General features: G+C 42.7%; 1 protein-coding gene and 1 long non-coding RNA gene across 4 annotated transcripts; one reads left to right on the forward strand and one right to left on the reverse strand.

Annotated features, from left to right (window-relative positions):
- Positions 1 to 21844: 21844 nt before the first annotated feature.
- Positions 21845 to 37233, reverse strand: LOC119563897. 2 transcript variants are annotated; one of them, XR_006286251.1, is made up of 3 exons: positions 37094 to 37233; positions 35342 to 35511; positions 21845 to 22292 (listed from the first exon to the last, which is right to left on the reverse strand). It is a non-coding gene; the product is annotated as an uncharacterized LOC119563897 (long non-coding RNA). The 2 variants fall into 2 exon arrangements; XR_005222675.2 differs by having other exon boundaries at positions 35342 to 35514; positions 37094 to 37220.
- Positions 37234 to 38541: 1308 nt separating this feature from the next.
- Positions 38542 to 52926, forward strand: LHX1 (LIM homeobox 1). Of its 2 annotated transcripts, none has more exons than XM_037880723.2 (5): positions 38542 to 38711; positions 42209 to 42435; positions 44037 to 44314; positions 47663 to 47828; positions 50012 to 52926. In XM_037880723.2, the coding sequence occupies exons 1-5, from the start codon at positions 38542 to 38544 to the stop codon at positions 50389 to 50391; spliced, it is 1221 nt and encodes a 406-aa protein (XP_037736651.1). In that variant the 3' UTR covers positions 50392 to 52926. The 2 variants fall into 2 exon arrangements, with proteins under 2 accessions (XP_037736651.1, XP_037736652.1); XM_037880724.2 differs by having other exon boundaries at positions 44079 to 44314.
- Positions 52927 to 60948: the final 8022 nt, after the last annotated feature.

Consider the following 60948-nt stretch of genomic DNA (forward strand, 5'->3'; position numbering starts at 1 on the left):
AGATTTATATACACACAGAACATGAAAAAATGGGTGTTTATCATGCACACTGTAAGGAGAGTGATCACTTAAGATGAGCTATTACCAGCAGAAGAGTGGGGGGGGGGGGGGGGGGGAAGAGGAACCTTTTGTAGCAGTTTCTCACAAGGCAGTGCACCTGGAGGCAGTGCAGAGGACCCTGGGATATCTACCTAGAGTGAAGCCTTCCTGTTGCTGCTACAACTGGATGCTGTGTGGATGAAACATGCCAGCATAAGCAGCCAAATGTGAAGGCCGTCCACTCAAATAGTTTTATTGGTGGCACTATGCTGGCAGAACTTTTGCTGATAAAACTCTGGTGTAGACAGGCTTTAGCTGAGTAAAGAGGAAAGAAGTCATCAAAAACAAAGCAGGATAAGAATTTGCTCCCACTTAATCCTCCTCCTCCTCCTCCTCCTCCACACACACACACACAATTTTCCTATTCTAAAGGGTTCTAGACTTTTAAACAAAATAAGTTATTCATATATAAAACTTAGGAAATTTGGAGTTCCCCTTTTCCTGTGTTGTCACCACCTTAGTCTTTGATGTTGTGAAAAGAGGGGCAAATCCTTTTAGAAACATGTAAATTGGTAAACAGACCTGGTGTCACTCTGAGTCATACCTCCTCATGGGTGTTCATTGAGATTAAGAGCTTTTCTTCTCTCTCCTTCTACTTGCATTGATACGTGGTTGTTTTAACAGATACTAAAAGGGGAAACAGCAGAGTAAACAGGTTGCTAATAATTTCAATACAGCAGTTCAGGAAAGCAAGAGGTATTTGAACTTAAACCTACAGTGATTGACTCATTTGTATTTCGATAGCACCCAAAATTGCTAGTCTCCCGTAATTAAAATAGCAGACACTGGTTCGCAGTATCTTCAGGAGACACTTGGGGAACAGGTGCTGGAATGTTGACGTGTTGATGATCTGTGAATGGCAAACAATAAAAGGCAAACTAGGACCAACCATCTAGGAAAAACATCATTATCAGGCGCAGTTTTATTTTGGGTACTTGTTAATTAATACAGCAGAGGCCTGTCTTAGCAAGTGTTCCTGCACAAACAGTGTGTACTAGACTCTTTAAAGGCCCAATTCTGTTCTCATTTAAGTCAAAGGTGAAATTCCTACTGACTTCAGTTGCAACAGGCTTGAACCGTAAGGGATTAACACCATATTCTTTCACACTTTTCAGTTTTGTACATTTCAATACATTCATCATAGCATAAAACTTGGTTCTACTCAATATACCCCAAGACATTTTGCAAAGGAGTGGATTAGATCAGAAAAGCAGTGATCCATAATCTCTGGACCGGCTGAGATATGCTCAGCACATGTCCAACATTGGAGTAAAAGTGACTTTAAATTATCTTCATGCCTCCCAATCCCCAAAGCCAAGCAAAGCAGTGGATCCAGCCCAGTGACTCTCCAGATACTTAGGACCAGATGATACACACCTTCCTCAGGCAACACCAGAGTTTTGCCTGCATAAAGTATGCAGGATCGAGTCTTCAGTGCACACCTACAGTCCTGTGTACTATAGAATCTGTTTTACCAAGATGGAAAGCATTAGCCAGGAAGGACGTCACTCAGATTTATCCCTGTCTCCTTCATTAACTGTGATGTGTCACCCACGTAGGGATATGAACCTCTTACTGCTACCAGTCAATGGAATCACTTCTTCAGCTCAAGTGGATTGAGGCTGTTGTTTTAGAGCAGAAAGTCATCGTGGGTTCAATCCTTGCTGATGACCTGTCATGGTGGATTTAAAGATTTTATTAAAGCTAATGTTAAAAAAAATTATATAATACATAGGTTGAGAAAAGAGTGTCTGTACATCTGGGTATACTGCTTAGATTATCCAAAAATACAAGTTTGTTTTTAAAGTCATAATATACATATAGTGCATAATCAGCAATAACCCAAATTTAGGTAATGAATTTAAGAATACAGTTTAGCGATCTAGCATCCATGCATTCGGGTACATTACTCATGAAAAAAGTTATACAGAGAGTTGGTGGCAGAAAGCAAAAGATATCAATGAGTGAAGATTGGCTCTCAGTAATTGAGAATTTAGGATAGGTTGTCCATTTAGAGAAAAAAACAGTCCATCAGGAAAGTATCTGAGTTACTTTCCCGACTGCGCTTCTGATCGGCATTCCAGCTCATCCCTCCTGGTATTGCCAATGTCCGCTGATGTGTTCTATGTTGATGTCCCTCGACCACCTGATGGCATCCGACACCAGGAGTTGCCGCATCAGCCGAGCGTAGCATTGACCAACTCCACGTTCTCTCAGTACTTGCTCGTTACCGGGGTCCCATACACCCAAAGGCTCCGACAGTCAGTGGGTGAATTTGGACCACGTAGCCCCTACCTCTCAGGGTGTCGGCCAGAGGGGCATATTTCTCCAGCTTTTGAGATCGGGAGTCGTGGAAAGCCAGGGTCTTTATTACACCTGAACCTTGGCCAGTTCTTTTGGATACCATCAGATACTGGCAGAAGGAGCCTTGCCTTAACATTTCATCCAAAGGACAGATGTTCCTTTTAACAAGTCTTCCTGTAGGAATTTACTTGTTACTACATTAACTTCTCTGAAGCCCAGAAACTGCATTATTTTCTCAGGTGCTTGGCAAAGACACATCTTAGAGGTACATTTTTTCCCAAGAATATATTTTGGTTTGAGCTACATACAACATGTTTAGTAGCACACTGTTCCACTCAATGGATATTGGTTCCAGCAGGCTTTCACTGTGCTAAGTGTGCCTTGTAAATCATATAAAGATTCAAAATGCCTCGTGTATGATACACATTCAGGGAAGACCCCAAACAAACACTCAGCACAGATGCTGCCTTATGTTAGCCTGATTCTTCCTTTATACTTAAAGCATGCATCATATTTTGTGCTGACTTAACACAACATGGATAGTTGTACTTTCCAAGTAGCTAGCAACCCTTAATCAATGTTAATTGGCTCTAATTAGCATATGTTAATTAATGATATTTACTACAAATTAAAGGTATGAGTGCTCCCAGAGGGTTTCCTGTTCATCCAATTAGTGCCAATTAGTTGCAATTAACACGTGTAAATGAGATGCCATTGAACCCAAAACAAACAGCACATAGTCTGCTATATTCGCTTGCAGTTGAACTTACATACATTGTGCTGGAGGGGAATAAAAGAGAAGGACTACAGAGAGGTTTTAAATAACTAAAAGGTCCCCAACATATATTTAAACCCGGCTCATTATGTCTTATTTCTTGTCTCGCTCTGTAAAAGCAAATTGAGAGGAAGTTGATCTGTATAAAAGCCCCTGACAAAATAAAAGGCATGTATCTCGTCTTGTTGGAATGAAAAAAGGACTATACATTTTTGTACAAACAAACAAAGAGCTGATGAGTCAGTATTCATGCCCAGCTACTGTGTGTTATCCATTCACAGGGAGTGACGTTCAGCCTGTGGAGAGGGCCAGCACATTATGAACACTTAAGTCCCATGTATGCCCTGTTTAGAGGACTAAAGTGGGACTTACATGATGCACAGACTTTGTGCTGGGCCAATGGACAGAGGTGAATTTCAGCCAGAAGGCTGAGCGCTAAAGAAATCTGAGTGGGCTTAAGTGTAGATCTGGAAACCTGGGAACTGTTCCAGTGACTTGCTCTGTGACTTCAGGTTGTTACCAGATTGTCCAAGGAATTTAGGCACCTACAGATGCAGATGGGCTCCTCAGTGAGACCAGCCCTACCTGTGCCTCCGATGACTCACTGGCCAGCATAGCTGGCTGAATGCACAGGGGACCGTGAGCTGATCCCCAAAAGTAACTTAGGCCCAGATCCTCAAAGGCATTTAGGCACTTCACTCCCATTGAAATCAACAGGAGCTAGGAGCCTAAATACCATTAAGATCTTGGCCTTACTTTCCTCCCCGCAGAACAGAGGGGAATGATCATTCCCCGAGTCACAATATTGTTTCTCAAAAAGAAAAGGAGTACTTGTGGCACCTTAGAGACTAACCAATTTATTTGAGCATAAGCTTTCATGAGCTACAGCTCACTTCATCGGATGAAGTGAGCTGTAGCTCACGAAAGCTTATGCTCAAATAAATTGGTTAGTCTCTAAGGTGCCACAAGTACTCCTTTTCTTTTTGCGAATACAGACTAACATGGCTGTTACTCTGAAATAGTGTTTCTGGGGCAGTGCCGCTACATGCCATCCCTTACTTGGGACAGATTGTGATGTTACAGTCTAAGTTTCTGTGAGTGCAAAGTGTTGTTAATATCTGTTTTGGGAGGGAGGTATGAATGCCAGGTTAGGTTCCATTATGTTCATATACTTGGGTTCTCCCTACTGGACATCACATGACTCCAAATCACCCTTATAGAAAATTCCTATTGAAATTGATAGAAAATGATCTCCTTTTCAAAGGTTTGGGTTGGGTTTTTTAACCATCCTGTTGTGTTTAATAGAGAACCGTATCTCTGCTACAGAATTCTATGGAACAGCTCATTTTAACTCCTATAGAAAGGATCACATCCTCCATTAAACTGTATAGATTTTTAGAATTGTTTGTATAGAAGCCTATTCAATTTCCACAGAGACCTACTGGTTTCATTCTTCCTATAGGACTTTTCCATAATAATGGCAATGATAGGGAGTTAGGGCTGTGTGAATCTACCAAGGAGTCATGGGTGAAAATGATTTTGCCAGTCTTCAAAAAAAAACCCATCTTTTAATTTTCCTTGTATGTTTGTAGATGTCCAGAATTTTAATCTGCGTTTGGAAAGGGGTGGGTTTTTGTGCTGGTTTTGACAATGATAAGGATGAGTTTGGCCTACATTCTCAACAAATCCATCTGATCAGAATGCTAAACAGCAAAGCAGATCTGCTTTAATGTATCCCTGCAATCTAGAGCACCCACCCCCATGACCAGTCAGAGTCTTTGAAAGCCTTCATGAACTCCTATACAGCTGAGAGGAAGTGTGATCTAGCACATGCAGCCCCAGCCTAGGACTCCTGGGTTCTGTTGTGAGCTCTGAAACTGACTGGTTGTGTAATCTCTTAGTGCCTCATTTTCCTGACCTGTAAAATGGGGATAATATTTACCTCCCCCACAAGGGTGATATGGGATTTAATTAACTACTGATAAAACCGATTGCGAGTCCTGGATAAAAGGCACTGTATCAGTGCAGAGTATTAATATTATTATATGAAACATGCATCTTGTGCCCTTGGTGTTGCAGGAATTTCACAAAAAAGAAAAGGCACATAGCTGGTAAATACATATTCCTGATTACTTCCCACTGCTGCATTTTTTCCTACAGAATCCTCAGTGCCACCCCCACACACCAAAAAATGTGGTTTCAGCACATTTAGGTTCCTTTTTATCCCTGAAGATAAACATGTTTTCAAAAGTTTCTTGCCATCAGCTTAGATTCCACTTGCAGTCTGGCAGGCAGCAGAACAAATTGTGATAATTGTGTTTAATTAAAAAGCGTAAATGGATTATCTTCAGGTAGGGAAGATTTATTTAACTAATCAGTCTGATCACAGTGAATATATAGTCTGAAGAATGGAAATAATTTGGGCAAATCCTCTTCTCATCAGCCTGCTAACTGCCCAAAAGTATATTAGGATTACAGGGCAAAGAAAGTAGGACAGTGTCCAGAGCGAACACTTTACCACAGTGTGTGTCATTTCCGACTAGGAGATCTTGAGGGATCTATTTAAATATACCCTTGCACAGGATTCAGCCTTTCCTTCAAAACTACATCCCCTTCTCCAAGGACAATCATTGTGAATAAGGGATTTATGGTCCCATATTTATGTCCTTGATGTTCTAAATTATTGGCCCAATCCTGCAAAACAGTTTCTCATGTGCACACAGTAATTGTACCAGGGCATCCCCCTGGATTCAATAGGACACTGAGAGAGAATAAAAACAGAAGACTAGTCCCTGCATGGAAACTCGATTAATTCTTTGCATGTGTTCGTACAGTGCCTGGCATGCTGGGGGCCTGGTTTAGGCACTGTTGCAATATAAATACTAAATCAGAATAATAAATATAAAGGTGTCTGAAAAGCCAAGTGTACGCTTGGCTAAGTTGACCCTGACCTCCATAGCATTACTAAAGTAATGGATTTGCACAAAATAGGAGCGGCCTATTTGTTGATTGGGATTGACAGGTGGCACCCCCACCAAAGCAACAGAAGACCCATCCTCTCAAGCCAGGGAGGGGTCATAGGCGCTGCGTTGTGCAGGAGGTCAGACTAGATGATCATAGTGGTCCCTTCTGACCTTAGTATCTATGAATCTATGACATTAACCAGTAGTAGACACTGAGTAGAGAACACCCACTGCTGTGAGGTTGGCAGCTCCAGTCCTCTTTTATTCACAAAGTAGGGGCAGCAGCACTGCGTATTGACACCCTGCCAATACGACTCAATATTATCCTGCAAAGATCACCCCTGCGGACGAGACACTCAGTCTTCCACGTCCATTTGCTCCGAGATTGCCAGCAAGGATGCCAATTTTGGCCAGTCTTGGTGATATGTTTTGAGGCTGACGCCTGTCCACTGGGAACCAGCCACTTGACCAGCTCACTTCATTTCACATAGACCATCTCAACAGTTATCACACTGCGAAGGCATTTGCTCAGTTCAGTCCTGAGTGGCGTTGAATCCAGGGATGCCTAAGAGAATAAGACTCTATATTAAGCATCCCTATAGTCGTTCAGTCCCTCAGCTCACTGGAGTTAAACGCGACCTTCCCTCCCCAGTTAAATCATCCCAAGCACACTTTGTTCATTTTAAATTGTAACTTCTCTGATCTGGGTTGCTGTTTTTAAATAGAAACCATCCCGTAAATCTCACCATTCCCTCCCACCACTCAGCGCTTTTTCCCTCCCCTCTGTTAGTAGGCAACCTTCCTTCACAGTTCTATTAACTGGTGCTTGGAGAATCCCTTTTCCGTTATATTATAGTGTCAATAACTTAATCTTCCTCAGTAACATTAAGAATCTGCGGCACAGTTTGCTGTCCATTCACACTGTGTGTTGCAAATATTTCTTGTTGCATTCTTCTTGTGTTAATGGGTGATGTTTAATAAAAATGCCAATTAGCTTACCCTAAGGATACACGTACACCAAAATCTGGCATTTAAATTAGAAATTATGATTTAATAATTTATCCAGAAATGCACAAATGCAACCGTTTGATAACTATTGAAAGGAGACTTCATAAATATGAGATCACTGTGATTGGTTACTAAAGCTAAGCTACAGAAATGCCCGGTAAGGTAATAGCACGGAGCCAGACTGTGAACCCCTTGCCCCATTCGGGAACAGTTACGCACAGAAGTAGTCTCAATTAAATCAATGGAACTATTCTTGCAAGTAACTGCTCACCAGTGGAAGCAAGGGATTTCCGATCTGTACGTAGTCTATATTACTATTATTTATTATTTGCTTTGCGATAGGACCTGAGAGGCCCAGTCATGGATCAGGACCATTGTACTAGGTGCTGTACAAAGATGGGTCCTGCCCCAAAGAACTTACAATTGAAGTAATTGTGGATTTGATATTTTGAACATTTTAATATAACTTTATTGATTAGTTGGGGATTGGTCCTGCTTTGAGCAGGGAGTTGGACTAGATGACCTCCTGAGGTCCCTTCCAACCCTGATATTCTATGATTCTATGAACTTTGGAAAGTTACATTCCCGTAGTAAGAGTTGCATCAGCTCTCCGTGATCCTGGGAAGGATTCCTTGTCTGTTCCAGCTGACATTGTTTGGGAATGAATGATATTAAAATGAATGGACAATTAAGATTTATGCGTTCAGAGGCCTGGATACCGCAGGGGATTGCTATATGGGAGACAGAAACGTTTGCTTCTGAGTCACCAAGCCCAAGTCACTAGTGGGTAAAATTCACCCTTGAGCAAGGGCCAGGCCAAAGGACTGTGGATCACTCTCAAAACAGGGCTTAAGTGGGATTTATGTGGTGACTAGGCGTTGTGCTGGCTCCTCTGCACAGGCAAGGATTTCGCCTTAGTGAATGGCCGTCATTACCATCTGAAGGCTGTTTGGCTATTTATGGGAAATAAGCTGGCACTCTTGGTCCAGTTCCCAGGGAACAGGTGTCCCCATTACAAAAGTCTTCCTCCTAATTGTCCCTCTCATCATCTCTCTGCTGAACTTGTCAAAGGATGGGCCCTGAAGACTGGACTGCCATCTCACCACGACAGAAGAGCACATTCAGGGCTAGGCTGAGGCCTGTTGTCTGGCAGGGTTTGCTGCTGTACTGTACCTGCTCTGTGGACAAAGACGAATCTAGTATCCAGGCTCAACCAAGCTTTTATATGACTTAAGAATTTGGGCAGCCTGGTGATCTGGTAGTAACCTGCCACCCAGAGATCTGAGCTCAAGACAAGATCTTTATTTCCAGGCTGGGAGCACTGTGCACTAGCCCCTTGGGCAGAGGGGCATACCTCATACCGCTGTATGGTTTCTCATCTGGCTGTCTTGGGAATGACATTGCTTGACTGTGAAGAGAGGCATGTCCAGTCCTCCTACAGTGGAAGGAGAGTGGCTGCAATACATCCAGGCTTGGATGGGAGGTGTAAAGGGAAGAGACTTGCAGAGATCCTCAGGGCTGCTACAGAGTTTTAGTAAATCCCTTTAGAAAAGGAAACCAACATTATCCTAAAGGATGGGGGTGGATGGAACTACTTCTAGATACTGAGGGCGGGACTTTCACAGTCATTAGAAATTAATGGTAATTGGGCATCCAAAACCCATTAGTAGCTTTGAAAATCTCACCCTGCATGTTCTGTGAAACTCGGTGAGGCCACGTGCTACATTAACCGGCACTGCTAGCTTCATAGCTTTCCAAACCCACGTAAAGCAGGCACGTACGCAGGGCAGTGGCAAGCTTCATTTGCAGACTGGATCTGCAATAACCGGAATAAATGTGCAATGAAATGCAACTGTAGTTTGCGTAGCCTCTTTCATATGTGTTCAATAAGACCGATTGAATAGTAGCAGAGGGGGAGAGCAACTGGGAGACAGATGCAAGGGGGGACACATCTTTGACCATGATTCAAAATGAGCGCGAGTGTTGACGTGGTAGATTCAGCAAGGCCATTTCAAACACAGGCTGCAGAAGAGAAAGCTCTTCCGCCAGCCCTGGTGAGAGTGTGTCAAGAGATGGCGAGCAGCCGGGTGTTAGACAGACAGAGGGAGCAAATAGGAGAGGAAGGATGGTCTTGCGGTTAAGGTGCCATAACGCACTCAAAAGATCTGGGTTCCACTCCCACTCTGCCATTGACTCATACTGGGTAAGTCACTTCACCCCTGGGGGCCTTTTCAATATGTAAAATGGAGATTAACATTTACCTACTGGAGCGGTGGTGAAGATTAATGTCTATGAGGCATTCGGATAATACAGTGATGAGGGCCATATAAATACCTAGATAGATATTTACAATATCATGACCATCCTGTTGGTTATCACCAGGGATTGAAGCCAGCCTCTCCTGATCTAAGAGCATGATCCACTACAGCTTGAGTTAAAGGATTAAGAGCCAGATTTTTAAAAGTATTTAGGCACCAAACTCCCTTTGAATACCTTTAAAAATCTGGCCTTGATTCCCCTTACTTAGCAGCTGGAGCAAACTCCTAACCTCCTGTGGATTGAGCACAGAAAAAAGATGAGCAACACACACTGAACAGTGGGCTAAGTAAACATTAGGTATCTGGAGGAAGCTCCTGTGGGGTTTCAAAACCAATCAGGCCATTTTGAACTGGACCCTTCTCTGAAGGTGGCACTCCTAGGATTGCTTGATGATAAAGGTGATGTGATCGTTAGTCCAGAGATGCGTTTTCAGGAAGCATCTTCATAAAATAAAATTTCTGAAATGTTGCTTAAAAGCACCCACACTAGGAAAAATCCACTGCTCAAGTAATATAACAAGAAAAAATAATTAAGGTCTAATGAGGCCAATGTTCCACCTTAACACCTTTTCAGTTTCATTTAAAACCTCTACTAATTTGCCAGGAAAAATAGTCTTCACTTGGGTCTGATTATTTGAATCATGTTCTGTCTCTTCATTTAAATGAGAGATTCACATAAAGAATTTTTTAATATATATTTTAAATTACAATCCTGACTTTTTCCTATTTGATGATAGTGAATGACTCTTGGTCAGAAGGCCATGATTTTTTGCTGTGATTTCCAAAGCATTTAAAGTGAAATCAGTGCAATAGATATTGAAACAATGTAATAGATAATTCCATATATTTAACCAAAGACAGACCCCACGACACAATATTTGGTTAGCAGAAAGAAGAGAAAACCCTTGACAAAAAGACTGGCAGACTGAGATTTTTATATGTGTATGTATATTTAGCTCTGATATTCTGATCTCTCTCAATTTATATCAGGCATATTTCCATGAACTCCAGTGTTAGTTATTGCAAGTCGAGGCAAATTCGGCAAGTTCGCTGTTGCCAGAGTGGTGATGGCTAAGAGGCAGAGTGATGATGGCTAAGCACAGCAAACTTGGCTTCCCTTTTGGTCAACAAACCCAGGTTTGCTGCCAGTGAAGCCTGGTCATTGCTGACTAGAGCTCCTGCTCCACTGATTTCCTCCCTCTCCGCCTTTAAATAAACAATGAGATAGGAAGAGACTTGTCCTGCATGTGTAACTAAAAACACACATGCATCCATCTGACTGTGCAATCCCCACACCCATATTCACACACACACACACACACACACACACAAATCCTGACTTTCACACACGCCTCATGGTCCTATCCACACACAGAGACAGATCCTTGCACACATACACCACGTTCATGTCTGCTTTGTGTACCACATGCTGTATAACAACAAGAGAGGACTCCGTTTTTAAAAAAACTAAACTGGCTCTTTATTAAGAGAAGTATTTACAGAAATGTTGCAACTGCTGCTAATGTTCTAGCCATGTGCACACAGACTGACTTCCTGGTGCCTCCTCCAAACTCTTCCCTCCTGCAACCTGTGCTCTTCCCTCCAAGTTCCATGCAGGTTGCTGCAATAATATCCACACACAGGCAGATCTGTGCCACATACATATTGCACACAGGCATTTCTATGCATACTCTTGGCTGACCACATCAGTGTGCGCACTTAGGCAGGTGCTTGCACGCATTCACACACACACATGCCATGTTGACTTGTGCATGCAATGGAACTATCCTGCAATGGATATTGAAACTATAGCTTGCCTGACTCTCTGTGAATTATCTTCTACAATTACAGATTCAGAGACACACGCTGTTCACAATAGATGCAATGAGGACTCGAACCGGTCCCTCAACCAAAAAAAAAAAAAGTTTGCCCATTAAATATTACCCATTCATCCCATTATGTTGCTTATGTTATGTTGTATTAGCATAGGCTGTGCCCTAATAAAAAGAGGCCTTAAGACTTAAGTCTTGCCACCAAAATGGGAGTGTGAGAACCCTGTGTTTATAGCAGATTCCTGCCATAAATTCAAGGAGTGGACACCCAACCCAGATTAATTGCAGCTAAGAAAAGCAAAAAGCAACTATACAAGGGAAGCAGAGATTTACTGCATAAACCACAGTACCACTGTTTTGTGCCATTCAGTAAAACGGCATTAGCACAAGATAAATCAAAGCAACTCAGGATAGTGCGTATCAGTAATGGTGCAATGTCTGTGGTTCACCTCGCACCTTCATATCTCAGGATGTTGGCAAGGGAAGGGGGCTCACCTGTAATTCCTGTGCCGTAGAGCCTTATTCATCCACACTAAAGACTGAGGGGTACTTTGCAAATTGCCCTGCTTTGTGAATTAGTGAGTGTGTGATGAAACAAGGCTAAAGCAAATCAAGGAGGCTACATCACAAAATATCTTTTATTTCTTTGCCCACTTATTTTGGCAAGTACTGCTTACAGTTTTTCGGGATGGTGCTTCGGTGTCGGGGAATGTACAATGGTACGTTCTGTAAAAGTGATGAAAGCTTAGCTGGGTGGAGCAGAAGGATGGGTCTTGTGGCTAAGGCACTCGGATTTGGGTCCCATTCCTAGCTCTGCAACATACCTCCATCATCATCTTGGGCAAGTCACTTGGGCAGAGATGTTCAAAGCCTTCTAGGGGATTTGGATACACAGTTCCCATTAATTTTAATCTCTCTATGCCTCAGTTCCTCAACTGCAAAATGGGGATAATATTTCCTTTCTCCCACCCTTTGTCTGTTGTGTCTACTTAGGCTCCACTCCTGCAAACACTCACGTGTCCTTAATTTTACACACCCCATTGAAATCAGTAGGACTACATTCCTGCTTAAAAGTAAGCACCTACACAAGTGTTTGCAGGATAGAACCCTTCAGCAGTAAACTATTTAGGGCAGGGATTCTCTCTTGATATACATATGTACAGCTCCAAGCACAATGTGACCCCCATCTCAGGTGGGGCCTCCAGGTGCTACTGTAATACAAATTAAACTGATTCATAATCTCAGATTATTGTTTCTGCTGTTAAATTGGAGTGAGACTGGCAGGGTTCTAGGGAGGTTTTGCAGATAAACAAAGAAAGAAAACATGAAGTTCTACTTCAATTCCTACGTAAATGCAGGTTTAACGATATCCTCTGCTCCTGCAACTTTGCTGATGCATCCACCAGAAACTCCTCAACTACAGAGCCCCCAGCCTTCATCTATCTTGACCACCCCACATGCAAATCTTACTTTTAGTAAGGTTCTCCATTGTAATTGACGTTGTCAGTGGCACCATATTGATTAAACATCACTCTGGAGGGCTAAGTACAGAGCGGCAAATACTCCAGCAAAGACATTACTAGAGATATGAGCCAGGTGGAACAAAGACTCTTCACCAGGTTGAACTTTGGCAGCCTTACAACTCCAATTACCGATGCTTCCCAAAATTTTGCTGCTTTGGGGTTGTTTTCTTGTTTTAATCCGGATCGTTTCTGTGACTTAGCCATTTTGTGGCCTTGAATTATTATTTTAGGTGCCAAACAATTGCTGTCCTGTTTTTGGTTTTAGTTTTTTTAAGCTTCTGGCTCTAGGAATCATTCCTCTGCTTAGCACTCAAATGTCATTGTGGTAGCAGCTGCTTGGTTTGCCTCTTGCTGGCCACAGGAATTTTGTGCTTCTCAGTTTAAAGGTAAATCAACTGTCATCTCAACTGAACTTTTCTGTGTCGGGCGGCAGGGGTTAAATCTTTGACTGTGCAGGTCTCTGAACAGATACCCCGTAGCCAGATTCTGATCTCATTTACTCCACTGTAAATCCAGAGTAACTCCAGATTCCAACTTCAGATTTGCAGTGGCCTAAATAAAATCAAAATCCGTCTGTGTGTGGTCGTTGTTGATCTGGTTGGTAGCCATCATATAGTCCTGCTTATTACTGAATTTGGTTCACATGTGTCTGCATTGGCCTCTTCTCTGCAAAATACTTTTTCTTCAATCAGATCTAAAATTAAAAAAGAGATAGAGGAGTGAGTTGAGTGGAAATAGTTACAGATACTGTGAAGTTGGTTTTACCTGGGTTTTTCCCCTGTATCTCCTGCACAAAATGTAGATCAGAAAGTTCAACAAACAACGCAGCTTCCACAACCTCAGATGATGCAGGATGGCCTTTATCCAAAGTCAGTTGAAGTGAATGAAAAGACTCCCATTGATTTCAGCCAGCTTTGGATCAGGCTCTTAGAAAAGCCAAATTGCATATGAAGTTTTATTTAAGTACTGATTACCACTATTAAAACACATGCACAATTACAAAGACCTCCATCTGGACTGCTCTTAACCGTTTGCATGCATAGCTGCTTATAGGCAAAGGGATGCAATTTGTCAGTTCTCAACTGGCAGAGCATCAGTTACAAACTCCTCCTCTGTGCAGAGATCAACTCTTCCAGTGATGCTTAATAGGTGGTGATAGTGATCTTTAGTGGCTAGTAATACTTGGTGGCTAATAATAATTTGTATGACTCTAGTATCTTTCATCTGAGGATCTCAAAGAAGCATTTATCATTCAGACTTTACACAAACCTTTATAAGTCAAGTAACTTCTGTGTTCCCATTTTACAAATAGGAAAACTCTGCTATAGAGTGTCACTTGCCTGAAATCCTGTAGTTAATCATTAGCAGAGCCAAGAACAGAATCCAGGAGTTCTGATTCCCAGTTTTACGCTCCAACCACCATACCTCACTCCCTCTCTACTATACTTTTGGCTTTGTAAGAATCGTATCGGTTTTCTTAATGAAAACTAGAGCTGGTCAAATACCAGAAAATGTTTTTACAAAAAAGAAATTCCAAATTTTGAAGTCCTTATTCTAGAGATTTAAAAAAAAGAACAATTTTTGATTTATTTGAAATGCTTTGAGTTTCACAAAGTTTTATTGGATAATTTTTGTCGCTGAAATGTTTCTTTTTGTTTTGTTTTGTTTTGCAGTTGTCCTTTTTAAAACAAAACAAAACTTTTTTTCTCCTTTCCCTTTTTGCCAATGAACAAGGAGGACAAACGTTGGGGGTGGAAGGGAGAGAGAGAAAAAAATTATCAACCAAAAAACTGCATTTTTCACTTTTTCATTTTTGATAAAACTGGAAATTTCAGGGGGAAATTTTCATGCAAATTTAAAAGGTCAAAAAATAACCCCTTTTTGATAAAAATATGTTTCACCTGAAAAAATTAAAATAATTTCACTGAATAGATAACTGTATACTGAGTACATTTTTCTGGCATGGGAAGTATCCTACACATGGCAGGGTTTGAGAGAGAAGAAGAGGGTATTCCACTAAACCAAATACAAGGTGCTTTAAAATAACCGGGAAGGCCTAGACAAAAGAGCCTTCATAATTTTGAATTATAAATTGGGCCTTATCCTTTATGAAAAGAATCTCAGAGTGTTTTCACAACTCAAAGATTCTGGCTGTGCAGCCATCTCGCATAACTGAATTGTCCAGGGTCTGTTCAGCTGTGTCACAAATAAGATTTTAGATAAGCAAGAGCCCGCCCTTTGTTTTGACTGAAGATGTATTAAGATGAAGTGGTTTATACATAGTAAGGGATGTATTCAGGGACAGAGCGGATAGCTAGTACCTCTCTTCTCTCTGTCTATCCGTGCTCTGATTATAGCTCCCTTCAATGTAGCATTTGACCACTTCTGTAATATCTCTGATGATCATACAGCTTACTGTGTTGACTCTCCTTGTCCTCAGGTAGGTATCCGTGGGTGTGTCTACTTTGCCGCTTAATTGTACAATGTGATTCTCAAGCTCTGTTCAGGGCCTCTGACGTACAGCCAGAGTAGAATATGGGCCAGATTCTCAGCTGTTGTAAATCGGCATAGGTCTATTGAAGCCAATGATACCCACCAGCCGGGATTCTGGGCTTGTATGCTGTCAGCTCAAGCTTCCTCTCGTTCAGACGGGCCTTGTAGGATTAAAATGCATGACCCATCAAGATTTCCTCTTTAAAGACAGTAGCACACGTTAAAGTCCCTAAAGTCTAGCTGACCCTATCTGGATTCCTTTTGTGTTCCTCAATTGTATATGGACATTACAAAGAGGAATCTAGTTGAGTGTCTTCCTGGCCCCATTTCATTGCCCCTGACTATCTCAGACAGTTCGTTGCTGATTCTGTGGCCATGAGACTGATGTATCTTACCAACTTCAATTCCTATCAAATATGTGGCAGAAGAAGGGTTATATTAAGGTCACTCCTCCTTGATCACATGGTTCTGAGGGTGTCACTTGGAAAACCCCTGGGGATCCCAGAATCAGTGGCATCCGTAGCCTCTAACAGCTGGGGCGAATTTTGGAGTCAAGGTGAGAATCATAGCTCGCCTAGAGGTCACTGCCCTATTAATGATTTTACAGTCCTTTGCTTTTTACACCGAATCCCAGTCAAAATAAACAAAGTTTATGACAAGTTAGGGTTTGGGGGCTGAACTGTAAACAAATGTGCCTTTGAAGAGTGACAATGAAATAAATCATGATTGCTTAATTGGCACACTTGATAATGCCATTATGATAAACAAGGGACTGTCGGGAATGCATTTGATGATGCCTATGGCATGGTTTGGGAGAAATATTTTTCATCCTCATGGGAGAGCCCAGAGTGTCTGGTGATTAGGGCAGAGGAATGAGTCAACAGAACCCCTGGGTTCTTTCCCCAGTTTTGCCACCGACTCACTATGCGAGTCGCAGGTTAATCCCTTGTCTTTATTACTCACCATCTGTAAAATGGATTTCCCTAAAAACTTGCCGGACTGTTGTGAAGCTTAATTAATTAATGTTTGCTGCGTGCTTAAAAGTTCCTGAATGAAAGATGACCTAAAAATGCAAACTATTATTTTTTCCACTTGTGAAGATGCTCTGTGTGTATTGTATACAAAGTCGGTAAGCAACTAGAGTAAAATCTCATTATACCGTGCATCCCAGCACTGCTACCATTATCCCATAGAATGTATTTCTGAAGATGCTCTTGCCATGCTTCATAGAGCTCAATTAAACATTTCATAGCTCCAATTTCTATAGGTCCTGATTCAACGACCTTTGACTTCTATAGACTCTTAAGATGGAGTAGCCCAATGTATAAAAAAGTTATATCACTTTCTTTACGGAGTTCATCTGTCCACACAGGTCTACATAGCTCTTTTCCATTTCTAATTGCAGGAGGAGTTGGGGAATGGGATTTTCAAAAGCGCTTTAGCCAGTGGAAGTTTTCACACCGACTTCAGAGGGAGCAAAGGTAGGCCAACACCGAGCACGTCCGTAAAGTCTATCCATATTTTCACGGTCATGCCTGTGGTGCAGTGCCCTAAAAAAAAGAAAAGTCCAGCCCAAGCCGCTCCATCAGCCAACAATACACTAGGCAGTGAAGAACACACGATCTGTGGTTTATACATAGTTGTGAAACTGCCACGGTACGAAGGCTCCCCAGAGGAATGGCATTCGAGTCTCAGCAGGGAAAAACGGCATTGAATCTTTACTCCGGCGGTCGATTCAGGCACCCCTGAGTGGAGACTCATGTCTGTTTAAAACATGAATTTAACCAGGGCCGATAAATTAAATTGACTCAAAAGTGGGCACACAGAATTGCACGGATTTAACTAAACCTGTGTAACTTGGTGCATCAGCCAGGCCTGACTGGTTTAAAGCAATCAAAATAATCCTGGTTTAAACTGAAATAAGGATTTCCAGAGGGCTTTTTGCACCAGTTTAACTAAACCAATTAGAAGATCACACTTTTAATTAAACTGATACAACTTCCTCCTGTAGACAAGCCTTTGGTCTTTCCTGGTGAGGAGGCATCCACACCACACAAAAAGGCATCATTAGAATTGGCACTCACTGGAACCCTTGTTGGCAATTTCAGCAAAGAACAGCCCTCAAGATAAAGAGTTAGGTACATTAGTAGGAGCAATATTGAAAGGCTTGAAGTGTCTGTACCCATTCTACAGGTATTCTTTGGATAAGTAAAGGACTTCCTTTTGCAGGGCTGCAATATGGCACCTTTTACCACCCCTTAAATGGGAAAGAGTGGAGGGAGAAGAGGTTGGACGGGGAGGAATATGGGGTTGGATCAGCCTGGCACAGAACACTCTAGCTGTGGTTGAGCAAAACACTTGATTTCAGTGGTACTATTCTCATGCTTAATGTTTGATCACGTGCTTAAGGGTTTGATCCTGCACCATTCAAATCAATGAGGGTTTTCCACTGAGTTGAATGGGATCAGACTCAAGCCCTATATGCATTGCTGGATCAGGGCCAGAGGTTTCAGCACTATGTAGGATCCAGCCCATAAAGGAAGAGGCGATAGGGAAGAGGGAAAGGAAGGTAGAGACCAAAGAAATACAGATATGAAGTCTTACATGTTCAATTTCCTCAGATGTGCAGGTCTCTCTTGTTAATATTAAGCAACCCATGACAACACCGTTGCTCTGCATTTTCTAAAGGAATAACTATTAGCCTGATAAACAAACCTAGAAGTGTCCTAAATTCAACAGAATGTCTCCTCTATAGAGATTTTATGATAAATGTAACTAGATAATAGGTATGCAAAAAATTAAAACAGAGAAAATTAACACTGGCATTGCGCTAGGATGTTCACTATAAATGCTGGATTCTTATAGGTAAGGGGGAGAAAAAAACCCACAATCCTTTCTTAAAACCCAGTGATACAGGCTAATTTATATGCAGTTATTCACGTGTGCAGTAAATTCCAATTATGTTTACAGATGTCTGCTTAACATTTATGGAAAAGGAACCTCAGCATGTCTGAAATATCCATATAAGGGGCTTGGACTGGGCTTTCTATTTTTTTAACCCAATACCAATATAATTATATTTTGCAGATTTAAAAAAAAGAAAATCCAGCTGAGCTCTCTGCTAGAAGGTTTAAGATTCAGTGTATTTGTTTTGGTTATATGACCATATTGTAAACATTTTAAGACTCTACCATCTTTTAAAATGGCTTTATACACCACTAGTAAGGGTTAGTCAGTTTTGCAAAAAACCAAATAAGTAAATTTAAAAAATATGTAGGTCTCCAAACGGCTTGTTCACTCTTCATCTGGGAATTTCTCATGCTGGAAAATATTGCCTGGTTGTTCTCCTTTGAACACCTCTCTGTTATGTATCTGACAAGTGTGTAACACTCTCACCCCTAGGGACACTGGCATTTTGTTCACAAATATGTGAAAAAAACACAGAACTGTTGTTGTTTTCAATCCTTTTTTCCCTAGTAGTGCATGTTCATTGAATTATTGTCAGTTTTGCACATTGCGTTACAGATTTGTGGAATGTGTTGTTATGCTGTTTGTGACGACGACGACAATAATACTTGTCTATAATTATTCGTATTACCCATCGGCCCCTGTTGAGATCAAAGCCCCGCTGCACTAGGTGCTATACATATATGTAGTGAGAAATGTCCCCACCCCAAAGATTTTACAGTCTAAACAGACAAGAGTGTGAGAGAAACAGAAGCACAGAGAGATGAATTTTCTAACTGTGACAATAATGCCTTTACACAGCACCTTTCATACCAAGATGTTCATATCCCTATTTTTGGTGGGGAAACTGAGCAACAGAGAGGCTACGTGACTTGCAGTCACAGTGAGTCAGTGGCAAAAGAAGGAGCAGGTCCGAGTAATCCTGACACCCAGTCGCCTGCTCTAAGTGGCAATTACATTCCCAAGAATGTTGGTACCTCTCTAATGAAATCTCCTGATGCACTGTACTGAATCGGTAGCACTTTGCACCCACTCCTGCACTGGTGTAAATTACTGTACGAGGCACGGGGCAATGGAGACTCTGGCCCTGAAAGTGAAGGTTTGTTTCTTGCTATTCCTCTGTCTGAGGATATTGAAACTGCCCATTCTCTCTTCATCTGAAACACCTATGTTTTGCTGCAGCACATGCTCATGGCATCACAGTAAGGGACTAACTGGAGTCTGAAGACTCTGTCAATCCATGGGACAGGGACAGTCGGCATCCACGCAACATCCCCAACATTTACAAGGCACGGCCATGAAGAACGAGCTAAAATCACTTAGTAAAGGATTTTTTTTTTTAAGGCAAAGTTGCTTATTTGTGTGTATCCACCTCACTTTTCCATTGGACACTGCTGGCTCATCTCACACACAGCATCCCCCGCAGCAATCTTATGTGTATTTGGTAGTTACTTAACACACCATGTTAGCATGCAGGAACTGTGTAGCAACTTCAGCAAGTAACTAAACTGCAAATCACCACTGCCATTGTTCAGTGACCCATCAGGCATTTTAAACACTGTCTCAGTACTTCTCTGAGCAGAGTTAGTCCATTTTGCCATTGTTTAATCAGAGGCTATGAGAAGGCCTGCTTTTTCTTTTGCTAAATAACTACAGATCTGTAATATTAAAGCAGGCGAGCTCAGGTGTGTGAATTTAAACTACACGTGTATTTGGAAATGGAATATTTTTTTCTCCTCCTTCTGAAGCGCTAACCCAGTTAGAATATTAATCTGGGATTGTAAAAGCTACTGTATGAAATCATTTCTCCAGAACACACACAGCCCTAAACCATTCTTCAAATATTGAAGCAATCCTGCTGCACCAGAGGACTTTGTTTTGTGTATTTGCTCGTCCGGCCTACAGACTGAGGTGAGAACTGAATCTTTCCGTGTGTTTCCTTGTGGAGACAACATAATCTCCAGCAGGTATGCACAAAAGATTTGGTTTGAATTAACACCTTATTGGTTTTATGTAAAGTCATCTGAGGGCTCAACAGTGAGCAGAGATTATGCCCGCTGCACTTAAAGCGTACGCAGGAGTCATATCAGAACAGCAGACCCGGCTATGCTATCACGCCGTATTTTGTAACATTTTCTCAAGGTATTCAGACACCAGAGTGATGAATGTGGTTGTCATAAATATAAAGGGAAGGGTAAACACCTTTAAATCCCTCCTGGCCAGAGGAAAGACCCTTTCACCTGTAAAGGGTTAAGAAGCTAGGATAACCTCGCTGGCACCTGACCAAAATGACCAATGAGGAGACAAGATACTTTCAAAGCTGGAGGTGGGGAAGAAACAAAGGTTCTCTCTGTCTGTGTTGCCTTTGCTGGGACCAGAGCAGGAATGCAGGTCAGAACTCCTGTAAAGGGTTAATAAGCAATCTAGTTAGATATGCGTTAGATTCTGTTTTGTTTAAATGGCTGATAAAATAAGTTGTGCTGAATGGAATGGATATTCCTGTTTTTGGGTCTTTTTGTAAATTAAGGTTTTGCCTAGAGGGATTCTCTATGTTTTGAATCTGATTACCCTGTAAGGTATTTACCATCCTGATTTCACAGAGGTGATTCTTTTACTTTTTCTTCAATTAAAATTCTTCTTTTAAGAACCTGATTGCTTTTTCATTGTTCTTAAGATCCAAGGGTTTGGGTCTGTGTTCACCTATGCAAACTGGTGAGGATTTTTATCAAGCCTTCCCCAGGAAAAGGGGGTGTAGGGTTTGGAAGGATTTTGCGGGGGGGAAGACGTTTCCAAGCGGGCTCTTTCCCTGTTATATATTTGTTAGACACTTAGTGGTGGCAGCAAAAAAGTCCAGGGGCAAAAGGTAAAATAGTTTGTACCTTGGGGAAGTTTTAACCTAAGCTGGTAAAAATAAGCTTGGGGTTTTTTCATGCAGGTCCCCACGTCTGTACCCTAAAGTTCAGAGTGGGGAAGGAACCTTGACAGTGGTAAAAGGGCTTAAGATCAAACCCACTGAAGTCAATGGAAAATACTCTTATTGATGGGCTTTGGATGAGGCCCTATATGCATTGGTAGAAGTTATAACTGGCTGCAGGCCATAGATACAACATTTGGGCTGGATTTGTATCAGTTTGGGCAGGTGGATTTGGATTCAGGACCATGGTTTAGTCCATAACAGGAGCTAGCTGCGAAGTTCAGCTCAAAATGCCGATCGAGAACCAATCTCCACCAAAGTTTCTAGGTGTTCCTTTGGGACCTGTCTCTAGTTAGAAATATGCATGAAAGGCTTGACTCTGCAAAGAGCAGTCACATTTTTGAAAAAGACTGTGTGGGGAGCAATGATCAGTCTAGAAACCAGCATGCCAGAGCCACAAGTGCCTCTAAGAAGTAAGCAAAAAATGGAACGTCCTCTCTCATTAATTATAATTTGAGCTTGCGACCATTGGTGAAATACGTATGCCCGAGTTTTAACATGTTTTTTTATTATTAACACACACATAGCGAAGTAAATAAATTGCCCACAACTCTGCAGTGAAGTTTCAAAATCCAGTTTTATTCATGGTTATTTATTAATTATCATGTATTAATCTGAATTTCCGTCACTTCTCTTTCTCAAGTAACAAACATTAACTAATTAAGGAAAGAAAGGTTTTATTTAATCAAAATGGAAGAAACACATTGGTAGATATTATACATTGGTAGGTATTATACTTCCTAATCAAATGCAGCACACACACACCGATCTCTCTGTTAGAAAAGTGCTAACAAAAATGTGGATTGTAATTTCATTGTCATCACAGAAACATGTGTGTTTGGAAAACTGCTCACAAGAGTTTGGTTTTGCTTCTAAAAAGAACGCCCATTTTTAACACGGTTTAATGAAAGTCCTACTAGTATGAACTAATGGTACAGAGAGCTGTTCAGGGCTACATTGGTCTCATATTTCATGCCTCCTACGCTGTGTAGTTCTTGTCTAGATCCTTCAGCAGCTTCTCTCCAGTCATCTTCACCTGCAGATACAGAGATATAATGAGGATATACAATGGGCTAGCTAATAAGAGGCATCAATACTTTGTAACTTGTGAATGGCGGGCTCAATGACAAGTTATGAAAGGTCATCAATAATGAGAGGGAAAGAAATTATGTCTCAGCTCATTAGATATTCCTTTTAGGTGACATTGTTTGTTCATGTTTCTTTAAGTAGTTGATGTGATATGTTGTAACTTGTGATGTTAACAGCCTTGCTGCTGGGAAGCCTAACAGTCGTGCATTTAAAATACTTGACCGGGGAATAAGACTAGTGTATGCTGTAGTATAAACAGATAAAGTGAGGTACGGATGGTGTATTCGCCTTTTCACTCCACACTTTTGCCCCTTGTTATTTATACAGTCAGCCTTAACTCATAGAACAAAAAGTTTCCAGTATGCCCAGTGTCTTACCCAGAGAGAGAGGCCATTTCTATACTGGCAGGCTTCATAGCCATAATTCACCACCTATATAGCTCCACCAGAACAGCTGCAGCAGTGGGAAATGGAGGATAGATGGGGTGCAGGGTGCAGGATGCTAAAAAACATCCAGTCAGGCAGCCCTTTGACAATGGAAGCTGGAAGGCTGCATGTCCAGTGGCTAGTGCATTGGCATGGGAGTTAGAAAACCCTAGTTCTGTTCCTGGCTCAGGCTGCTGGGTGACCTTGACTGAATCATTTCATTCTGTGTGTCTCTTTTGCGCTCCCATGCTTTGTCCATTTAGGAGTAAGCTCATTGGGGCAGGGGCTTGTGTTTGTAGCACAATGGGGCCTTGATCTCATCCGGGGCCCCTAGGCACTACTGTGATATAAATAATAATCCCGTGAAATAACCTTTGAAAATGATACGAGTTCTGCATGTTCTGGGCTTGTCGTTTTTGGCCCTCTGTATGAGGGTATCAACGCGTACGAGTGAAACATAAGCAATGTACCTAGGGTATCAGAGCATAGGATTCAGCGGAGGGATTGTCTGCGCGGCCTTGCAATTTGCACTATGGGGGAGTGAGTTGCAGCGTGTACTTGCATGCTGCACTGCAGCTCCCCGGTGTGGATGTTGCTGCTGCAAACTCGTTCCCATGAACATAACCCTCTTTCACACATTACTAGGTCATACAAACCTAGGTACCTTTGCACCAGCGGTGTCAACAAGGGGCAGTTACAGTGCATGCTACAATTCACACCCCCGTAGTCCGAACGGTTGGTCCGTATAGATATAGCCTAAGTGAGGGATTCTGAGGATATCGTAGACCGCTGCAGCTACCCTCGCATAGGCCAAACTCTGCCCTCAGTTCCACCTGTAAAAACCAACTAAAACCAGGGGGATTATACAGGTGTGACTGGGACAGAGTTTGACCCAATGTTTTTTGTCTTACCTGCCTGTTGTCTCTTCTCTGTGTACCTATAGTGATATGTTTTATAGTTGTATATGCAATTTTTCATTTCTTATTTTACGTGTAGCATGTGGGTCCATTTTCTACATGCATAGTCAAATTCAGTCAGATAAATTCAACGAGGTATAATATGCACTGTATAATAAAATGCAAGGAATCAAGTTATAATAATATGCATGTCTATTAAAATGTGTGGTTAACCATCTCTGGGCAGTTTTGCCACTCCATTACTCCAGTTTTAGGCCATTGTAGTCTCTGTGAGTACAACTGCCCATATCAGGCCCCCTCTCTATTAGATCCTTCCTCTGGCTTCACCACCATGTCTGTCAGCATAGGGGGGCCTGCAAGCCAGCCTCTGCCTGCATTTTGATAGAAGCCAGAATCAGGGATGTGAGAACTTCCACACTGCACTGCCCTTCTGCCTGCAGGTTTCCTGCCATATGCCCATCTGCATCAAGCAGACAGAATTCTGCCCTAAGCTTCTTACACTTCAACGGGTACAAAACATTTGTCTGATTCAAATTGTATAAACAACAAAGTGGACTTCTGATCATGTTGTAAAGTGTGTGTGGGGGGGGGAAATGTCCTGTCAAAACCTATGTGCCAAATTATAGACCTATAAAAATAGAAGCCTATAATGGAAGCACTATGTAAACTCTGATATCATATTGTATTTATAGTGTGCATAGATTACATAGGAACACCATATTAAAAAGGTATAATATATAGATGGAGAAGGATTAAATCAGCAGCCAGGAATAGAGAGCAAGGATATAAATTCATCAGTAGATTCTGATTTCATCTTAACAAACCATGAACAAAATTTGAGTTGTGTTAGATATTCCTGAAGAGGCATTAATATTGCCGTCCAGGGGGCTTGCTTTCTTTTTAAATACTAAATGGAGATGCACCAACCATTTTCAAATGATAGTGAGAATGACATTGCTGATTTACCCCTGTTTTGGTTTATTGTCATTTCATTTTACTCAGACAGTCCTATCCATTTTATTTCAACTATTTTTCTCTCCAATGCTCAAACATCCTACTTGGTGATGATACAGAAACCTGAAGCCACTACTTTGCTGGTGACCTAAAAACTTTATATTAGAAACACTCTTCTCCCAGCTGCTTGTGAAAGGCAGAATAACGTCTTGATCCTGCAAAACCCTTTCTTTATTCTCATACTCACATGAGTAGCCCTGTTGAAAGCTAATGAAACTGTTCACTTGAGTAAGCGCTGCATGATCATTCCTATTATGAACTAAAGAATAGTTCATATTCTTCAACAGGCTGTGATCAGGCCCTTATAGAACTTATCTGTGGATTTCTAAACATTCATTTAGGGTCCCATCACCCCATGGTATGTAAGTATCATCATCCTCTTGCAGATGGCACAGAAAGGTGAAGTGACTTGCCCAAGGTCACACAGCAAGTCAATGGCAGAGCCAAGGAGAAAGGTCCAGTGGTCCTGTTTCCTCTGCCATCACCATTAAACTTACTTCTCCCTATAAAACAAGTGTTATATAGACATTAGATAGATTAGATTGACTCACTCACTGGGAAGTTCACTGACTGTGAAATTAGTAAATTACCTAGGCCCAAAGAATTTAGAAAAACAATATAATCCTGGGGGTGCTGAAATAATTAATTTGCTAATCAGCTACACCTTGCTTTTTTAATTTGCAAATAGTACTCTGGTTTGTTGCCTATTTCAGCCACCTCAGACAGAACAATATTTCAAGAAGCATGCCACCTTCTCTCAGAGTACTACTGTCTATGTGTATTCTGCACCACAGGATTGGCCAGTTCTTAATATATATAGGTTATGCTGTCCAGTGCAAACAAAACTGACCCTGTGATCCAACCTCACAAATGTTGCCAGGACATTTGTGAAACTAGGTTTAAAAAAAGAAAGCTTCTGAATTTTAATAATTTTCTGTTTTGTGCTGTTTGTCGCCTTGTGTCACTTTGTTGTTGCCATTTGCATTAAATCATCTCAAATGCAGAGTTTGCCAGAAACAACAATTAATATGGAGAAGGGGAAAAGTATTACCATCTATTATTTGCCATAACATGAATTTAAACCAGGAAGTCAAATGATAAAATATGTGGTGAAGGAGGGAGGGAGAGGAGTACCCAAATGAGTAATAGCCTTGGGCTTCTGAGCCTGAACTTAATGTGCTAAGTAAATCCCTGAGGTTAAAAAAGTATGAAAATTGTTGCAGCTTAGGGAGATATATTTTAACTTTGCAAAAGGTCCCTGCAAATCCACCACCAGACTTTTAGATGGATACAAATATAGAATATACACAAATACTGTTTGTTGGTGTATGTGTGTATATATATATGGCACTCAAAATTCTATTAACCCAGGGCGAGTTTTGGGTTTTTTTTTGGTAGGTGAGTAAAATACCCAGTAATGGCTTTTATTAATACAGTAAGGGTGAATGAGTAGATATTATGCCTGAATAGGTAAATTTTCATTACTATATCATCTGGGAGTATAGCTAATATAAGGTATGTTTATCCATATGTGTACATAAGCGGGTGAGGGGGAGTGCGCACACATAAATACATACTGTAAAGTTAAAAGCAAGTTAATGCTTATGTTCCTGAATAAGGGTTACGGTTTGCAATGCCATCTCTAAGCAAAATATAAACATCTTAAAAAATTAAATTTGAAAAAGGAAAAGCTTCCCAAGTTTAGTGTAAATTAACAGTAGCCACTTCATGACACTGCAAACAAGGTCTGGTTAGGGAAAAGGCTTTGCAGTCTAAACATATTTACCCAGTATGTCAGGCTATAGTTGAGCTGCACCAGTTTGAAGCCTACAGTCACATTGTTACATTTGTGTATGTAGATTGAAAGGTAATTGATGCCTTTGTGTGGTGCATTTATGCCTGGCTCCAACTCTTTCTCTTGAAAACTCTGTCTTCCTATTGAGTTGACCATGCTGCTGAATTTATGAAGAGAGATGTTTTAGCAGAAATCCCCCTGAGTCTGCCATCAGTCCTAAATCCCCAGCCTGCTCTCCCTGGGAGACCTCATGACACCGAGCATGCCAAAACAGCTTCCTTTTGCCTATGCATTAGCAATCTATTTTACCTTTTTGACATCTCTCACACATAAAACCGTAAGAGAGAAATAAAATATCTGTCTCTGGGCGAAAATAAAGCTTTGCCTCCCTCCTGATCTATAGGATATAAAATAAAGCCATGGCTTTGATAGTGGCTTTTCCTTATGCTGGAGTTGCTTTTGCATACACGGAGACAATGAAGATGAATGAGCTGGGATTCGCTGCATCCTCCTGGGGTTTGTTTCACCCTTTTTTTTTTTTTAATGGTCTTTCTTCCCCCACCGCTCACACCCTCTTTACTTGTTTCTTTTATTTGTCTTTTAGCTGCCTTTTCTTTTAAAAAAAAAAAAAACTTTTAATGTTCACACACACACTGGTTTTCCTTCTAGCAATCAGGTCTCACTCTCACACTCAAACACATTCACACACACACACACAGTTGTTCTCTCTCACCCATTTGCTACAGTTGTTTGTGAACTACTGGCTTTGGTCAAGAGAAAGAAACAACCCAGGGGTAGACAAGAGTCCTGGGCACTGAGGTACAATTAAAAATGAACCTACAAAAAAAGCTGCCCTGTCTCTCAGCAATTTCCTTGTATTCTGCAGCACTTGGGTGAACCAGTGTGTTCCTGTTGTTGTTTTTTCTTCACGGGGACAAGCAGAGAAAGGCAGCTTCAGATTTCACCCTGTGCTTTCTGCAAGCCCAGTTCTGAAGTGCTAAGGATTTGTCAGCCAGCAGGAATGAACTGACAGGCGATGGACTTCTGCTCTCTCTCTCCCTCGCTCATTCTCTTTCCTTTCCTCTCCCTTGGAAGGAGGCTGATTCGGCCTGATACTTGTGTGTGTTTGTTTGCCACTCTCTCTGCCTTTTCCCAAGCAAGCTGCGGCCTGAGAGAGAGGAGAGAGTTCTCCCTCCAGGGCTGGCTCTTTCATGATTCCCCCTTTCGGATGCTTTCCCTTCCTTGCCTTCAGTCACCACTCGGGCACACACTCTTTGGACTGGTAATTATTTATTAGTTCTGTTTCCCCATAAACAATGCATGAGCTTGGAATGTAAGCGACACCATTTAGCGACGTGCCATGAAATCCAGGCAGGGGTAATCAAGATGGGAAGGAGCAGACCAAAAAAAAAAAAAATCCCAGAAACTTCTCTGAGACGCGCTTCTTCCCACCCCAGCTGCAACCGTGCTGGGGGTGGACTTTCCTGACACATCTCAACACTGTTTACCCTTCTGATCGATTCCAGTGTTTCAGAGTAAACTTGGGACCACTAATACATCATTTAAAGATCTTGTTCCCGGCTCCTTAAAACCAACCTTGCAGGGCCCGTAGTGATGGATCTGGGCCAGGAATGGTTTGTTGTACTGGGGAGTTATCCAGGCTTAATTACATCTTAACTGAAATATTGGTTTAGTGCATTAGTCATCGATATAACAATCAGCCACATGCACCGTTTCCAAGACCCTTCCGGTGGGGAAAGTTTCTGTGCAAGAAGGTTTATGGGTTAGGGCCGCCGGGAAAAGTTATCCAGTGACTGGGGATCTAGGTAATAAGCAGCTACTGGACAAGAGAGTAACTTTGACTTGTGAAAATATAGACTTACGGCTTTCTAAACTGCGGGGTTGCGTAGTCTCGAGATAATACCTGGCTTTGAGTTCATATCTCCCCCTCCCATCCCCTGCAAATCCGCTGCTTCCTTGGGTGGGGCAGGGGGTGTTCGGGCAGCTCAGTGTGACCACTGGGCCCATGACAGGGAAACGGGGAGGCTTCTGCGGGTGGGAAGCTTAAGTCACGGGGTTTTTTTAGAGAACTGGCATGAAACACCCACAAAGGAAAGGGCAAGACGCAAGTCAGGTGAAGGAGGATGGAAAGCAGCGTCTCGCAGCCCAGTGCCCCGGCAAGGATCCCCCTCTGCAGAGTCCAGGATTATGGGTGAACTGTCGCAAATTATTCCAACGTGGCTTCGATGTTCTTTGTCTGGATTGTATTGCCTCTCCTCGGTATCACTGTTCATTTCTCCCCACCCCACGCAAAACAAACCAACAAACAAAAACCCCTTACATTTGGAAATCTAAGACTCCCCTGTTGCCTTTTGATCAGCTATCCAGCTCCGGCAAACTGTAACAGGAAGCTGACAAAGACCCTGGATAAATTCATGTTAGTTCCCCAGATCCAGGTGTGTTCTCTTGCATTGTTTAGAGTTTAAAAGCGGTGGCGTGTTGGTGCATATTAAAAAGGGGGGGGGACATTTAATTGAATCTAATTGCTTAAATCTCTCCAAGGGGGTTCAAGCAAAGAAGCCGAGGGTGAGGGTGCAGTGTAGAAGCCAATTACGTCGGTTGTTGGCCTTTTCTTCTTGTCTCCCCGCTCCGCACACTACTGCGGGGGGGGGGGGAGGGAGGGAATTCGGACAATGATGCGGAGATTCAGTTGGATTATTGGCTTTTGGGAGTGAAAGAACAGCTGTTCCAATGACAGGGCTACAGGGGACAGATCTATAAGACCCATCGAATTTCTTAGCCCTGGTGTGCTGCAGAGTTGGAAAGTCGGGGGGAAATGGTGGGCTGAGTTGGGTGTGTAGTCAATATCTGGCCCTGGCAGATGTCTAGGGCTCCCAAAGTTTCAGGGGGGATCCCACACCACTTACAACGCTGTGAAGACAAATCCTGCTAGAACTTAATTTTGTCTCTAAGAGCCAGGGGAGGTAGAACTGGAGGAGTTTGTGTTGTTGCTTCCACGTCCAAGGGATATATTCACGTGCCAAAAATCGTCCCCTGCTTCCTTGGGTTGGGCCCACTGGACGGTTTCCTTCCCCCAAATGGCACATGAAATTCACCTATTGCAAGTACTTTTGTTTAAGCAGTCTGCATTGGGGAAAAATCAGCCCCTGGACACAAATTGCATTTGAAAGGGGCATTTAAACCTCTATCTCGGGCATTAATCGGAGGCATCTATTGGCACCGATTTCCTTTAATGTTGTAATATGATTTGTCAAGGAGTTGCCCCCTGTCTTTTTTTAAAAAAGAAAGCTGGCTAAAAGCAGAGATCAGCTGTGTCAGACTCATTGCGTTCATTTTGTTTTTTATTTGGTTCTGCTGAGAAACGTAGCATTGAAAACTTGTCATGTTTATATACCCATTTTAATATCCACTACATTGCTGGTTATTGCAGTGATCTGAGAAGTAAATCTGATTATTGACGACGATGGGACAAACAGTAGTGTGCCAATGCTCTCCAGCGTTAGACACCCGTCCATTTGGCCAGTGACTTTCCCTAAGCGATCTTCCAAACTGTGTGCAGGCTGAATACAGAACAGAATAACAACGGTGTATAAATCGCCTGGGCACCAGATTTCTCAATACACCCAATCCTACCAAAACCCTGAACCTGAAATCGATTGTACTTTCAGGATGCTCTGGTTGGTCCATTGGTCTTGAAGGCATCAAAGAACTGGCTTCTTCTCCATGGGCAAGTTCAACCCATGGACATTAAATATGAAAATAACAAACAAAAATGGCTTTTCTAATTGCTCGGAGACTTGATTAACATAAAGAGAAAAGGAAAGAAACCAGACCCGTGGGGGGGGAGAGGACGTTCAACGACAGGTTTTACCAAGAACAGTGGCTCAAAACCAAAGGCCGGGAAAGGGGAGGCTAAAGGTGACTGTCAGAGCAGTATCCCTGTGAACAGCTAGTAAAATATTCCCTGGCAAATAATTGAATTGCCAGCTTGCATTAGCAAGAGGAAGAGAGCGAGGAGAGGGAACGTGTCTGCTCTATTCACTTGTAGTGGGTGAATCGTGTTCAAACCTTAAAAGGGCAGGCTGTCCTCTTTCGGAGTGAGCCCCGAAACAAAAGGCTTGAAAAGGAAAAGAAAGGAAGCTCGGGTAATCTTGGCTTGCTCGCTGTTGATTAGAAATAGTTAGCATGGGCTAGCATGACACTAGCAGGCAGAGATCTAGGCGGGGTGGGGGGGGGAGAGAGGGGGGCCTTTGCTTTCTCCCCCACCCCCAGTTGCTTGGTATCTCTCCAGCTATCAGCAGAGATTTGGTAACTCTGTGCCCATTACCTGAAGGAGGAAAGCCAATTACTGGGCGGATTAATTACTGGGAGAGTGCAAGCCTCGTGTGGTGGGGTTTGTCTCCTTTCTAGGAGTGTGTCTCCCGACTGAGCCAGCCGGAGGAAAGGACCTGGTAAATGTCCCCCAGCAGTGAAAGTGCGGAAGAGATCTCCCTGGCCAGCTCCAGGCGAGCTGTTGCTGTCTTGTTGCGTTTGGTCCCAGCCCCTGGGAGGTTTTTTTTCAAGTGAGAGGTGATGTAGTCGCACTCAGCTGATCAAAGCTGCGCTGGGTCCGGACTAATATTTCTCACTTTATTACGAAGTGTCACTCAGGGCCGTTGCATGCCTGAAGATCAGAACAGTCCCCCAAACAGCATAACCTAGGCAGCGATGTGGGATCACCGAGGTTAATGTCACGTGCATCCCGGGAACAATCCGTCTCCTTTTCCTGTATGCACCGCTGCAAACTTTCAACTTGAACTTTTCAACTCAGCCTTTCTTTGGCTTGGTTTAAATGTTACAAAGCCAAAAGGGGGGGAAGAGGGCAAGCAAATCACTTAGCCCCCGCGGCAAGGGCTGCGGGAGAAAGGAGCCGAGCCGGAGTTCACCACTGCCCTAAGCACAGAAAGGAAACGCTTTCCCTTGATCCGTTTCCCGGGAATATTCCGCCTGCAGCCCGCTGTATATTTACAGATCAAGGCAACGCGTCCCGATTTTACAGGAAGTTTCTTCACTGATCGAGCTTTTAAAATCCGACAGAACAGCAAATGTGTCAAACCTTGGGTGCCCCGCAAAGCTATCCTGTGGGTACCTCTAACCGCGTGTTAGAATAACTCACACGGCGAGACTCTCCAATGCCTTCTGTCTGGAGTTTTGCAATTCCTGCTGAGCGCAGTGGCTAGTCTACACAAGTCTAGGCTGAGTCTATAGAGAGGATGGGGAGACTATAATATTTGTACAACACTAGTGCCCCATAAAGGAGAGAGATAAATCCCATTACCGAGCGCAGTGATGTAGAAAGACGGATGATAAGCAGGGCGAGGTTTAACTAAAAGAACGGGAAAGACACCAACAAAACGCAGGTCCAGACCCAGCCGAAAGGGAGGACCTGGCTTTTGGTTTGTCCTAAACGTAAAATAGAATTTAAATGGATTTTACCTCATTTTTGTTTCCCCTTTTAAAAACTGGGGCGACATTAAAAATAGTCACAATGAGTGAGTTTGTGTTGAAGTGTGGTGATAGTCCCCCACGTTCCAACAATAAATACGTGATACAGGAGTGTGTGTGTGTCACATACACACACACACACACACACTTCAATTTCCTTCCTATCTCATAAGCGAATTGCAATCTGGTTGTTTAATAATAAAAACGAGAATGAAAACAAGGCTTGATGAAATGGGGGGGAGGGATCCTCGTCCAAGAAGTCAATGAAGATCCCCCCCCCCAGTTATACTGTTCTGTGTGAAACTCCCCTAGATTTGTAGAATATTTATTCATCTCTCACCGACAAACTTCAGTGCTGACTTTCCAGCTCATTGCTTACATCTTCCCGATTACAAGCCAGTCTCTCTCATCATCACACCAATTCTATCGAGCAGCGTGTCAATATCATCCGAGTAAATGTACCTTTCTTGCCCTCCAAAAGAACAAAGAGAGGAGGTGGGGCAGAGAACCCATCTGACAAAAGGGGGGACACAAGTCGGGGTTCCAAGAGGGGTAAGTGGGGAGAGGGAACGAGTCAGAAAGGGACACCTTGTGTCAGCTGTTACAACTGGGGATTTGAACTCTTTGTGCAGAAACCTGTCCGGCCGTGTCTCTGCCAGCGAGAGAAGTGATGTGTCTTTCCTCCTAGACAGCCATAGATTGGTGAGTGACATCGGCTTGGTTAGTCGGTGCAAAAGAGGGGTTGGGGGGTTGGGTTGATTTGAGCGTTTTGTCTTGGTTTTATTTTTTGCTCACTGCGACGTAAATACGATGTAAATAATAGCCCTGACATTTTCGATGGATGGCTGAGGACATTCAAATCACAACCCTCCCTCTCCGAGTTGGCTGGGCACTCCAGGGAATAGGGCCGTAAATGCAGCTGGCCTGGGTCACTAAACGTCTTCCCCTGCAATGCAAGCCTGGGGCAGGAAAGGCTCCCTGGAGCCTGCTGCTGATCCCACTTCCCAGAGAAGGGATTACGGACTCCTTCAGTGTGAACGGCTCCTAGGGAAAGACCTGGGAGAATCTTCCCCACTCCGCTTCCCCTTTGGCACTCCACGCTTAACTGGAACAATCCCTTCCTGTGTCTTTAGCAGAGTTAGCTAGATTGGGACAGGACACGGGCTAGAATTATCCGGAAACAGGTATGGACTGTCCCTGCTCCGGATTGCAGGATATCTTCTCAAAGGGTGAATCAACCAACGCACAGGGAAAGGGAAGTTAAGCAACTGTTTTGTCTTTTGTCCAAGCCAAACTCCAGACCCGAAGTCTGTCTGTAGGATCTGGAGCGGTGTGAGGGTTTTTTGCTTTTTGTTTTAACCCCCATAGAGGTCCTCCCACTACATCACGTTAATGACCCGCTACAGCAAGTGGCCTGTAAAGCAGGAAGCAAACTCTGTGCCTTTTAGAATTATTCGCCCCAGCCAGAAAATGGCTTGCCAGGAAATCCTGACAATAAATCAATGTTCCTTTCAAAATGTATCTGATCAAAAGGCAGGTTTGCTTTAGCGGTTTGGCGCTGGAAGTGTGGTGCTTTCCAGGCCAGTGCTCCAGTCTCCTAAAATCATTAGGGGGAAAACAGTGAAAGCAGGTTGTAATCTCTCTGTGGGCACTTCAGTAGTTCCCAGTCATGACCTGGGTCCCTCCTCTCAGAGTCCTGCATCCTGGGCAGACCCGCTTCACTGCACATTTTACAAAACTCACTCCAGATCCAGGACTGTGTTGTGAACCAGGGGGATTCGTTCCCACAATGAAACGACACTGACTTCCAATAGAATGACGCGGCCTTTGCAAAGCCGGTTCTTATTTAACTGCCGTGGGAGGAAACCCATCTTAATTTAACTGGAGAGAATTGTGTGTGTGTTCAATACAAAATGTCAAGTCTGAGCAAGGGTGGGTGAAAGGGAACACAAATGTTGTTGGTTGAAAGGCAAAACCAAATGGCACTGAAGGACCGGATTGGTGCACAAACAGCGAATAAGGATTGATGCTCCCGGGCATCTGAATGCAAATGTATTTAAGCAAATGCCAGTACATCTAACATGCCAGTTGGAGTGCCAAGCCTTTTATATGATCAGATGACTTTATTAATCTTCCTTGCAAACTCCTGGGCTTCAGTTTCCACAGCGAGGCATCACAACCGATCCTCTCCTGATTTATCAGGGTAGAACCCTAATAGTTTTCGTTTAAAGAAACAAAGAATTCTTATTGTTCTCTGTCTGGTTTTGGGAGAAGGTATTTTTCAGTTTGGAGTAGAAGAGGCAAACTACATCCAGGGATTATTTGTGTTAGAAGAGTCTGGGGTCTCCCCCTACATTTAAAACAAGTGGAAAGTTGTTTAAACAGACATAGTGAATCCCACCTTAGTCAGCCTTTACGGAAAGAGGGAGAAACCCTGCCCTGGCAGAGTGTCAGATCCATTGTCTTTGGGTTCATTTTGCAGGGGCTTCCTGTTTAAGGTCCATTTCAGCAAGGGTCCCTGGGTACCTTTCCCCTGACAAACTCTTCGGAGGCGGGGTTTCTACCACCGCTGTGTGTATATATACACGTATAATCTACAACCACCGCTGTGTGTGTGTATATACACGTATAATCTCTCTCTATTTCTCACCAGATGCTTTTGCTAACGCCTTAAAAAACACGCACACCATGGAAAGATGATGTGCATAAGATGCTCATCTTCTCTCTCTTATTCATCCCTGACCAACACATGTCACTTGGGGGCCGGCAGTCAAAGGGAAGAGGTCCCTTGATAGCAGAGTACAGCTGTCGCCTTATAGGGTCTATAGGACCATGGCCATCCCAGACATCCCTTCCCTCTGTTTTACATGAGAAGAAGCCCATATGCAGGGCGAAAAGGGGGTTGAGGATGTGGAAAGGGAGGGGCGGGGGCTTTGTGGATGGATGTATTGATTCCAGGGTTTAACGTTTTACCAATAAACTCGGAGAGGATGGAAACCAACAAGCTCAGGGAGGGCGGCTGGGAGACAGAGCCCGGGCGCTTTGGGTCCCATCCGGCAGACACGGGTGTGTGTTTCTGTGTGTGTCAGGCCAACTGAGCCGTGCCTGGCTTTAAAGCTCCAGTTCCCACAACGCTGGCAAAGGAGGAGGAGGAGGAGGAGTTGGAGTGGGGTGGAGAGGTCTTCAGTTTGCAGTCCAAGCGCTGGGTCCTTGGGCTGCAGCCGGAGCTGAGAAATGGAGCAGCTGCCGGGGTTTAGACAAATAAATAAAGACCGGAGATCGGTATCGAAAAGGGGCTTTGTGCCCGCCTGGATCTGTTTGAGAGCCGCCCCTTATATACCTATGTTATCCCGCCACTGGCGCAGACTCCCAACTTCGTCTCCAGCGGTTTCCCCCTCAGGCTTTATTCGGTCTGTGTAGCTTAAACCAGAACGTTATCCCCACTGTTTGCGTCTCGGTGTGAACGTCCAATAGGCTTCAGCCATCCGAAGGGGAACGGAGCGGAATTCGCTGCTGGGCGACAGGATGAGCAGAACTGGGGTTGATGTTTTTAATGATGAGGGCAAAATTGATATGAACTAAACTGAAGTGAGGCGAGTTAGGAATATGACGAAACCGTAACGTAGTTTCGCGAAAGGGAAGTCTTTATGATTGTGATTCGAAGGGACAGCCGCTGAGCTAGCAGGGGGTGAATCCGAGTTCTGAACTACAACTCAATCCGAAGTTAAAGTTGGAGTGTCCTCTTCGGATGCGTTTTACCATAAATTGCCTTCCTGCAAATAGCCCATATTTTTAAAACTTCCCTAAACGGAATGATGGACTGTTAGAATTATTTTCAAGGAGAAAACAGCGAGGTTTGGTTTACATGGTTTTCTCCAGCCTTTAAACCGTTAACGTTTGAAAGAAAATAAAGCGATCGCCTTTCTTTGCTAATTAACATTCAGCCAAAACCGCTAGTTAGCAAGAAAAGAATTAAGAAGGGGAGGAGACTTTGTTACAGAAATGTATTTGGGAATCCGAGCAGGATACATTATAATCAAATTTATATTGGAAGAATTTTTTTTCTTCTAGGGGGACAGTTTTTCAATCATCAACAAGTTCAAACTTCATCAACTGCATGGTAAACCTTTCTCAAGACTTTACACATCAATTTCCAAATAAAGGCCATTTCTGACGCAGTTGCCATATATTTACATTATCCCCATACAATATTATCTCACAAGACAAACGTAAATGCAAAACCCAAAGAGAAACCAAATATTTTCCTAACTGATCAGTCATTAGCCAAATCCCTTTAAGGTAACATCGAATTAATTTTTATTTGCAAAGAGGTTCATTAAATAAACTGCGTTTATCGTTTGATTCCAATTTTAAATTACAAATGCTGGCAAATTAATCATTTCGGAGTAGTTGATTTTTTAAAAAATATCCCAACATGAATATTAAAGAACATGAATAAATACATACACTCTGTTGAAAACCAGAAAAATATTAATTTATATCGGATCTAAGGTATATGAGTTCTCTGCCCAGGTTTAAGCCTTCTGAAAACTCATAAAGCTCTGTCTATAAATTAACGGGCACCTTAGTTCTTGTCCCCCCAAAAGTTCATACAAAATATCCTTTTCTCTAGCAAAATGGAGTGTTCCATACAGCCAATAAACAATATGATGTGGCTCAGACAGCAGGAGAGTTTTCACACTTTTCTTTTTCCTTTCCCAAAAGATGGGTCTTCGGGGGGGTTTTTTCTGGTCATAAATAAAGCAAAATGTTCTAAACTGTGTTTACTCAAAGGCAATTACCGTCTGCTGTGTAAAAACTCAACCTTGCTTTCCTGAAAACGGTCTTCCATTTATTAGCCCCTAAACTTTCTTCTCTTTGCATGTCTTGTAAAGATTACTAATTTGTCCTTCTTTGAGTCAGTAAAATTATTAGCAAAGGTCATTACATTAAATCAGGACACTTGGCTGTAACCTCCCATCCATACAGATGCTCTGCTCAACAACAACCATAACAAGACCCCAATATTTAAATTATATTTATACAGGCACAGTTCTCCTCTTGAGCTAGAAAAAAAATATATGTTACCTACCAGTCAGTTTTATCACTCTCTCTGTGTGTCTCTCTGCTGGGCACACCTTGTGAGCTACCGCTCATAAACCACTATAGCCACTCCTGTTCCTGAGCCATCTCTTCCCCCAAAGTGCACTTCAGGTACCTGACCAAATAATCATTAAAAAAAAAAAAAAAAAAAAAGACAACGTGGCCTTACCTAACAATTTTGACAATGGGTCGCTTCCTCTTATTCTCTATAAATGGGTCTCACTGTACCATCCCAGCTTGGGAAGGATGCTTAATGGGTTGCTGAGGTGGGAGGAGGGCAGCGGGACGGTGATTGGCTGGCCGCGGCCGTGACGTGGGGGATCGGTGCATAAGGCTCTGGCTCCTAAGCTGCCGGGAACATGCAGTCCAGCGAGAAGCTGCCTGGAGCGGGGATCGGAGCCGCGCAGAGAGCGACACGCACACGCCAGACGGGAGAGAAGAGAGGCTCGCCTCTTTAAAGACCTTTCTTTTTCTCAACCAGAGCCTCCGGCCCTGCAGACCCTCCTCTTCGTCCGCCGGTTGGAACATCTCGCCGAGCGCCGCGCAGAAGACTGTCAAGAGAGCAAAACAAAAAAAAAAACAAAACAAAAAAAACAAAAAAAACCAAACAAACAAAAAGCCAACAACAACAAAACTAACCCACCACCGCCACCACAACAAAAAGCATGCAATGCACTGTTGTCTCTGCATGGACAAGGCTAGGAGTTTTGACTAGTGGACTAGACAAATAAACAGGGGTAGGTAAACCTGTCTTGCTGAAATATACAAGGGGGCGTTTGAACTTGTGTCAAGAAGACTGTAGCCACATCCAGCGAGAGGAGATACATCTGGCTGATTTATAGTATGAAAATATATCTGTCTATATAACAACAAGCATCTCCCCCCTCCCTCCCTCTCCGGGGCGGCATCCATGACAGATTAGGGCAATGAGACTAGGTTAGGATCCAAAGCTCCTTTTGATTATTTTATTTTTTTGTTCCTTGCTTTTGATTTCTCGTTGGGAAAAGCAGATGCACTTTGACTCCTGACTGCTCTACCTCAGACCTGAGAAAACTCATCGCATTTGTTTTTTAATGATTAATTATTATTATTATTATTATTTTGATGCGCGTTGATCTGTGTTATTGTTGGTTTTTTATTATTATTAATTATTATTTTATTGGCCGGGATTCTGCTGTTGTATTGAAAAGCTGGGCCGTGGGTGTTTTTGTTTTTGTTTCTTTTCTTTGGGGATTTGTGTACCCCTGCTAGGACATTTGAAAGAAGATTTTCTCCCTCCCTTTCCCCCTTTTGTTTCCCCCCTTTTCTCCTGCAAGGCTTTTAAAACACACACAAAAACCGACGCTGGTGTAATCTCTTCTTTTTTTAATTTTTTTTTTTTTTTTTTGCTTGACATCTGGGAGCCAACCCCCCCCACTCTCAAAATAACCAAAGACAATGGTGCACTGTGCCGGCTGCAAACGGCCCATCTTGGACCGGTTTTTGTTGAATGTACTGGACAGGGCTTGGCATGTGAAGTGTGTTCAGTGCTGTGAATGTAAATGCAATTTGACAGAGAAATGCTTTTCCAGAGAAGGCAAGCTTTACTGCAAAAACGACTTCTTTCGGTAAGTACCGGACTCCCCCGCCGGAAGCCGTGGCTCACAATTCTCCTTTTTAACCCATTTTTTTAATAGGAGCGATGCTTTTTTATTATTATTATTATTATTATTATTTTTGTATTCCCCATCCTGGGCCTCTCCCCAGCGCGCACACACAAATATCCTTCAGCTCTCTTGCTCAAGGTGATGTCGTGGGAAGGGTGCAAAAGGAGGGAGGGCCTTTGGGTTTGTTGCAGTGTTACCCGGAGAGGGCGGGCATGAGTTTGCCTTGGCAAAGGGGAAATGTCCGAGGAAGAGGAGGGGAGAAAGGCGGCTGGGGTCACCTCTTCGGCTGTCCAGCGCCCCGGGGAGCGGAGAGGTTATCGCGGATCGTTGGCGAGTGTCCGTCAAGGGCCGGGCCCCTGGGCGCAGAGCGGGGAAAAAACTTCCGTTCCAAAGTTCGCTTTGAACTAGTGACTTCTTGGGTGCGCCTTAAAAGGCCTGATTCCTCAGAGACACCCCCCCTGCCTTGTATCTACCCCCGATCCCCCTCTCCTTGCCCAGAAAATATAAGTAAGAGAAACGATCCAGCTGAGGTTTCTTTAGGGAAAGTGCCGTCTCTTTCTGTGCCCATTTTAAAGGCGGGGGGTGGTGAGAGTGGCAGGGACTAGAACTGGCTTCTTCCTCTGGGAAAAAAAAACACCCCAGTCTCTAGCGTGTAATGCCAGCCCAGTGGGTGCAGAGACTGGTCTGGTTTAAATCAGCCACCAAAGGACGATTCTCTGCCGCAAGCCGGGTGCTCACCTCCCTCGGTTACACTTCAGAGAGAATTATAGGGTTTAGAAGATCTAGTCCCCCCCCCCCCTGCAGTTTCATAACATTTTACAACTTCCCAGAGAATTTGTTGTTGTTTATTTGGGGGGAAAGGAAGGTAATTCTTATTATTTATTCTACCTGCAAATGTTAGAATCACCAGACTATATTGTATTGTGATCCTAGACCCAACAGGAACGATTATCCAATGAAACATCCTCCCCCATCTTTAAAACAAATCTAAGAATTGCGTAGCCCCCATGTATTTAACAATATTTCCCTGGGGCTTACGAGGGGCATTAAAATGATCGTTGGCCAGAGGTGTACATCGTTATCCTTAAAATAAGATCATGTAAGTTATCTCTCCCTTGCCCCACGTTGCCAGTCTTGGGGTGAAATCCTGGCCCTATGGAAATCAATGGGAGTTTGCCATTGAGTTCTTTGGAGCACTGGGAGTTGAAAGGCCCAGATAAAATGCAGTTTTCGCTGCTGCCAGGCAAAGTGCAAGTCTTTAAAAAAAAGTCCCTAAAATACGGAGGAGACAAAAATCTTCCCCATGTTTTCCCCCGCCAACTGAAGTGCATTATATTGACCAAAAGCTAATATCACAAGCGCAATTATTTGTATATTTGAGAGACTTTTTAAAAACAAATCACACTCTCGTCGGCTGGATTTAACTTTGATAATAAGAGGAAAAGGCAGCGCTCTGCTCTGGGAGTTTGATGCCCTCCTTATCAGTGAGGACGTTGCTTAAAAGATATTTCAGGAGGAATGCAGTATCCGCCTTGATTACGATTTTTTTTTAACAGCCACGCGATCTACAGTAGAAAGATCCACCCGGCCCCCCCTCCCCTTCCCTTAAAAGTTTGTCTGGAGACCCTTGTGCCCCTGTTTGCAGCCCCTGTGTATTCAGAATTGATCATTCAATAGGAAATAACACATTTGCTATCTGAGGCTCTCGGGCAAAGCTAGAACTGGGGGAAGTCTGCGTGGAGGCTGCCGCGTTAAAGCTGTCTGCGGTTTTTAGTCAATATGTGATAACTGGATTTGAATAATAAACGTGTTTCTCCAAGAGGAAGCTGCCTGTATACAAACAAATCCCCCTCTTACCCCACCCCCGACGCAGCAGATGTAACAATCCACATCCCACCCTGTATCCCTGTCAGAAAAACACTTCACAACCACCTCCCTTCCCCACCCCCCGCCCCCTCCAGCATCCACGGCTCTGGGATGAGAGCACCCCCCAAACCCGAGGTGATTATAGTGGATCCAGCTGCCACGCTGCAGAGAAGCAATACCAGGGTTTCAACTTCCCGGGTCTTGCCTGGGACAGTCCACACTGACTTGTCGGCGAGATAGAGCCCGGCCCACGGAAATTGACTCGCTCCGCAAAATTTGATTCTCTTGCAAAAATCTCCTAATTCTTGAAATTGTCCTTGGGGTCTTTTCCCCCCTTGTAAATTGTCCCCTCTATGGAAATGGAAAGGCCGGATCTCTCTCCCTTTGCGGAGAGCGTGTGCCCGGCTCTCACACAAACCTCTCGTGTAAATTTCTTTCCTTGTCTTGCTTATGTGTTATGAAATTAAATTGTATTTATTGATTTCAATATGCAGAAACACAAAGGCTCTGGTTTATACTCGTTTGCATTCTCCTTTTCCCTCTGCCATTTCCGCATTGCCAAGGGATATTCAGCTAAGGCGGCTTTCCTTTTAAAAAATGGTTTAAAGTCCTCAAACCGAGTAAAGTGCAAATATTTGTCAGATCCGTGCGGCAGATCTCAACCACAGGCTACGGGCTGCAAATATTTCTCGGGGCTGTGTTCTATTCAGTTAAAAACCTAGAGGAAGATTTATAGACCCCTGCTTTTAAAATAATGTAAATGGTCCTACGTGTATAAATGCTCATAGACAGGCCTGTAGGGCAAATGGCAACAACATTTATTACGAGTACAGGGAAATAGGTTATTTTAAAACAAGCATTATATTTTCATCTGCACCAGGAGTTCAGGTGTATTGCAAAAGACTAATATTGTACAACCAGGCTAAAATATATGAACCGGGTGTCTTTTTCCTCCCTCCCCCGAAGTTTTTAAGTGGTGACCGATCAAATGCAAGCACTGGCCTTCCAATGTGCCAAGCAATCCTACAATCTTTATAGACCCAGCCCCTTCATCCAGGGCGCGCACACACAATGCAAGGCCCTTGACAAATTGATAATATATAAGAAACTCTGCTTAATGTTTATTAGAGCGTCGTTAATCAATGTGTCAAGGTTTAAAGGGGAAACTCTCCACAACCCAGCTCCAATGTTTTAATTAATCTTCCAGCAATATATCCTCTTCCCAGATCACTTCTTTTTAACACATAATTCACGATAGAGATACAATATATATATATAATGGAGGAAATTTTTCTGCATGGATCAACACTGCACTTTTATAGGAAAAAATGCTTTTTTAAAATATTCGTTGAAGGCAATGGGCGGGGGGGGGGGGGGCTGGGGTTATTCACTTATACAAGTTTAGCAGCTTTAACGAAATGTGGCCCTATTTCCTACTTCCTTTCCCCCTGAATAAAAAGAAAAAATTTAATTTGGAAATACTGCTAGTACAGTATTTATTTTTTAAATTCTGCTAGTACTAGACTCTTGCGGGTCACCCATATGACGCACTGATCCTGGTGTTTGTTCTTCCACCCTTTCTCCCTTGCCAGGTGTTTTGGGACCAAGTGTGCCGGCTGCTCCCAGGGGATCTCCCCCAGTGACTTGGTCAGGAGGGCGAGGAGCAAAGTGTTCCACTTGAACTGTTTTACTTGTATGATGTGTAACAAACAGCTCTCCACCGGCGAGGAGCTCTATATTATCGACGAGAACAAGTTTGTCTGCAAAGAAGATTACCTAAATAACAGCAATACTGCCAAAGAGACCAGCCTGCACTCAGGTGAGGAGTCCTCTGCCAGTCACTCTCCAGCCAGGCTACCAGCTGCCTGGCCAAAGGCTAAAATAAAGCTTGGGTCTGCAAAGAGGGATGTCTGGCACTCGGGGCCTGATCCAAAGCCCACTGAGAGCTCCCATTGATTTCAGTGGGCATTGGATCTCTGTGTGTGTGTGTGTGTGTGTGTGTTTGTGTGTGTGTGTGTGCGCGCACGTACACATATACACACCATAGTATTTTAATCAACCTGAAGACTCCAGGGGACCTCTCTCTTATCCCTCTTTGTATAAGGAAAGTTCTACAAAATTGCTTGCTTGCTCTCCCTTGTTATTTATATATATATATATATAGGCAAGTAAAGATTTTGGGCCACCCCTCAGCAAACTCAACTTTCCAATCTAATAGAAGCTAAATTGGGAGCAGGAAACCTTCCTGATTTGCAGATGCGTTGATAACTCAGTCACTTGGGTGCAGCTCTGAAATGCAACATATGCACATTGCAAGGGGAAGACGATCAGTAGTCATTTACCGTTTTTAATTGTATACTTACGTTTAATTTTTGAACTGTACATTTTTGCCATCAGAAATGACTGTCGGGTGCAGGCTGATAGTGCATTATAAACACAAATATTTGTTCAGACTATACATAGTCGGTTTCGTTTCCGTTTGTAATAACATGGGAGCCTTCTGTGTGGGGGATCTTGGGTGAGAGAAGCCTGCCCCTTTACATTCCGACGTTATAACCAGTCTCCCAAGCTAGTGTCGCACGCCCTTTCAGGTCTGATTAAATAGAAAAGGAGAACGTGATTGATGCCACTGGGCAATATTTTCAGAGCATGAATTTTGACTCCTACAGGAACGATTCTTGAGCAGTCTGTGAGGAACAGGGCAAACTATTTCAGGCAGTGTTATTGCCCAGCAACTGCCGTGCCCACTTGCAATCTGATACAGGGTATATTGTACCGGTTGGAATTTTGCAACTGTTGCATTTGGAGTCCCTATAAGTAGAATCACGGCAGAGGAAGAGATGCGAGGTCTTGCAAGATATGAGGGCTGCTTTGCCGAAATCAATACTAAATATCAATTAGATAAACATTTGCAGCGGTGAAAGGCAGATTTAAAAGTTGAAATGTATTTTATTTTTATTTAAGCCTACCGGCACCCAATGCTCTGAAATACAATGAATGCATTTTTGACACCGAGGTAGGTTTTTTAAAAAAGCTTTAGACAAGGTCAGATGAGTTGATTACAGTGGTCTCTTCCGGCCTTCAAAATCTATGGATGTTGCATTTAAATTCATGTTCATTTTTATGGGGAGTGGGTTATGATATTCAAGTTTCCAGTAAAAACGAGTGCCCTAGGAAAGATCAGAGAAACACATGCCCTTCCCCAGGCTGTAGGGACGGGGGCAGGGCGGGCGGGGGGAGCGGAAAGGGAGCTCGAGCTGGGGGAAAGTTCTGAAGGTTTTCCAGGTGCATGGGAAGCTGTCTCACCTCCACACGCCTGTGTTACAGCGCGTGCGATGCGTGGGGCTAGGGTGAAGGCAATGCTCAGCACAGCCGATGTGAGTGTGATTCCCCCCCACCACCCCTTTTCCTTTTGCCTAGCCACTACCGGCAGTGACCCCAGTCTGTCTCCGGATTCCCAAGATCCTTCCCAAGACGACGCGAAAGACTCGGAGAGTGCAAACGTGTCAGACAAGGAAGCTGGCAGCAACGAGAATGATGATCAGAACCTGGGGGCCAAGAGAAGGGGTCCCCGCACCACTATCAAAGCCAAACAACTCGAGACACTGAAAGCAGCCTTCGCAGCTACCCCCAAACCCACCAGGCACATCAGGGAACAGCTGGCCCAAGAAACCGGGCTCAACATGCGAGTCATACAGGTACCAAAATCCAGTCCCAGCCTCAGCTACCTTGGGGCCAGTTTGTGTGTACAGCTCGCTTGCTAACATTGTGTTTGGGAGGAGGGTTCTCCAGTCGGTTAATCGCCCCATCCAAAGCTCACTGAAAGGCTCCTGCTGACTTTGAGTCAGGCCCCATGCGGGGGTCTGCAAACAAACCTCCAAAATACAATTCGGCTGGTTTCAAAGTTAAACTTTCAATGATGCACTTTCCAGCTCCGCACCATCTCAATGAAAGAGGAGAGAAGGGACTGACTTGCCAAGCGAGTTAAAGAGTCGGGACTTATAATAATGCCTCCCCTGGGTGGCAAAAAGCCTCCAGAGGGGCAAGATACTCAGACCCCCGCTCACGCTGCGCAGTCCTTACTCCGTCCGCTGAAATCAACGGGGCCGCTTCTGGAGCAAATCTAGTGTGAGAATCTAGCCCCTAGCGACTCTGTGCACAGAATTGCAGGAGACCTATTTATCCCTCCCATAGCCATGGTAATAAAGGGAAAGCAAAGGCTTGTGTGTTTAGGATACTGGTCAGTTTCCAAAACAAAAGAAAGAAAAAACAAGGGAAATCGGCGTTCTAGTTGGGCATTTATATATATAATTGCAATGTAAGTTTTTGATCCTAATGTATACAAACAGCTGCTTTATGTGGTCAGAGCCTGGTGTTTATTGAACTTCCTCCTGTGGGGCTGGGTTGAGAGATCCCTGAGAGGGTTAAAACCTTTCATGCATTTTGTATCCACCTTTCCTTTGGCTCCTGACATATACAGGAAACGTATAAAGCTTTGACTTTGTTCCAAAAAGGACCAGCAGTATTTTGTACCGGCAAGGCATACAAAAAGTAGAAAACGGGGAAGCACCCAGAGGAAGTCTTTCTGCAGGAAAACAGAGAAAAGAGGGAAAGGAAAACGTACTGTAAGCCCGGGAGAAACGGCCAGGAAGAAATGAAGGAAAGGGAGTTGTCCAGAATATATTGTCATATTGACAGCGTGCCTCGAGCAGAGCAAATAATCCAGCCCAAATTTAAGGGGTACCCGCTGGTTTTCAAGATGACCAGATCGAGGAATATTTAGCGTTATTCTTTCCAAGTTGTTTGGTTTTTTTTTAAACAAACCTACCATTTCTAGAGTGACCTTTTGGGCGGACCCTCTCAAACTGAAGAGAAATGTGAACTGCCATCGCTGCTAGAAATAGTCCTGGCCTTTCCTAGCCGTCCTGTTCCTGCAGTGACCGGCGCACGTTGCGGGGGATCAGCCCTGCAGCCTTCGCCCGGGCAAGACCTCCCGCAACCCTCAGGGGAAGTTTTGCCTGCGTGAAAACTGCAGAGATTGGACTCCTAACACCGGGCACAGACTTTATTTAACAAAAACATGCAACCCTGCTTCTTGCAGAAAGTGCTAAAGAAGCTGCGAATGGTATCGAAATTAATAACCATAAATGTGAGGGGTTAATGGATAAATAAGAATGACAATGCGCTGGAATTATTAAAAGGTTTATAAACCCGCAGCGCTGGGGGTAATGGGGGGTTAAAGGACCATTAAGGCGAGGTTAGATTGGAGAGTCTCAGTGTGAGGATAATTAGGAGTAATCTTGTCAGGGTAATAAGAATTAACTCAATCATTCTTGACCTGCAGCTGGAGTGCTATAAGCAAAGAACCAAGGGCCTGATTTGAAATGTTCAATTCAACACTGACGGTACATTTGAGGACAGTTTAGAGATGTATATAGACACGAATATGTGTGTCTACACACAGAGAGCTGGGCGTGTATATGTTAATTAGCTGGTTTTAAGCTATGAATAAAGGGTGTATCTGTGTACATTATGTGTGTGTATATATATAATTGTGTGGATTCATATGCACACAATATACACTCTACATATGCATACACACAATAATGTACATACACACATTCAATGCTGTATGCATGTATGTGTAAATATAATGTGTGTCTGTGTGTATACAGAGGGAGGTTTGTGTAATCTGAGTTGTATTGTTCATGGGAAATATATTTGCCATGTTGTTAAAATTGGAACAACAGACGACCTGATCTTCAGCGAGTTTTGCCTGAATACAGATGACAGGACTGAGCCCCGGTATCCGCTGTTTTTCCCTTAAAAGAAGCGTAACCTCCGCCTTTGTTTGCCCTGAGCGGGGTTTCCCCGGCCCAGTATGTGAGACCGCGGGCGTTAATTAGTGACCCCGGGAGTTAAGGCGCTGAGGGCTTGGTTTTGGTTTTATTTAAAAGAAAAGCGCACCTCTTTATTTAAAACCGATTCTTAGAATCCGTCTGCGAGGCCAAAAGATTTATTATTATTTTTTTTTTTTTTAAATCTTGCCGAAGCCCTTGGAGAAATTGCTCCCGGGGATTCCCAGAGGTTTTCATTTATTTATTTATTTATGTTTAGCCTTTCCAGGCCATTCTCTAGGCGGCCCTGTCTTTATTTTGAGAATGAAAACCCACCCCCAGCTGAGCCGGCCCGGCGCCGCGGGCGTTGGGCTGAAGCCACGTCTCTCACTGTTGCCGGCTCTGGGACTCCCCCTCTCGCCTGGGCTGTTACAAAGCGGGAGTCAGTTCACTGTATTCTGGGTGTCGAGAATTCAAGTCAGAAAAGACGAGGCTTTCCCAGGGGTGGGGGCCAGAAAGCCCCTAAAAACCCGTCGCTGTCTGGAGCCTGTCTCCAGTGATATACAGGCTGTCACCAGCGTCCAGATGGGTTCACGCACTTTGCTATTCATCAGCCGCCTCTCCTGCCCCGGGGGCTCCGCGGAGGGTCCTAGGGGGGAAAGAGGTGCTGGCTCCTAATTCGGTTGCACCCCGGGACGGAGCCAGGCTTGACACCGGAGCGGAATGGGGGCAGAAAGAGCAAACAAACACGAGAACTAACCCTAGGAAAGTGGGGGCTGAGCCGCCCAGAGGGAGTCAAAATCCTGCCTCCCTTTTCATAGACTAAAGGGACAGTTCCTGGCGGGGGGGAGTTTGAACCCTGGATAAAAATCTTCCCCTTGGTGAAGGACTGAGTGGGCCGGGTCCCGGGGTCTGTTCTGCAGGGGAGGGTAAAATATCTATCTGCCCTCTGCCTTGGTGTGTCTGGGTTTTATGCAGGGCTGCATCTGTCTAAGGAAGGGCAGCCTGTGTGCCCGCGGGGAGAGGGGCAGTGCAGGGGCGCGGTACCGCTGTGGTGCGCGCACACACGACCCTGGCTCTGTGTGGACGCGGCTAGGTGCGGGGTGGCTGGAGAGGCGGAGTGGCCAGCCCCGCTTGCAGGGGGGAAGGGGAGCTCAGCCCGGCCCAGGCGGCTCTTTCATCTCTCCCGTCTCCTTTTGCCGCTCCCAGGTGTGGTTCCAGAACCGGCGCTCCAAGGAGAGACGCATGAAGCAGCTGAGCGCGCTGGGGGCCCGCCGGCACGCCTTCTTCCGCAGCCCCCGCAGGATGAGGCCGCTGGTGGACCGGCTGGAGCCCGGGGAGCTCATCCCCAACGGGCCCTTCTCTTTCTATGGAGGTGGGTGAGAGCGCCGGGTAGAGAGGCGCCGCAGGTGAAGAGAGACAAAGGTCAGGCCAAGTGCCCCAGCCCCAACAGCTGGCACGGCTGGAAGGGGAAGAAATTTCTCCTAAGGGGGATCCCCCCCCAACAACAAACCCAGCTACCCCCCCGGAACAGCGACAGGCAGGGAACGCTCCCCCCCCCCCCCAGCTGCGCAGCATGAAAGCAAAAGATTTTTCTCTCCGTTTCACATGGGGGGAGGATTTCAGTACGTGGGACAGGTGGGCAGATAGGTAGCTCCCATCAGGGAAGCACTAACCCGCTGGAGGGACACACAACCTGAAGGAGAGAATTTAAAAAGACAGGAAGGAAAGCTGCTGAAAATGTCACCCCTCAGTTGAGAAAGGCCCCTGCTCTCATTCGATGTTTTTTAGTGGGGGGGGGGGGATTTTCTCTCTGCCTGGGCTTTGGGTATTCTTCTTAGGGGAGGTTTCTCTCCTTCAGGCCTGTTTTCATCTCCAGAAATCTTGCATAAATAATTGAGCACTCTGTGAATATTTATGGACTCCCTGCTTTCTAGAGCCAAGTTGAAATCTATTGGCAAACTTTGGGGGAGGGCTTATTTGAGTGTGTTGCATGTTAGGAAGGGGAGGGGGAAGCATAGAAGGTCTAACATTTCTGGTTGGTGGAGGACTTATTTCCCAGATCCCTGTAAATACAAAAGAGGGGACTGGCTGTGAAATCAGGACTGATTATCAACCTCTGGCTGCCACTAATGAATCACTGGAAACAAAGATCTGAAGAGGGAAAGGGAAAGGCTACCCCTCTCTTCCTTGCCTTGACTGGTCCTTGGCTCTTCCTGAGATTTGTATGATTATAAATTAGCTACTTTAGAGAGCATGTGTAGAAAGCCTTCCATTTCCACTCCAGCTGGAATTAGTGCGCAAAAGGGCGGTGAGGGAAATAAACAAACACTTTAGCCTCGCAAAACCAGTCCGGGGGAGGGGGAAATGAAGGGAACGCGAGGGCACAAAAATGAAGAATGCAATCTAATGTAGTAAGCCAGAGCCTGTGTAGTCCCATCCTGCAGTCAGCTGGGCTCTGTGTAGAAATAAACTCTTTGATCCGTGGCATTTTCCTGAAGTGAGAATAAGGACCCGGCATAAAACAACAGAATCCGCCAGTATTGTTTTCAGAAGCCTTTTAAAAGAACGGCCATCTGGTTAATTTCACAGTCATTCACTGCTCATCCTTTCCCTTTTTGTCTTTATTTAAATCGGTGAAGTTTCCCCTACATTCCTTGGCTAAAGTAATTTGAGGTGGTGTGAAAGCTCCATCGTGAACAGGGCTGAGGGACATTTCAGTAGATCAAATGATAGACATTTAGGAAAGGTGCTATATATCTTTGGTGGTTCTTTGGGCCACGATCAACTGGGATGGGTCCCTCCGGCTCAAACAATTTGAACCAAGTCTTTCCAATGGACCAGGATGCAGAATATCATATCAGCTAAGCAGTATTGGCTTTTAAATTGAGTGCATTTATTTTTCTTTGTTTTTATCAAAATGGTGATTTTTTTAGAGAAAGGAGGATGGAATTCCTTTGCAGACTTGCCAAAATTTGAAAAATGAAGCAGATCCCTGCTTGGGCAAAGTACATAATACCAGTGCACCTTAAAAACCCAAAATTCTTTTACTTACTGTGAGCTCTTTGGAGCAGGTGAGGTTCTCTGTGTGTTTTAAGATGGTACAGCAGCTAGCCCCGTTGGGCACTGGGGAATGAAATACACTAACAGGCCAACCTCTCCCTGAAGCTAAGCACCTGAACCTACATTCAGGGCCAGATTTTTCTAAGTGTTTAGCACCTCTCTAGGCACCTGAGTGAAGTGGCCAGATTGGCAAAAGTGTTCTGCCCCCAGCTCCCATTGGGCTCAACTGGGAAGTAAGGGCTAGTGGGTGCCAAGCTACTTTATCTCAGTGTCTACCTGGGTGCTGAGACATTAGGCTTTGCTTAGGTGCCTAACTGAGGGCCTGATTCAAAGCCCAACGAGCTCGATGGAAAGACTCTTTTTGATTTTAATTAGTTTTGGACCAGGTTAAGGCACCTAGTTTGCCTTTAGGCTATCTAGTTCTTTTATTGTTTTACACTTGGTTCCTTTGCATTATTCTCCCTCTCTCTCTCTCTCTCTCTCTTTGTCTGGTAGATTATCAGAGCGAGTATTATGGCCCTGGAAGCAATTATGATTTCTTCCCACAAGGACCCCCTTCATCTCAAGCTCAGACACCAGTCGATCTCCCCTTTGTGCCCTCTTCTGGGCCATCAGGAACTCCTCTGGGTGGAATGGATCACCCATTACCCGGACACCACCCATCTAGTGAGGCTCAGCGCTTCACTGACATAATGTCGCACCCACCTGGAGACTCACCCAGCCCTGAGCCCAACCTTCCAGGTTCTTTGCACTCCATGTCTGCAGAAGTTTTTGGTCCAAGTCCTCCGTTTTCTTCAATATCCGTCAACGGTGGTGCTAATTATGGCAATCACTTGTCACATCCACCAGAAATGAATGAAGCCGCTGTGTGGTAGCTTTAAAACAAACTGGGTCTAAGTAAGTGATGATCTTCTAGTCTGCTTATGTTATGGTGTACAGAAATGAATAAATATAACATCTCTCTTGCCCTAAGACAATTTTACTTTGGGAATGAACTGAATCCAAATCACTCCAAGGCAAGCTTTGCTATAGACCGGGACAATCTTCATAATATGGTTGTAACAAACAAACAAAAAAGGGACATTTTTTGGTACCATTGAAAAGACACTGGTGAAGCTGTACAGTAAAGTGCTGCCCTGCTATAGGATGGCATAGGTTGAATACCCTGTTGGATGTCACCCTAAGAGCCACAATCCTTAGGAGCTTTTCGTTTAAAAAACAAAAAGAACAAAAGAAAGGTCAAAGAAAGGGAGGGGGGAAGTGTGAAGAGCGCTAGTATTCCTGGTTAAGGATGGTTCTGGCATTATGAATTTGTTTGTTAATTTTGTCTCTCAGAAAGTTCAACAACAACAAACTCTTTTTAGCTTCAGAAACGTGAGCCTGCTGACTATCAGGTGGGACTTTTTGTTTTTTAATTATTTTGCCAAAATAACAAATACTAAATGTAAAGCCCTCAGCATCAACTCTTCTACCTTCACAAAGCTACACACACAAAAAAATCCTCATAATAACAAAGGTCGCCAACCAGACCTCTAACTAAAAATGACTTGAAACAAACAAATAAAAAAAGTATTCTACCTTCACAAAAAAACCTAAACAAAAGACTCTACTGACCTAAAAACAGTCAACTGTTTACGTAGAATGTTAAATTCAGGAGTTCAATGTTTTACTAATAAATCCTGTTTTAGAACCTCTTGTTCAAAAGCAAAATATTTTGAGCAACCAACCAAAATATATCACTTTCTTTTCTGTAGATGTTATATGACAGATTGCAGGGCTTGTGGTTCACTGTGCTCGTTGTAAAAGGTGTTGTTTACAGAAGGCAAAGAAGAAGAAGAAGAAAAAAACACATGAAAACCAGACAGTTGCCAAATAAAGTAATTATATAGCACAAATACTGTAAGGTGCTTTGCACCAGCAACCTGAGCAAGTGTTTTTTGTTTTTTGTTTTATTTAAAGTGTTACAAGGTTAAACAAACAAACATCTTTGCTAATTTTTAGTCCTGTTGAACATTCATGGAATTGTTAATATGACTTATATAGACCCACACAGGTTTTATTTTTGTGTCTTTAAAAGAAAAGTCCAAAATATTTAAATTTTATGGTCAAATATGCAGTCAACAGCTGCTGCTTTTTTCTTTATATATAAAATTTCTCATATGTCTTTTATTGTTCTAATAAACCTAAGCTTGTGTGACCTCCAGTGCATATTAGACCATTCACTGTATGAAAGAAAACATGTTGGATAAAATTTGTGAGTTTTTAATAAAATTAGAAAATCTGATGTTTAGATAACTTGTGTTTCATTTGATGTTTTAAATAATTTTAAATGGGTCCTCTGAGTATAATAGCCCTGAAAAGATACATCCACTATACTCGTATTATATATCTATTTTGCTTTGGTAGAAGTCTAAATCCTGTTGCCAATGAAGATAGATGTTATCTGTAGTTTCATCCTCTCTTTGCACCTTAATTGATACAGTGCAAAAATATGTTAATCTTTTAATTAAATTACAGAATTGGAAACGTATCAAATTGTTTAACATATTAGTTCATTCTAGGTCTATGGTAAGATACAAAACGTGTCCAAGATGTTCATTTTTATGCATATACAAAACTGTATTGTGAAATATGTCAAAACCCTGTAAATATATGGTGTAGGGTTGGTCCATTTTTAGCTCAATTTATTTTCCATAGGAAATCCTGCTTTCTAATTTGGTGGTCTGAAACACAACATAAACTGAATGTACAGCAAAAAAATGACAATAATTTTAATCCCCTTTTCAGAGCTGATATAAAGTTCATTGTTTTATAGCATTTGGTATGTTAGAAGTTGCAATGAATACATATTGCCCCTAAAATTTTGAAAAGTTACAGATATAATATTTCAGTTGTAAATTATTACATTGTCTCAGTCTACAGACCTTACTGAGGCAAAAATACTATTGATGGCTGAATAAGGAGTACAATGTTGGGTCTAGGTTTGATAAGTCACATAGTTAAAATGCTTTCCAAGTGCTCATTTAGTAGGGAGACGGGAGTGGAATTGTATATATTCTCCATTCCTGAGTTTGGCTGTTTCTTTCTTTTGGTTTAAGTAGGCCCAGAAATTTTGCTCTTACCTACAGACTCCTGTATCGCCAGTTCTGTAGTCTTGATTATTTAACTCTTTGTGGTGAGGGGAAAAATCAGAATGCTTTAAAATTGTATGGTATGTAATTTTTTATTGGTGGTTTCGCATTTTGTTGATGAACACCTAGGCTTATAGACCCAGCAGAGGGGGCATTTAGTTTAAGCAATACTTCAATTTAAACACAGAATGTCTTATAAATATAAACAATCTGCAAGGGATCTGTTAGCATTCTTTTTTTTTTTAAATCATGCTTTATTAAATGCGGGGGAGACTTTTTAAGCTCATGGGCTCTGTGTGTAACTCATTTCTTTATCTGCTTTATTGTTTTTATATCAGGTGCTTCTGATTTTTTGGTCCATTTTGCATTTATATAATGAAATCACGGGAGATCTGCTTGTTACATATTTTGATTTAACTGGACTGATGCTCTTTATATCTACTACCATTTGCTATTAGGGGACTGGTCTACACTGCTGTTTTCTTGTTGTGTCAGTTATTTTACATGAAGAATTTCACCAATCAGGCATAATCTGTAGAATTTGTCCCAAGTGGTTTTTTCCCCCCCTCTTTCTTTCTTGGAGTGAGTTACTTGTCCAGTGTATTAAGTATTTTTTTTTTTTTTTTTATGTAGCACACAGGTAGAAATGTGATGTAACTCAGATTTAGGTCATACTGGGCCAGAGGAAAGCCTGCGTTTACTGGACCCAATCCTGCAGTCCTTATTTCAGACAAAGCTGCTGATTTGAGTGGCATAAGTTTTGCCTGACTATGGGCACTATCCACAAGGCTGTGAGAACTCTGGCTCTGATCCATCAAAGCACTTTAGCACATGCTTAATTTTAAGCACTTGAGTAGTCCCGGGCGTAAAGTTAAGCACACACCTAAGCGCTTTGTTGGATTGGAGCCAGAATGCTCAGCTCTAGAGTTCTGGACTCTGATTAACAAGGTAGATACTTAGGAAGGGCCTAATCCTGTGTTGTTTGCACAGTCAAAACTCCTGTTGAAATCGCTGGGATATTGGACCCTATGCAAGCCCTTGCTTACATGTGCAGTTCTATTGAGGGGCAGTACTCCTGTGTAAGGGTTTTCAGGGTAAGACCCTCTGAGTACATGTTTTTGTGTGAATATTTTATATATGCGTGTGTGTATGTGTTATATATAACCACACATTATATGTGTGCAAAGATGCACACAATGGACTTTCAGGCCTGTTTTAAAAAAATATCCTCTTTTGATCTCTCCTTGCTTAACCATTACTGGTTCTGGTGGCCTTCCAGGAGAGCGTCTGTGTTTCTACTACTTTGCTGTAGAAAGGGCAGACGGATGACGCAAGACTGTGTCCAGGCCTAGATCTGTGCACCAAACTTGCACTGACATATTGGAGTTTGACACACAGATCGAGAGCAGTGTGCAGCCTTTATGTTATGGCAATGTAAGGATTGCTCAGCATTTGAATGCGTAAGACTAAGGACTTGTGCAAATGCTTCACAGCAATGTATTATTTACTAGAAAAAAGTGTGTGAAAACAAGGAACGCACTATTTATAGTAAACCAATTTTAATTGAACAAGATGTTTCTATCGACTAATCAAAGTGATCCTAAAACTAGTGTGTGTCTCCAGCATTCAAACAACAACTCTTCTGTCACAAATTATGGACCCTATTCTCCCTCACTATCATTGCTGGAAACTCCCATTGATGGCAGTAGCAGCTTCCTTTCTTCGTTAGTAATTTCCATTATCTATTTACTCAGGCCTATGCTTGAGGGAGTGTTGGGGGATTTGTAAAGATCTGTATCCTAAGGTGAAGATGTACCTAAATTATGATTTGTAGATAATTATGTATATTATTTTAATATATGTATGTGTGCCCAGATCCTGAGTGATGGGCGCATGATACAAATCTATAAATAAATACAATTTAAGAATATGATTGGTGATTTACATACTTTTACCATTCAACGAAGGGTCCAAAACTGCAATCCTTACTCAAGCAAAAATCCCCTTGGCTTTTCTGGGATTTTTCCCTGAGCAGAAATTATTTAATTAGGCCTCAGTTGCTTTAATAATGGTATTTATAAGAAACTGGTGTTTCCCTTTCAGTTATCAGCCTTGTAAACAGCTACGTTTAAGACTTCACGTATATTTAAGCTTCGTCAAGGCATGCGCATTTCTTCACCTAGACAACTGTTAAACTGAGAGAGGACAAAGTCATGAAACGGTTACATCACTGGTGAAATTAAATGTACTAGGGACAAGAGGAATCAGTTTGGAAAAGTCTTGTACACCATCACTCTGTCACTGTAGTTGGATAGCCAGAAATACTTACTACAACAGTACTCTCAAAGCTCCAACTAAAATGAAAGGGGCTGTTTAAAAAAGGCTTTCAGTCCACAATGATTACCACCCCTTGTTAGCTTTCTCCTTTGCGTGGTGTTTTGTGGACAGATACTCACTTGGCATTTTTCTTCAAACCCAGTTGTAAAATATATCCGTGGTCATGGCATCGCTAATTTTTCAAATAAGGTCAAATACAAATTTTAATGATAAACTGCGGGCCAGGTCCACAAAGTTATGGCCCTTAAGGCCCAGTAGATCCTTCACTGATAAAAATGGGAGCTTTGAAAAAAGATTGAGGGTAGACAGTGTCCTTTATGTAGGAACTGAATTTTCAGTTAGTAAAGTCACAGTTCCATTTGGCATCACGGAATAGGGAAAGGGAAAAAAAAAAAAGGCTTTTTTAGGACTAACAATTTTTCTGTACTTTGCCACTTGTGCATGTTATCACCTGATTTGGTTCCCACAGCTGTCTTAACTGTGCAAAATAGCTGCACAGTTGTGCACCTAAAGCAACAGAATCTGTGTCTTAGACTGTTGTCATCAGGCTCTATAAGTAAGGCCGCATTGGGTTGAATGGGGTGACTCGCTTCTTCTGAAGTTCTTGTTTCAGGCTGTCTGCAGATTCTGGAAGATAGTTCTGCACTAGTTACTCTCTGTTCAATGTTTGGAAGGTTTTCTTTGCGGCTCTAAGAACTAGTAGCTTCCTTTTTTCTTGTTTTTTTTTATGAAAGCTTGCACTCTGGAGAATCTGAAGCGGGGGGGATGGGAGGCGGACCTGATAAATACATCAGGCAGGCTGGATTCATATATTTCTCACCTAACAATAAAGTGTTGAGAATTGCCATTGACTGACACACACACAGCTGCCATGACATCACTGGGTCTTCCACGTGTGGCACTCCCATGACTCCCATCCAGCAAAGCACTTAACCATGTGCTTTAATTTAAACAAATGAATAGCCAGGTTGAATTCTGTGGGCTGACTCATGCTTAAATATTTTTCTGAACTGACGCCTCTGCCAGGAGAGGGCTAAGCGTCTGACACTAGATCAAGACCATCCTGGACAAATGTATTTTGTACATAGAAAATAAATGTTGCACTCTTACGTTCCCCTGAAATTGTAGAGTGTATATATTTGTGTTTTGGTCTGTGTGCCAGAGATGCCCTTGGTCAAGAATATACTTTACTGTCTCATATAAATTATTCTCCTAATCTTTACAGTGCCGCTCTGTGTTTTTATAATTCCTGTATATCAGTAGCATCTTTAAACCCTACATGGATTTAAAATGTGTTTAAATATATTGTAAATTCAAGAACGTACAATAAGGCTGGGATTTCCAAGGAGAGTTGGACACTTAGCTCTTTCAGGCACTTTTGATAATCCCTCCCCAAATAAATAAAAGCAGATGAAAGAAGTCATTGAATAAATCTTGCCTTAATGTCTTTACCAGATCTGGAGAAAAACATTTAATTGGTTGTTGCAGTGAATTTTGAATAAAATTTTTTTTTAACTGAAAACAAAAGTTTTTTGGTTTCCTCTTACCCTCCTCTCCTTTCCCCTACCCCCTTCCTTTTCCAGTGGAAAAAAAATTGTTGCTGGAAACAATTTTTAGTTGCAAAAAAATTGTCCTATAAAAATGAAATATTTCAACTAATTTTTTGTTGTTGTTGGGGGGAAAAATGCCATTTTCCATTGCAAAATGTTTAGGGCCATATACTGCCTCCATGTATGAGTCGAATTCTGCCCTTGATGATGCAATTCAGTTTACTTCAGTGGATCCAACTCTGATGCATGTAACTGCCATTGATATCTATGGGAATTCTGCCACAGACTGATGCATGTAGTCTGCAGCCCAACTTGTAACCACCGTTCTAGCTCACAAAGGTAAGAAACGAATGCTGAGTGATATTGAACACTGAAATGTTAAGTGGATGATCAGCACGTTGTTTTACATTTCTATATGCATTTCCTTGTTTTTGCATTTATAAAAAGGAAACACTTAAAAATAAAAGCAATGTATTATTATTAGTTGTATGTATTTATACAGTACCCAAAGTATGCTATGCTCTTTCGTAGATTTGCCAAGGCTGACCTGTAATCTGAGAGTCTTCCAAATGCCAAAAAGCCACCTATGTATGTCATAGGAACAAGGGAAAATATGAATGAGAGAACTGAGAAGATGGTATTTTTATAGTACATTCTTCCCACAGCACACTTGTACATCTGTTACACATTTAGATCAGTATCTTTATTTTAGCAAATAAGCATCTAGATCTACAGTAACATTAAAGGGGAAATATTAAAGGAACCACGTTAACTAGTTTTGGGATTCATGTTTCCAGTTTGTGAAGAGAAAGAAGGCTTTACAATACCTGGTATGAATATAAATGCTTTCAGGATTGTGTTAAAAATTAAATGAAGAAATATTTGTATTATGATTTATTTATTATACAAACATTGTTTTGCATGATTATGAATCTAAACAGCAGCAGCAGTAGCATGGCTTTAGGGCATGTGATCCAGAAACTGAAACAGACTAGTCTGTCTCTGTCTGTTTTAATTATCCAAGCTGAGTGAAATGCAAAAAGGAAACAAACAGAATAAATTGGAAGAAGGAAATTGGATTTCTGAAATATTTTAACAATCTCTGGTGTTTTAATAGTCGGGATTTTTTGCTTGGTTTTGGTTTATCTTGACGGGGTACCTTTAACAAAGATTCTAAATGACTAGCCGCTGCACATTTTGGCCCCAGTCCGACACAGCTCTCAAACATGTGACTAACTTTAAGGATGTGACTCGTCCCAGTGGGTCTGATTCTCCATTGGCCTGTACATTGTGCTGCCATGTATACCAATGCAAAGTGAGGGCAAAGCTACCACTCGCAGAGTGGTATTTTTGTAATGTTCTACACCCACTTTGCTCTAGTGTAAATGGTTGCACAAGGTGCAGAGCATCAGAGAATTAGGCCTGTTGGCTTCAACAGGATTACTCATATGTGTGAAGTTGTACATGATCTTAAATGCCTTGTTGGATCAAAAGGGACTTTATGCAGAACAATAGGCCTATTAATCTCAATGGGTGAAATCCTGCCCCATTGAAGTCAATGACAAAAATCCCAGTGACTTCAGTGGGGCCAGGATTTCACCCAATAGGACTAGAGTAAATCAAACAGAATTTGGCTCATGGTGCATTCACCATGGATAAAATGATAGATTGGGAGCATTTTGTGTAACCATCCCTAAAAGCCTGCTTTTCAGATAGGAGTATTTTGTATTTGTGAGGTTAGGGCAGCGAACACCCATTCTACCACTGGTACTATTTGGGGGTTTGGAAATGTAATTATGTATGGTATATTGGCAGTAGACCCCTGGATGGCTGAGTGTGTGTATGTATGTATGTATATGTGTGTGTGTGTGTGTATATACACACACACACACACACACACACACACACACACACACACACACACACACATATATACACAAGTACCTATTTCTGCTATTTAATTTTTGATTATATACATATTTGTTATTTCTTTATTAAATATATGCATGCTCCTCCCTTACTTTAATAATATAGGCTTGTATTCTAGAACCAAAATGCCTGTTAAACCTAATAATAATAATAAAAAAAATCCAGAACAAGCAGCCACAGGAGCCACTGTCTGTGTCCACAGTTTTATAATATCAGGTTTTAAGAACAAATAAGGTAAGGAACCTTAATTGTGTATTGCAGCAAAAGCAAATACAAGAAATATACAATGTAGCTTTTTATAGCCATCTTTTCATAGCCTCAAAATGTAATTTACAAAACAAAATTTGCATCCTTATGTTTTTCTATTCTGTCCTCAAAGCTGAAAAAAGCATTTAAACCCTACGTTGTGTAAAATCCAGGGGTTTGATATATAATAAACATGGGCATTAGAATGAAAGGTTATATATGTAATACAAATATTATACAATTTTAATTTTGTATGCTGTTCTTTGTATATATCACAATACTTTACAGGGAGTCTTTCTGGGAACTATTTTGAGAGCTCGTCCCAGTAACGTAGGATTTGGGGATTTTTAGTCTTTCCTCATAATGGTGTTTTACAGGGTTCTCCAAAGTCCTCATTGGAAGTTGATAGCTGAGCAATAAGCTGCCTATGCTGCTGAAGGAAATGGTAATTAATGATATTCCTCTGCCCTCTGTAGGACAACTGGCTGCACTGAACTCTTCTGCTTCAGGGGGAATAATACTGGATCATGGAGTAAAGCAACAAACGCATGACACCTTGGTTGCTGCCTGGCACAGACGTTTCTGCATTCTAATTAGAAATAACGTCTGGATTAATTTTATAGCATTTAAAAGCAGATAAGCAGTGGGGAGAATTTTTGTTGATTGGAAGAAGAAGGGGATGAGAGAGAATCATGCTGAATTTTTCTCTTAGCTAGAAGTGGATCTGCTTTTGGATCGGCGTTTGTAACTTGAATCTACCATCGTAAGGGACAGAATCCAAACACAAAATGTGAATAAACTTAAATTTGGGGACACTCAGATTTCAGCCCTCTACATTTTTCATATTTTGGGTTCTAAGGAGAATCATTATAGACATGAAGTGTAGATCCTGATCTGGAATTCTGGTTTGAGGTTTTGTAAGGGTCTGCCTGTGCACACCCCAGTGCAAGATAGGGAATGTATATTTAAAAAAACAAAACAAAACACCCAAAAGATGACCCTTGAATATGGAATACAAATAGTAAGAAAATAATTTATGTGATCCCATATATTAAGCAGCTTTTTTTTTCTTTTACAAAAATAAAAAAAGTGTGGTGTTGATTTTCTTAATTATTTAAAATGTTTATAGTAATAATTAGCACTTTTACATAATCATAATTCTTAGCTCTTTGTAGAGCTGGGTTATTATAGAGTGCTTCTCAGCATCAGAGCACCTTCCACTATTAATTAATTCTCATAACCCCTCTGGGGCTATCTTTGGTTCATTATTCCCATTTTACTGATGGAGGAACTGAGGGAGAGAGACAGGTTAAGTGACTTGCACCATCTTACACAGTAAGTCTGAGTCAGAGCTAGAACTTGCTCAGAACTTCCCAGTTTTTGTTTGCTTATGCTGTTCGTGTACAATTATGATAACTTGACAGTGGTTCCTGTTTATTAGATAGTAACCATATTCTGTGGTATATGAACTCAGAAGTCAAAGGCCAATGTGTTTATATCAAACATGGGGCCTTATCCTGCAACTCTTAGATGAATTCACTCCATGGGACTGTTGTGTGAATAAGGGTTGTAGGATTGAGTGCAATATTAGCCCAGGACATAACTATTATTGAATTAACAGGAACTGACCTCGAGTTCAACCTCCAAATGGAAAAAGCAAGACAATTTTTTTTAAAATAATTGGTTTTATAAGAATGGCTGCTGCAAGTTCCTTCTCCACTTCATCAAAGTGTTAATTACACTGGGCCAGATTCTCATCTTGGGTAAATTCTCAGAGCTCCATTGACTTCAATTTACGTTAGCTGAGACTCTGGCCCATTGCACAGGAACACATTTGTGCAAGCATCTGCACACACAAAAGGTAGAACCCTATTTACTTGAATGGAAGAGGTACCATGGAATTTAGCTGGAGAACAGATTTTGTTTTTCATAAAGGTGATGTATGTGAGGGATACATAACCTAAATAAGGATAATATGTGTGTGCTGGGGGGAAGAAGGGTTACAGAAAACACCAGAAAAACATACTCTTTACATAGGTTTACATACATGCTTAGACAATCATACATTCCTTCACCTCCACCCACACATCCTCCTCCCCCGCGTTAATGCTCGCACTGATCCCCCATTATATCTCACATGTTTGTTACCCTCACCCCAACACACACTCTCACATACCAGGCCCTGCCTCACCCCACTTATCTGTATAAAAGTCCCATCTACTCAGCCTCTCCTTACACC

Source organism: Chelonia mydas, chromosome 17, assembly GCF_015237465.2.
Source record: "Chelonia mydas isolate rCheMyd1 chromosome 17, rCheMyd1.pri.v2, whole genome shotgun sequence".
NCBI classification, from domain to species: domain Eukaryota; kingdom Metazoa; phylum Chordata; order Testudines; family Cheloniidae; genus Chelonia; species Chelonia mydas.

Excerpts from the sequence above, each read along its gene's own strand:
- LHX1 (XM_037880723.2), top strand. The coding sequence starts at position 38,542 with ATGGTGCACTGTGCCGGCTGCAAACGGCCCATCTTGGACCGGTTTTTG. Across the intron at positions 38,712-42,208 it reads TGCAAAAACGACTTCTTTCG|GTGTTTTGGGACCAAGTGTG; the intron begins GTAAGTACCGGA and ends CTCCCTTGCCAG. Across the intron at positions 47,829-50,011 it reads GCCCTTCTCTTTCTATGGAG|ATTATCAGAGCGAGTATTAT; the intron begins GTGGGTGAGAGC and ends TTTGTCTGGTAG.